The sequence below is a fragment of the Lissotriton helveticus genome, chromosome 2_1 (assembly GCF_964261635.1).
Source record: "Lissotriton helveticus chromosome 2_1, aLisHel1.1, whole genome shotgun sequence".
Lineage (NCBI taxonomy): Eukaryota > Metazoa > Chordata > Amphibia > Caudata > Salamandridae > Lissotriton > Lissotriton helveticus.
In genome coordinates, this window is record NC_136059.1 from 2,035,264,117 (window position 1) to 2,035,336,205 (window position 72,089).

Consider the following 72,089-nt stretch of genomic DNA (forward strand, 5'->3'; position numbering starts at 1 on the left):
TCTTTCACTTCCTTATCTATGTTGTTTTTCTCAATTATACACTCTTACATCTTTTCTTTGGTAAATAGATCTATTAAATAGTATCTCTGTGTTACTCCCTCTAGCTGTCTTTATTTTCACATTACTCTCTGTTTACTTCCCTTATACTCACTCTTATATTCTTTTTTTTGTTTCGCTTCCGGTTCGCGTACCGGGTAGCGCACCGGGAAGAAAATCAAAAGAAATAGAGGTTGCCAGAGTGCTAAACATTCTAGCAATTTTTCATAAATGGGAGGTAGTTCTGAAAATAACTTTTTTTTATTGTTTTTGTTGTTTTATATATTTTTTTTATTTTACTGAACAATTTTTTTACTTTTTTTGTATTTTTTGAACGGTTTTATATATATATATTTTTTTTTTGGGGGGGAAACGAAAACCATTCGTTATAAAGGGCTCAACAGGAGCAACAAAAAAAAAAGATAATTTAGTTTCTGGGGCGTTTTGGACATTTATGATTGTCAATAGCTCTGTTAATTAAAGTGATGCTACTCTCCCTATAGCAAATTAATTTGCCACAAAAAATGCACACTTGCTTCACGACCCCGAACTTCATCTGAATGTTTGGGAACGTCTCCCTCGCCTCTGGTCCCGTCACTGCCTCTTCTGTTGATGTACTGGCCACAGGAGGGGGGTTTTCCTGCAGGTCACGTACCTGTGCAGCACTATAATTTATAGGGTGCCACCTCTCCATGTGCCGATGCATGGTCTAATTACCATAGCTGTACTTCTTATCAGTCCCTCTGGACAGAGATTTGTCACAGATGAGACATGTGACGTACCGGGCATTTACTTTTTTTTGGCCCCGGGGAAATGTAAAGAATTGCCAGATGTAACTATCCTTTACATGGGACCTCCTTGGCTCCTCACGCAAAAACTGTCTCCTCCCTTGCTCCTCTTCCTCTTCTTCCTCCTCTTCCTCCTCTTCATTAAGGATGACCTGAGGAGGTGGTCCTCTCTTCCTAGGAGGTGGTGGTCGTGGTGGGGGTGCACCAGCTGCAGCTACTAATGAAGCCATTTCTTATCAATCAAAATAGGTCTTCCTCTCACAAAGTTGAAAGTCAGAGTGATAAAAAAGGTGGGGGCTTTTATCATTTGGGAAAAAAAATGTTCTAAACCAATGAAAAGTGTTATTTTTAGGTCACATGACCTAGCCTTACATCATTAGGAAACCAAAAGTGAAATGAACCAATGAAAAGTTTTATTAACAAGTCACATGACCTGTTCCGCTTACGTTACGCGCTCCGCGCCGCGCCCCTGATCGCTTCCGGGGCGCTGCGCTTCGCGCCTCGGTTCGCGCACTGAAGCACTTCCGGGTGCGCTAACGCGGCACGTCATAAGACGCATTACGCAACAACGCGATACGTCGCCCTTACGCGACGCGTCACGATGTTGTTTTCTAATGCGTCAGTTGCGCAAACGGAACGTTTACCGGTTCGCGGACCGGGTCGCGGCACCAAATTGAGCTAACGGGAAGCTACCCGGTGCGCGGACCGGTAGCGAAACAAAAAAAAAAAATATATATATATATACATAAAAAAATTGTATTAAAAACATATAAAATATATTTTTCAATTTAAAGAAGAATTCATTTTAAAGCTTTTGATATTTGCTATTAAAAAACATTGAAATTCACTGAAAAAACCATAGGTTATAGACCATATATAGTTAGGAATTAGCATTTACAAAACCTTGAAAATTCACTGAAAAAACTATAGGTTATACACCATATATAGTTAGGAATTAGCATTTACAAAACCTTATTTTACTCACACAAAACCTTTGAAATTCGCATATATAGTTAGTTGCACTAACTATATATCGCGCACCCGCAATCCACTGCTGATCATGTCACATATTACATCATTCATGACATAGTCAGTGACATCACTGATGACATCACTGATGACATCTCAAATGACATCACTGATGACATCACTGATGACATCTCAAATGACATCACTGATGACATCACTGATGACAACATCCAGTGACTGTATGTTTCTGTAAAGTTAAAATATGTCTTACATATTGAAGAATGAGTGGATTTATAAGTGTCTGGATGAAGGATTTAGTAGGTGCATGACTGACTGTATGAGTGAGTGATTAAATGTGTCTCACTGAGTGCATGGGTTAGTGACTAAACTGTCTTAATTTGTGCATCATTGTATCTGTTGTTCTGTAAACTGCTGCATGTGTTGATCAGTAGCTATATGAGTAACTATATGGGTTATTGATTGGTTGCCCAAGTATTTGTATGGGAGACTGAGTGTGTGTGTGGGTGGCTGGGAGGTGTATGACTGTGCATAGATGTGTGAGCAGTTGATTCACTAGATGTATGGGTTCAAAAGTGCATGTGGAAACAGCTGTATGGGCGGTTGACTGTGTGCATGAGTGTATTGGTGAGTGAATGGATATCTCAGTGTTACATGTCAAAGTAAGTACATATGTAAAACACAGTACATTTGAGAGTTGACTTATATAAATAACTGTCCATAAGAGCCAGTGAATGTGTGAGTGGCTGTATGGATCATTGTGAACTTGTATCCGGGATTGTATAGGAGAGTAAATATGTGTTAGTATATGTTTGAATAAGTAAGGTGTGTATAACTGTATAGTTGAGAAAATGGAGGTGTGATTGATTCTTTGCATGACTGACTAGGTGTGTGTGTAACTCCATGGATGAGTGACAGTCTGTGAGTGTCTGTTTACACTGAGTGTATCTAAGGTTATATTAGAGTCTGAAGAGGTTCATCGTATTATCACATGAATGATGTCATCAGTGATGTGATCAGTAATGTCAAATGAGATGTCATCAGTGATGTCATCAGTGATGTCATTTGAGATGTCATCAGTGATGTCATCAGTGATGTCATTTGAGATGTCATCAGTGATGTCATCAGTGATGTCACTGACCATGTCATGAATGATGTAATATGTGACATGATCAGCAGTGGATTGCGGGTGCGCGATATATAGTTAGTGCAACTAACTATATATGCGAATTTCAATGGTTTTGTGTGAGTAAAATAAGGTTTTGTAAATGCTAATTCCTAACTATATATGGTGTATAACCTATGGTTTTTTCAGTGAATATATATATATATATATCTATATATATATAGATATATATATATATATTCACTGAAAACAACATAGGTTTCACACCAGTTATAGTTAGTAATTAGCATTTAAAAAACCTATTAAATTTACTGAAAAAAACATAGGTTTCACACCTGTTATAGTTAGCTGGAAGTTTTACTCGCATAAAACCATTGAAATTCCCACGTTATAGTTAGTTGGACTCACTATAACTTGCGCGTGCAATGCACTGCTGATGACATCACATATTACATCACTCATGACATGGTCAGTGACATCACTCATGACATCACTGATGACACCATCCAGTGAATGTGTGTCTTTCTGAAAAATAAATATGTGTTATATATGTATATGTAAAAATTGATGGAAGAATAAATGTTTAAATAAGGGTTTACATGGATGTTTGTTTTTTTAAAAATTGATTGGTTCACTGGCTTATTAAGTGTATCTTAGTGTATACATATATTAGTGAGTAATGTTTAAATATTTAAATATATGGATTAGTGTTTCACTTTGTGTATAAGTAGCTGCATGGGTTGGTGAGTAGCTACATGTGTATGTATATGGGTTATTAGATGTTTTTTTTAATATCAATATGAGTGCCTATATGTTTGGTGGGGGTATTACTTAGAACATAGATGCATGAGTGACTGACTCTCTGTTTGTATATGTTTTGAAGACAACATATGTGCAGGACTGTATGGGTGGATGACTGTGTATATGTGTGTGTTACTGACTGAATGCCACATCTCTGTACATTGAGCTGTGCTGTTGAGTGGATATATTATTTTGGAAAGGTACGTTGTCCTGTTTTGCGCTGCCTCTGAGGTAGTAGGGGAGAAGGGTCCAGGGGGGTGGTTGTGGTGGCGCGGAGTATTGTGACTTTGTTTGGTGTCGGAAGTGTTTAATTATAACCTCTATCACATATTGCTCTTTAAATATGGGTGTGAGTTGGATGTAATTCACGCAGTACATAGACGACGTTCTTACATTAGTTAAATGTTGATGTTAATTTGTTAGTGGTAAGTGGAACTCTTGCCTGATTTTTTAGGTAACATTGCAGATTTGGTTTCTTGTTCAAAATATGGGGAAGTGGTCAACATTATAAGTAGGAATTGTAATTTAAAAAACCTTTGAAATTCACTGAAAAAACATTGGTTTCAGGCAGGTTTATGGTTAGGAATTATCATTCGAAAAACCTTAGAAATTAATTGAAAAAACCATAGGTTTCAGGCGTGGTATAGTTAGCTGTACATTTCACTCATACAAAACCAATGAAATTCCTCTGTTATAGTTAGCTGTACTAACTGTAACTCTCGCGCCCGCAATCCACTGGTGATGATTCACATATTAAATCATTCATGACACCCTACCATAGCAAACTACAGTGTCCCAGGGGTAGCCACCACAAAGCTCCAGGAGGGTAGGCTCCTCCCAACATTTAAAAGTGGTGGTCCCCGGGGCTGGGGGGTCTGTCATGGACCCCCCTATTTTGAATATTAGAGCCTCGGGGAGGGGACGGTCCCCGGGGCGTGGGGGGGGCTTGAGCCCTCCACACAGGTTTTTTTTATTTATTTAAGAAGCCACATGGGGTGGTGGTCCCCAGGGGTGGGGGGCCATGAGCCCCCCATACATAATTTTAAAGCCCCGGGGGTGGCGGTTCCTGGGGCTGGGGGGCCCCTCTGGGCCCCCCTTTTTTATAATAAAAAAGAAGCCCAGGGGAGGCGGTCCCCTGGGCCGGGGGGCCCCTCTGGGCCCCCCATTATTCTAAAACACATTGCCCCCGGGACTTGGCCCCCCAGGGGGCTAATTAGAATTAAAGTGCGGGAGCCCACGCTTTGTTTTTTTTGGGGTTCGGCAGGATACGCGTATCCTACGTGCATCCCGCGATTGTTTAAAAAAATTACATTTATTTGGGCCTTGGGGGTCCTTGAGGGACCCCCCAAGCAGGCCTAGGAGGTCCGGGTGTTTCTACCCTGACCCCTTTTCTTGTTTTTCACGTTTTTTTTTTATTTTCTTGTGCCTCGGTTCTACATATATATAGATATATTACCTACTGGCGGTAGATATAGTTAGAACCTAGTTTCCATAGGAAATCAGCACCTTTCTATTTGGAATAACTTTGGCGCCGGTTGACGAGTCTTCACAAAATTCTCCAAGAATATGGAGCGATTTGCTCAATATATATATATATATATATATATATATATATATATATATATATATATATATTACCTACTGGCGGTCGCCAGTAGGTATATATAGTTAGGATTTTTTCTCTATGGGTTTTTTGAAAATTCTATGTCTAATAACTTTGGCGTTTGTGGACGGAATTGGCTGAAATTTTCAGGAAAATGGCACATTTTGTTTCTGAGCAGCCCTTGAAAATTTGGGGGGGGGGGTTCGTCAAGGGGGGGCCGAGAAAAAAGGGGGGTCCCAAAACGTGTTTTTAACATTGAGTTTTCCATAGGGCGGTTGGCCTCACTTTTAGCCCGAACGGCTGAATGGATTTGCACGAAACTTGGCAAAATTGTAGGGACTGGTAGCCCGATGTGCCTTTTGTAGGTCTCAATATATGTGCTCCAGTGGATTTTGAGAAATTAACGTTTAAAAAAAGATATATATCTGTAACAGCGGACCGGGCAGCGCACTGGTTCGCGGACCTTTCGCGCAACGGAGCTTTGTGAAGCGAAGCTGATTGGTTCTCCGGCGTCTGTCAACATTCCAAACAGTCCGTAGCGGCCGCCATCTTGTCTCTCGGTAGGATCGAGAGACAAGAGGAGGTCAAAACAAAGGGGGAAATAACTATAAGGGGGCATAGTAGATCCTCGCTGACCCCCTAGTTTTGATGTGGAGGTTTTAAAAGGGCCCCGCGGGGCAAAAAAAAACTAAATAATAATAATCGAACGGGTGAATGAATTTGCACGAAACTTGGCAAAATATTAGGGACTGCTAGCCCGATGTGCCTTTGCTAGGTCTCAATATATGTGCTCCAGTGGATTTTGAGAAATTAACGTTCAAAAAAAGATATATATCTGTAACAGCGCTCCGCTTCGCGTACTTTTCGCGTTACGGAGCTTTGCGAAGCTGATTGGTTCTCCGGCGTCTGTCAACATTCCAAACAGTCCGTAGCGGCCGCCATCTTGTCCCTCGGTAGGATTGAGAGACAAGAGGAGGCCAAAGCGAAGGGGGAAATGACCATAAGGGGGCATAGTAGATCCTTCCTGACCTCTTAGGTTTGATGTACCATTTTGCCAAGTTTGGTGTAATTCCATTCAGCCATTCAGGCTGTAGACGTATGTAAATGTCCTATGGAAAATTGCATGGGGAAAACACATTTGAAAGTGTTGAAATTTAGAACCAATTAAAATGTTACTTTGGTTTTGTATTTGTGTGTGATGAAAGTTAATTGGTTATGTATATATGTCAAATGAGAGGAAACCACAGCCATTTTGTGATACTACTGTCTGAGGTACATTTGTGAGGAATTTTTGGTGGTGAATTTCTGGTGTTTGATTTACACAGTACTAACACTTCTGCTACTTTTAAAAAGGTGAGTTGTTAATTTGTAAGGGGAACTATGTTGTACACTTGAAGATAATTTGAAAAATGTTTTCTGTTATTTATTTGCAGTCCTTCTGTTATACTAAATACTTGATAAAGTTAGTTTTATATTATGTATTACTAAAAACGATAAATGAAAGTGATTATTTTTTTCTGCAATTTACAGCAAGCAATTTCAAAATAAAATGGCTCACAATGAAGAGACCGTGGCAATTTCTTTTGAATTGTCCAACACATTGATTGAAATTGAGAGCACCAATAATGAAATATTGTCACAAGGAGGACATGACTTGTATGATTCCATTAGATTGATTGAAATGGACAGCACCAAGAATGAAATATTGTCACAAGGAGATGACTTGAATGATTCCACTACATTGATTGAAATTGAGAGCACCAATAATGAAATATTGTCACAAGGAGGAGATGGCTTGTATGATTCCATTAGATTGATTGAAATGGACAGCACCAATAATGAAATATTGTCACAAGGAGGAGATGACTTGAATGATTCCACTACATTGATTGAAATTGAGAGCACCAATAATGAAATATTGTCACGAGGAGATGACTTGAATGATTCGACTACATTGATTGAAATTGACAGCACCAATAATGAAATATTGTCAGAAGGAGATGACTTGAATGATTTTTTTGATCAATCTCTTGATGGCGAATTTATCGAGTGTTTGGAGACCATAGAGTTACAAGAATCATTATTGCAGACTTTTCATGAGGACATTGCTGATGAGGACATGTTAGTAGTTCTTTCAAATTTAGAAAATTCTGAAGAATAAATTTATATTTAGAAATCAAAAATTGTTTGAGACATTATTCATTTTTATTTTCAATTTATGAGGTTGTAGCGAAGTGATTGTAGTATAAAATGAGACTTATAGTATAGAGTGCAACATTTTTATGTTACATGGTAAGTTTACTCATATTTACTTCCCTTCTGCCACTATATTATCTCCAATGTGTATTTGACATGTCTTCTTCATCTCCGGCCTCCTTTCTCTCACTGTGTGTCTCCGATGCATCTTATCGCTGGTATTTTGTGTAATTACAGAAGAGAGTAAAATAAAATAGTTCGGAACGTGAAAAGGGGGCAAAGTAGAGTACTCCTCACCCCCTAGGCCTTTTTAGGCGGTCTCAAAAGGATCAGTTTCTGCTTTCCTGAGAGATTATGGTATGAGTTCCATATACCACAATAACTTGCATTACAACATGCAAGATATCTATCTCCTATTACCAACTTTTGGAGATATTCGCGCTAAGCGCGAATATCTCCAAAAAGTAACACCTGCCCTGAGCAGTTCTTAGCCATGTTATCCAATGGGAGGTGGATAACATGGCTAAGAGCATTAGCTCGGTAATGCATGAATATCGCTGAGTTTTTAGCGATATTCATGCATTGCGGCCGTTTATTATCGCATTTGCGATATACCTTGATAATAGTAAGGTTTATCTTCGATAATTTCTGACGATGCTTAGTGGTAAAAAATTGGTTGGTAAGCATCGTTAGCGATAAATATCGCTTAACTTTGGTAATATGCCCCAACGTCTGTTAACGTTCGATTCGAAGGAAATGAGGAAGTGTTGAAAAACATTGTCTGCGCCATCTTGCCTTTTTTGAAATGCCACACTTTTGTCGTGCACGGCAGCCATTTTAGGTGTCTTGACCAGACCCACTCTCTGCACGCTGTCGATTCGTAGCATGGCTCCTCACCCACGCAAGCATCTTCCCTAGGCACTGGTCACCACCGCTCTCTGTCTTATGCATGGGCAATAAACCTCCCCCCATCTGCGCTGCTCTTCCCTGAGAATCACACTCTGTGCCCGCCCGACACCTCCCTTTCGCCCTATTCACTACCGCACCCTCTGACACTCCTCTTTCTCTGTGTCCGATTGTCCAGGCTATCAGCTAGCCCTGCAGATGTAGTTTATGGCCCCAGCTGTAAAGAATCACCCCTCTTCAAAGGAGTTATAGTAGATGAAGGCCCACACTCGATGAGATCCGTCACACCACACGTGTTCCTACTATCTGAAAACCATCCTGTATTGTGATTGGGGAGGGGACCGAGCCTGAAGCGGAAGATTCCAGGAATGACTCTTTGTACATCAAAGTTTTTACAATTATGTGTCACATTAAAAATATATAGCACTCCAACAAAGTAGTAGGTATATAAAACTTTAATAACATATAAATATATACAACAAAACAAAAACAGTAAAAACATTTAAACAACGAAGAGACCGTGGCAATTTCTTTTTAATTATCCAATAGATTTATTGAAATTGACAGCACCAATAATGAAATATTCTTGTCAGTAGCGGTCTGTTGTGCGAATAGTTCCAAGGCAGCAGAACGCGCTGAAATCTAGATGGCACGAAAGTGATGTCTAGTAAGTTGCCGCCCAGCAAAAAACGGCGTGGGGCGCCGCGGGGGTGAGTGAGTCCAGTAGGCACCACAGCTATTCTTACCGGCATTGCAGAATTACTGCTGGGGACAATGCCTGTGCTGTAGCAGGGTCACAGCAGAAACAAAAAGGATTCTGTTGAAGATGTTGTTGGTTTTCAATTTCAAAACAGTTCTGGTGTCAACTGCTATGCTAATGTAGTGGTTAATGTTTTGTTTTCTCTAGAAAATGTAAAAGAGGGGGAGGCAGTCCAAAGTTCCGTTAAAAGGGCAAAGGAAAGGATCGGTGGTTTGAACTATCAGTCAAAAAGGGGAGGGGGTGCAATAATTTTTCCTACCGGGTCACACTGTGCTTTCACCGGAAGTGAGGTCTGCAGGATTCTAGTAATTCAAAGTGAGGCTGGCGCCAGCATGGGAGCGCCGACGTCCCGCGGATACAGTTTCGTCACTCCACGGGCGATCATGGCAGTCATTCCCCATCGGGGGTCGGAGACTCCGGCGGCTCCTCTAGAATCTTCAAGGTCGTGGAGGACTACGGTGGTGGAGTCAACCAGTGACCGGGCCATTTCTTTATGCTGGGCCCGCTCTTGCCAGGTCGACCGCCATTTTGAGAGTTCGGCAGCTACCGGCGATTGCGGGGTCACATGAGCGGACGGGCTCCACCCTGCCGGGCGAGACGTTGCAGCATGGCCACAGTGGAAGAACCGTTTTCCGGGCGCCTGGAGCGCTGAGGGTGCAGCTGGGAAGTCTCCACCTGGGGAGGCGGGAGAGGCCTGTTCGCACCGTCTCTCCCTCCCAGTGCACCCCACGGCGTCTCGCTTGAGATTTGTTATGGCCGGACCAGGCGATGAGGACGAGGGGGGGGTCGGAGGCATGTGCAAGACATCCCCCCCCAGTGTTGTCGCAGCCATTATAAAAGAAAGAAGTGTCCCGTCCGTCTTCGGGCCGGGCTTCCGGTGGATGTCGGCCGGACGCCCCTGGCTCTGGCCCCATGAACGGGTTTCTTGGTTTATCGGCTGCAGCCGGATCCCGTCGGCCTCGGCCCCCCGACCGTTGGTGGTCGGACCGGAAGAGCATGTGGCGGGACTACCTGCAACTCTCAAGGGCCACCGCGGCCGGACTGGGAGAGAGAGGGGAGGGTCGAGGAGACATTCCCCCCCCCTGCAACTGTTCAGCGTTGTAAAGGCAATCCCCTGGCCGGGTCCCGCTGGCCTCGGCCTCTCCTTCGGCTACACCCTACGTTAGGATCTCCTGGCCGAGGCGTGGCAGCAGGACCTGCCTTATATGGGCTGCTCCCGGCTGGGCGTAGCCGGAACCCTGCCCCACCTTGGAAGTTTCCAGAGTGGTGGTGGATGTTCTACTGACTTGCATTTTCCCTAGTCTATCGATTTTTTGGGCGTGGCAGGCGGTGGGACAGCGAGGGGTGATTTGGTTTCTCTTACTGTTTTTCTGGTCTCTCACCACTGGCATATTTTAACGTTTTCTTGTTTCTAGGACATTAATAGGTTTTATCATTACGTTATGTTATCGTTTCTTTGTTCGTTGTTTAATAAAAGTTCATGTTCATCAGTGGCCTACTGATTTTCGTTTTCCTATTTTTTTCTTTCCAGGTTGTTTCATGGTAAAGTTTCTGTTAACAGGATACAGTGATCACTTTGTTATTGTTGCATATGTCCTTTTCACTAGGGGTGCTCTCTGGTCGGGCCAGATGACGTATCACTAGTAAATGGTCCGGGTGAAAAAGGTGCATCAATCAGTGGGGAGTAGATAGGCATGACAGATTACAACGGGGGAGAACGGTCCGCATTACGTACCCTTTCACTACTTGCAAAGATTTTCCTACGTTTATTTGCAAACAGGGAATACCTCCAAAAAGAACTAATTCCCAAACAGTCAATGTTCGGACAATCAATCAATCAATGAGGAATGAAATAGCTACGACGTGTTAAAGGCTTGCGTTACCTACCCTTCACTATCTGCAAAGGGAGATAGAATATTCCTATTCTTCCTCGTTTGCAGGTAGAGAAGATCCTTAAGAGAATTAACTTCGAACAATTCAATGCTCGATTGAAACAATCAACAAGGGGTACTGTGAACACAAATGAACGCCGCTTATATACATACGCATTGCTATTTTCAACAGGTTGTTCCTAATGTTTCTATTTTAGCGAGGTCAAAAGAGATCCCATTAGTGGCCTACTGATTTTGCTCGATTCCTTTTGTTTTTTTACACGATTTTTCGCTATCTGCAAAGACTAAACAGAGTATTGCGACTCTGTGCTTGTTTGTAAATAGAGAATGAACCAAAGAGAACAATCAATCAAATGGAGAGAGAAGCAGGCACGACGGATTACAAAGGGGGCAAAGGGCTGCGTTAACTACCCTTCACTATCTGCAAAGAGAGAGTACTCCTAATAGAAATGAGGGGTGGGGGGCAGCAATCAAAGCAGATCAGTGTGCATAAACACGAAAATGTTTTTACTTACCACGTACTTGACATTCGACAGCTTATGATATTTGCTATTAAAAAACCATTGAAATTCACTGAAAAAACCATAGGTTATAGACCATATATAGTTAGGAATTAGCATTTACAAAACCTTGAAAATTCACTGAAAAAACCATAGGTTATAGACCATATATAGTTAGGAATTATCATTTACAAAACCTTGAAAATTCACTGAAAAAACCATAGGTTATAGACCATATATAGTTAGGAATTAGCATTTAAAAAACCTTATTTTACTCACACAAAACCATTGAAATTCCATATATAGTTAGTTGCACTAACTATATATCGCGCACCCGCAATCCACTGCTGATGATGTCACATATTACATCATTCATGACATGGTCAGTGACATCACTGATGACATCACTGATGACATCTCAAATGACATCACTGATGACATCACTGATGACATCTCATTTGACATCAATGACCACATCACTGATGATATCATTCATGTGACAATACAATGCATCTCCTCACACTTTAATATAACCTCTGTTACACCCAGTGTTAAATACAGAGTATAATTTTTGAAACCATTGACACACCAATACTAGTTACTACATACGCACTCAGTGATTCCTATGTTTACACACACATTCACTCATTTACCCATACAATCATTCATACATACAATCACTCATCTTTACAACACTATCATATGCACTCATACACCTATACAGACTCTCACACTCTGTCACTCATCCATGGAGTTACTCACACACCTAGTCAGTCCTGTAAAGAATCAATCACACTTCCATTTTCTAATCTATACAGTTAAACATAGAGCACCTTACATTTGAAACATATACTAACACATAATTACTCTCTTATACAATCATTGATACAAGTACACATTGATCTGCACAGAGTCACACACCTCCCAGCCAGCCACACACACACTCAGTCTCCCATACAAATACTTGGGCAATCAATCAATAACCCATATAGTTACTCATATAGCTACTGATCAACACATGCAGCAGTTTACAGAACAACAGACATAATGATGCACAAATTAAGACAGTTTAGTCACTAACCCATGCACTCAGTGAGACACATTTAATCACTCACTCATACAGTCAGTCACGCACCTACTAAATCCTTCATCCAGACACTTCTACATCTACTCATTCTTCAATATGTAAAACATATTTAAACTTTACAGAAACACACAGTCACTGGATGATGTCATCAGTGATGTCATCAGTGATGTCATTTGAGATGTCATCAGTGATGTCATCAGTGATGTCACTGACCATGTCATGAATGATGTAATATGTGACATCATCAGCAGTGGATTGCGGGTGCGCGATATATAGTTAGTGCAACTAACTATATATGGAATTTCAATGGTTTTGTGTGAGTAAAATAAGGTTTTTTAAATGCTAATTCCTAACTATATATGGTCTATAACCTATGGTTTTTTCAGTGAATATATATATATATATATATATATCATCAAAGGCAGGAACCCAACTGTGAGGAAAATTGCCACACGAAGATATTGTACAGCACTTTATTGAGCGAGAAGCCTGCCAGCAGAAACCTTAAAGGAGCAGTAAAAGTGAAATGGATCCAAGCCAGACGCGTTTCAGGAATCACCCTTTCTTCAGTGGCTTTACATAAAACTGCAGGCGCTGCGTGGGGAGCACATTTATTTTCAACACCTGTCCATGTGGGAAAGCTGATGACTTTGCAGGGAGAATTCAGTTTACAGCCACAGCGAGCAGCCACAAAGCAGGGCAGGACCCATCATGGTATGCTTGTGAATATATTTGAACATTAAAAGTACTGCGGCGAAGCACCCACTTGGGATGAATTTGGGGTGGACTACATCACCCAGAGGGCCGTGCAGAGGGCCCCGCCCACATGGACAGGTGTTGAAAATAAATGTGCTCCCCACGCAGCGCCTGCAGTGTTATGCAAAGCCACTGAAGAAAGGGTGATTCCTGAAACGCGTCTGGCTTGGATCCATTTCACTTTTACTGCTCCTTGAAGGTTTCTGCTGGCAGGCTTCTCGCTCAATAAAGTGCTGTACAATATCTTCGTGTGGCAATTTTCCTCACAGTTGGGTTCCTGCCTTTGATGGTTTATAGCGGCCGTGCCCCGGTCGCGAGGAATGGCCCACCGCGTCTCGCGGGTCTGCGAAGGCACCACCAGGTGTCGAACGCGAGGGAACGAAGAAAGCTGATGACTTTGCAGGGAGAATTCAGTTTACAGCCACAGCGAGCAGCCACAAAGCAGGGCAGGACCCATCATGGTATGCTTGTGAATATATTTGAACATTAAAAGTACTGCGGCGAAGCACCCACTTGGGATGAATTTGGGGTGGACTACATCACCCAGAGGGCCGTGCAGAGGGCCCCGCCCACATGGACAGGTGTTGAAAATAAATGTGCTCCCCACGCAGCGCCTGCAGTGTTATGCAAAGCCACTGAAGAAAGGGTGATTCCTGAAACGCGTCTGGCTTGGATCCATTTCACTTTTACTGCTCCTTGAAGGTTTCTGCTGGCAGGCTTCTCGCTCAATAAAGTGCTGTACAATATCTTCGTGTGGCAATTTTCCTCACAGTTGGGTTCCTGCCTTTGACGGTTTATAGCGGCCGTGCCCCGGTCGCGAGGAATGGCCCACCGCGTCTAGCGGGTCTGCGAAGGCACCACCGGGTGTTGAACGCGAGGGAACGAAGAAAGCTGATGACTTTGCAGGGAGAATTCAGTTTACAGCCACAGCGAGCAGCCACAAAGCAGGGCATGACCCATCATGGTATGCTTGTGAATATATTTGAACATTAAAAGTACTGCGGCGAAGCACCCACTTGGGATGAATTTGGGGTGGACTACATCACCCAGAGGGCCGTGCAGAGGGCCCCGCCCACATGGACAGGTGTTGAAAATAAATGTGCTCCCCACGCAGCGCCTGCAGTCTTATGCAAAGCCACTGAAGAAAGGGTGATTCCTGAAACGCGTCTGGCTTGGATCCATTTCACTTTTACTGCTCCTTGAAGGTTTCTGCTGGCAGGCTTCTCGCTCAATAAAGTGCTGTACAATATCTTCGTGTGGCAATTTTCCTCACAGTTGGGTTCCTGCCTTTGATGATATATATATATATATCCAAAAACACCTTTCCACCAACTGCCGCTCCTCTTGTCCTCAGGTGCCTCCTTACCGCACGGTGGAGTGCGTATATTATGCCACACACACAGTTCAAATCCTCACGAACTGCTCCTCAATTAAGGACACTCCAGTCACTTATCGTAGTCCCATTGCCATATTTATTCATAGCGTTTCACATATGCCAAGTGAACAAACGCGTTTCGGCGTTGCCGCCTTCATCAGTGCTGTCAACACTGACGAAGGCGGCAACGCCGAAACGCGTTTGTTGACTTGGCATATGTGAAACGCTATGAATAAATATGGCAATGGGACTACGATAAGTGACTATAGTGTCCTTAATTGAGGAGCAGTTCGTGAGGATTTGAACTGTGTGTGTGGCATATATATATATATATCGGCAAACAAAAGAGGCGGCACAATCAGGAAATGTTTTAAGCCTTTTTAATCAAGACTTCACCCCACCAACGCGTTTCAGCCAACACTGGCCTTGCTCACGGTTGGTTAGTCCCTCCTCAGTGTTGTTATTTGTACTATCCCATATCTAGCCATTTATGAAGCATTGTGGGAATTGTAGTTACATTACTTTTTGTGAAAAAATGAAAAAAGAAGAAAGACAATGTGTGCTTTTAGATTACTGCATATATGTGACTAATAGTTCACTGTGGCTTCATAATAAAGTATAAACAATTTCTGGGTATAGTACCCAAGTCTTTCATTAGTGTTCCTCATTATTTCAGTCATGTTCCAAATTAAGGGTGTAGTACCCAATGTCATATTGAGAACATTTTATTCCAGATGAATATGTAGATCCTCTCCAAAATTCATCCCTTTCGGGTGTTTTGTTCTGAGTCTGACTATCATGCGTGACTCCATTTGCCGCAGTCTTCGAACCACATCTCCACCTCTCTCCAATCTGTCCAGCATTTTTGCCCCATAAAATTGCATTTGTCTCCAATCTCCATTTTGGCAAATGCTCATGTGTTTTGCTGTGGCATATTGCATATTAGAGTTTTTCACCGCCCGGATGTGTTCCAAAATCCGTTTTTTTAACTTACAAGTTGTACATCCCACGTACTTCATTCCACATTTGCATTCTATAATATATACAACGTTTTTTGAAGTGCATGAGATTTTTTGCTCAATTCTCATTGATTTCCCATCAAGTTCTTCGATCACTTTCATACTTTTGCCGATCTTACAAGCTTTGCAAGAATTGCATGGTTTAAACCGTTTTCGTTGGTTTTGCAGCCAGTTTGGTTTCTGTTTTGCTTGAAAGTGACTTTTGACCAACAAATCTTTGAGAGATGTGTTCTTTTTGTATGTTATTAATGGTGTTTTACCGAGGGTTGTTCCAATGTCAGAATCCCCTGACAGTAGATGCCAATATTTTTTCATTATGCGTGCGATATTTCCACTTTCTTTGCTGAAAGTCGTTATGAATCTAGGAGGTGTGTGAGTTTCTGTTTTTTTAGGCTGTTCCATTAGTATTTGAGTCCTCGTTTTCAAATCAATTTTTCTTTTGCATTTCGTCAGTGCTCTTTCTTCATAGCCTCTTGCTCTGAATCTGCATTTACTCTCCTGTATTACTCTCTCCGCATCCTCAGGTACCGAACAATTTCTTTTGAGTCGTGTAAATTCTCCATACGGTATACTTCGTAAAAGGGGTGTGGGATGAAAACTCGTTCTGTGGAGCACACTGTTTGTTGCTGTTTTTTTACGAAATAGAGTAGATTCAAGCTTATCATCAGACACATATATTTTAGTGTCCAAAAAGTCTATTTCTTTTGTGCTCGTGTTACATGTAAACTGTAGGCCTAATTCATTGCCATTCAGTTTGTTGAAATAGGTTTGAAATTGATCATTTGTACCATGCCAAATAATAAACAGGTCGTCGATGTAACGTACCCACAATATTATTCGTTCCAGATCTTGTTGATTGTCCTCATTCCACTCTACTGTCTTCTCCCACCACCCCATTGTGATGTTTGCATAGTTGGGAGATAGAGAAATGCCCATGGCGGTGCCACAGATTTGTTTAAATAGTTGTTTGTCAAAAAGAAATACGTTATTCCTCAGGCATAGGTCAATCATTTTGATTAGCATTTTAGAATGTTCCAGATAAATGATGTTACGCTGCTTCAAATAATACTCAACTGCTTGCATCCCGATCTCATGACGGATTGAAGTGTAGAGTGAGACTACATCAATGGTAACTAACAGATATTCTGAGTTCCAATTCACATTCATCAGTATTCTTAAAAAATCACCGGTGTCTTTGATATATGAGGGAAGACTCTGGGCAATGGGGGCTAAAAATTTGTCAACATAGTTGGAGATATTTTCATATAGTGAGCCACATGAGGAGACAATTGGTCTTCCTGGAGGGTGATTTAAAGTCTTGTGAATCTTTGGGAGAAAATATATACAAGGTATTATTGGATGGTCAATGGTTAGATATTTCTTTTCATCTTCATCTATTAAACCTTTTGTATACCAGATTTCTAGGTACTCTTGCAGTTCTCTCTTCATGTTCACATATGGATTATTTTCCATTCTCTGATAATTGTTTTCTTGATTTAATTGTCTCATCGCCTCACATATGTAGTCAGATGTCCTCATTAGCACGATGTTGCCTCCCTTGTCCGCTGGCTTTATAGTAACTTTATCATTGTTCATCATTAAGACACTGATGAACAATGATAAAGTTACTATAAAGCCAGCGGACAAGGGAGGCAACATCGTGCTAATGAGGACATCTGACTACATATGTGAGGCGATGAGACAATTAAATCAAGAAAACAATTATCAGAGAATGGAAAATAATCCATATGTGAACATGAAGAGAGAACTGCAAGAGTACCTAGAAATCTGGTATACAAAAGGTTTAATAGATGAAGATGAAAAGAAATATCTAACCATTGACCATCCAATAATACCTTGTATATATTTTCTCCCAAAGATTCACAAGACTTTAAATCACCCTCCAGGAAGACCAATTGTCTCCTCGTGTGGCTCACTATATGAAAATATCTCCAACTATGTTGACAAATTTTTAGCCCCCATTGCCCAGAGTCTTCCCTCATATATCAAAGACACCGGTGATTTTTTAAGAATACTGATGAATGTGAATTAGAACTCAGAATATCTGTTAGTTACCATTGATGTAGTCTCACTCTACACTTCAATCCGTCATGAGATCGGGAGGCAAGCAGTTGAGTATTATTTGAAGCAGCGTAACATCATTTATCTGGAACATTCTAAAATGCTAATCAAAATGATTGACCTATGCCTGAGGAATAACGTATTTCTTTTTGACAAACAACTATTTAAACAAATCTGTGGCACCGCCATGGGCATTTCTCTATCTCCCAACTATGCAAACATCACAATGGGGTGGTGGGAGAAGACAGTAGCGTGGAATGAGGACAATCAACAAGATCTGGAACGAATAATATTGTGGGTACGTTACATCGACGACCTGTTTATTATTTGGCATGGTACAAATGATCAATTTCAAACCTATTTCAACAAACTGAATGACAATGAATTAGGCCTACAGTTTACATGTAACACGAGCACAAAAGAAATAGACTTTTTGGACACTAAAATATATGTGTCTGATGATAAGCTTGAATCTACTCTATTTCGTAAAAAAACAGCAACAAACAGTGTGCTCCACGGAACGAGTTTTCATCCCACACCCCTTTTACGAAGTATACCGTATGGAGAATTTACACGACTCAAAAGAAATTGTTCGGTACCTGAGGATGCGAAGAGAGTAATACAGGAGAGTAAATGCAGATTCAGAGCAAGAGGCTATGAAGAAAGAGCACTGACGAAATGCAAAAGAAAAATTGATTTGAAAACGAGGACTCAAATACTAATGGAACAGCCTAAAAAAACAGAAACTCACACACCTCCTAGATTCATAACGACTTTCAGCAAAGAAAGTGGAAATATCGCACGCATAATGAAAAAATATTGGCATCTACTGTCAGGGGATCCTGACATTGGAACAACCCTCGGTAAAACACCATTAATAACATACAAAAAGAACACATCTCTCAAAGATTTGTTGGTCAAAAGTCACTTTCAAGCAAAACAGAAACCAAACTGGCTGCAAAACCAACGAAAAGGGTTTCAACCATGCAATTCTTGCAAAGCTTGTAAGATCGGCAAAAGTATGAAAGTGATCAAAGAACTTGATGGGAAATCAATGAGAATTGAGCAACAAATCTCATGCACTTCAAAAAACGTTGTATATATTATAGAATGCAAATGTGGAATGAAGTACGTGGGATGTACAACTTGTATGTTAAAAAAACGGATTTTGGAACACATCCGGGCGGTGAAAAACTCTAATATGCAATATGCCACAGCAAAACACATGAGCATTTGCCAAAATGGAGATTGGAGACAAATGCAATTTTATGGGGCAAAAATGCTGGACATAATGGAGAGAGGTGGAGATGTGGTTCGAAGACTGCGGCAAATGGAGTCACGCATGATAGTCAGACTCAGAACAAAACACCCGAAAGGGATGAATTTTGGAGAGGATCTACATATTCATCTGGAATAAAATGTTCTCAATATGACATTGGGTACTACACCCTTAATTTGGAACATGACTGAAATAATGAGGAACACTAATGAAAGACTTGGGTACTATACCCAGAAATTGTTTATACTTTATTATGAAGCCACAGTGAACTATTAGTCACATATATGCAGTAATCTAAAAGCACACATTGTCTTTCTTCTTTTTTCATTTTTTCACAAAAACTAATGTAACTACAATTCCCACAATGCTTCATAAATGGCTAGATATGGGATAGTACAAATAACAACACTGAGGAGGGACTAACCAACCGTGAGCAAGGCCAGTGTTGGCTGAAACGCGTTGGTGGGGTGAAGTCTTGATTAAAAAGACTTATAACATTTCCTGATTGTGCCGCCTCTTTTGTTTGCCGAAATTTTCCTGGGTCTGGATCCGACCCCTGGGTGGAGCACACACTGCTGACCGCTCTCATGTGGCCTGAGGATCACTTTGTGTAATGATATATATATATATATATATTCACTGAAAAAACCATAGGTTATAGACCATATATAGTTAGGAATTAGCATTTAAAAAACCTTATTTTACTCACACAAAACCATTGAAATTCCATATATAGTTAGTTGCACTAACTATATATCGCGCACCCGCAATCCACTGCTGATCATGTCACATATTACATCATTCATGACATGGTCAGTGACATCACTGATGACATCACTGATGACATCTCAAATGACATCACTGATGACATCACTGATGACAACATCCAGTGACTGTATGTTTCTGTAAAGTTAAAATATGTCTTACATATTGAAGAATGAGTGGATGTATAAGTGTCTGGATGAAGGATTTAGTAGGTGCGTGACTGACTGTATGAGTGAGTGATTAAATGTGTCTCACTGAATGCATGGGTTAGTGACTAAACTGTCTTAATTTGTGCATCATTATGTCTGTTGTGATGTAAACTGCTGCATGTGTTGATCATTAGCTATACGAGAGGCTATATGTGTTATGTGTGGGGGTGGCTGGAAGGTGTGTGACTCTGTGCATAGATGTGTGAGCAGTTTATTCACTAGGTGTCTGAGTTCAAGAGTGCATGTGGAAACAGCTACATGGGCAGTTGACTGTGTGCATGAGTGTATTGATGAGTGAATGGATATCTCAATGCTACATGTCATAGTAAGTACATATGTAAAACACAGTACATGTGAGAGTTGGCATATATAAATAACTGTGCATGAGAGCCACTGAATGAGTGAGTGGTTGTATCGATCATTGTGAACTTGTATCAGGGATTGTATAAGAGAGTAAATATGTGTTAGTATATGTTTCAATAAGTAAGGTGTGTATAACTGTATAGTTGAAGAAATGGAGGTGAGATTGTTTCTTTGCATGACTGACTGGGTGTGTGAGTAACTCCATGGATGAGTGGCAGTGTGTGAGTGTCTGTATACACTGAGTGTATCTAAGGTTATATTAGAGTCTGAAGAGGTTTATCGTATTAGCACAAGAATGATGTCAAATGAGACGTCATCAGTGATGTCATCAGTGATGTCATTTGAGATGTCATCAGTGATGTCATCAGTGATGTCACTGACCATGTCATGAATGATGTAATATGTGACATGATCAGCAGTGGATTGCGGGTGCGCGATATATAGTTAGTGCAACTAACTATATATGGAATTTCAATGGTTTTGTGTGAGTAAAATAAGGTTTTTTAAATGCTAATTCCTAACTACATATGGTCTATAACCTATGGTTTTTTCAGTGAATTTTCAAGGTTTTGTAAATGCTAATTCCTAACTATATATGGTCTATAACCTATGGTTGTTTCAGTGAATTTCAATGGTTTTTTAATAGCAAATATCATAAGCTGTCGAATGTCAAGTACGTGGTAAGTAAAAACATTTTCGTGTTTATGCACACTGATCTGCTTTGAATGCTGCCCCCCACCCCTCATTTCTATTAGGAGTACTCTCTCTTTGCAGATAGTGAAGGGTAGTTAACGCAGGCCTTTGCCCCCGTTGTAATCCGTCGTGCCTGCTTCTCTCTCCATTTGATTGATTGTTCTCTTTGGTTCATTCTCTATTTACAAACAAGCACAGAGTCGCAATACTCTGTTTAGTCTTTGCAGATAGCGAAAAATCGTGTAAAAAAACAAAAGGAATCGAGCAAAATCAGTAGGCCACTAATGGGATCTCTTTTTGACCTCCCTAAAATAGAAACATTAGGAACAACCTGTTGATAATACCAATGTGTATGTACATAAGCGGCGTTCATTTGTGTTCACAGTACCCCTTGTTGATTGTTTGAATCGAGCATTGAATTGTTCGAAGTTGGTTCTCTTAAGAATCTTCTCTGCCTGCAAACGAGGAAGAATAGGAATATTCTCTCTCCCTTTGCAGATAGTGAAGGGTAGGTAACGCAAACCTTTAACACGTCGTGCCTATTTCGTTCCTCATTGATTGATTGTTTCCCCAAACATTGACTGTTTGGGAATTGGTTCTTTTTGGAGGTATTCCCTGTTTGCAAATATACGTAGGAAAATCTTTGCAAATAGTGAAAGGGTACGTAATGCGGACCTTTCTCCACCGTTGTAATCTGTCATGCCTATCTACTCCCCACTGATTGATGCACCTGTTTCACCCGGACCATTTACTAGAGATACGTCATCTGGCCCGACCAGAGAGCACCCCTAGTGAAAAGGACATATGCAATAATAACGAAGTGATCACTGTATCCTGTTAACAGAAACTTTAGCATGAAACAACCTGGAAAGAAAAGAATAGGAAAACGAAAATCAGTAGGCCACTGATGAACATGAACTTTTATTAAACAACGAACAAAGAAACGATAACATAACGTAATGATAAAACCTATTAATGTCCTAGAAACAAGAAAACGTTAGAAATATGCCAGTGGTGAGAGACCAGAAAAACAGTAAGAGAAACCAAATCACCCCTCGCTGTCCCACCGCCTGCCACGCCAAAAAAATCGATAGACTAGGGAAAATGCAAGTCAGTAGAACATCCGCCCCCACTCTGGAAACTTCCAAGGTGGGGCAGGGTTGCGGCTACGCCCAGCCGGGAGCAGCCCATATAAGGCGGGTCCTGCTGCCACGCCTCGGCCAGGAGATCCTAACGTAGGGTGTAGCCGGAGGAGAGGCCGAGGCCAGCGGGACCCGGCCAGGGGATTGCCTTTACAACGCTGAAGAGTTGCAGGGGGGGGGAATGTCTCCTCGACCCTCCCCTCTCTCTCCCAGTCCGGCCGCGGTGGCCCTTGAGAGTTTCAGGTAGTCCCGCCACATGCTCTTCCGGTCTGGCCACCAACGGTCGGGGGGCCGAGGCCGACGGGATCCGGCTGCAGCCGATAAACCAAGGAACCCGTTCATGAGGCCAGAGCCAGGGGCGTCCGGCCGACATCCACCGGAAGCCCGGCCCAAAGACAGACGGGACATTTTTTCTTTTCTCCTTCGTAATAGCAGCGGCAACACGCCAGGCACCACTTCTTTCTTCAAAAATGGCTTTGACAACACTGGGGGGGATGTCTTGCACATGCCTCCGACCCCCCCCCCCCGTCCTCATCGCCACCGGCCATAACAAATGTCAAGCGGGGCGCCGTGGGGTGCACTGGGAGGGAGAGACGGTGTGAACAGGCCTCTCCCGCCTCCTCAGGTGAAGGCTTCCCAGCTGCACCCTCAGCGCTCCAGGCGCCCCGAAAAGGGTTCGTCCACTGTGGCGATGCTGCAACGTCTCGCCCGGCAGGGTGGAGCCCGTCCGCTCATGTGACCCCGCGATCGCCGGTAGCTGCCGAACTCTCAAAATGGTGATCGACCTGGCAAGAGCGGGCCAAGCATGAAGAAATGGCCCGGTCACTGGTTGACTCCACCACCGTAGTCCTCCACGACCTTGAAGATTCTAGAGGAGCCGCGGGAGTCTCCGACCCCCGATGGGGAATGACTGCCATGATCGCCCGTGGAGTGACGAAACTGTATCCGCGGGACGTCGGCGCTCCCATGCTGGCGCCAGCCTCACTTTGAATTGCTAGAATCCTGCAGACCTCAGTTCCGGTGAAAGCACAGTGTGACCCGGTAGGAAAAATTGTTGCACCCCCTCCCCTTTTTGAGTGATAGTTCAAACCACCGATCCTTTCCTTTGCCCTTTTAACGGAACTTTGGACTTCCTCCCCCTCTTTTACATTTTCTAGAGAAAACAAAACATTAACCACTACATTACCATAGCAGTTGACACCAGAACTGTTTTCAAATTGAAAACCAACATCTTCAACAGAATCCTTTTTGTTTCTGCTGTGACCCTGCTACAGCACAGGCATTGTCCCCAGCAGTAATTCTGCAATGCCGGTAAGAATAGCTGTGGTGCCTACTGGACTCACTCACCCCCGCGGCGCCCCACGCCGTTATTTGCTGGGCGGCAACTTACTAGACATCACTTTCGTGCCATCTAGATTTCAGCGCGTTCTGCTGCCTTGGAACTATTCGCACAACAGACTGCTACTGACGACCCACCCCCAGGCAACATCTTCTGAATTTTCATAATTTGAAAGAACTAGTAACATGTCCTCATCAGGAATTCAAAAGAAATTGCCACGGTCTCTTCGTTGTTTAAATGTTTTTACTGTTTTTGTTTTGTTGTATATATTTATATGTTATTAAAGTTTTATATTCCTACTACTTTGTTGGAGTGCTATATATTTTTAATGTGACACATAATTGTAAAAACTTTGATGTACAAAGAGTCATTCCTAGAATCTTCCGCTTCAGGCTCGGTCCCCTCCCCAATCACAATACAGGATGGTTTTCAGATAGTAGGAACACGTGTGGTGTGACGGATCTCATCGGGTGTGGGCCTTGATCTACTATAACTCCTTTAAAGAGGGGTGATTCTTTACAGCTGGAGCCATAAACTACATCTGCAGGGCTAGCTGATAGCCTGGACAATCGGACACAGAGGAAGAGGAGTGTCAGAGGGTGCGGTAGTGAATAGGGCGAAAGGGAGGTGTCGGGCGGGCACAGAGTGTGATTCTCAGGGAAGAGCAGCGCAGATGGGGGGAGGTTTATTGCCCATGCATAAGACAGAGAGCGGGGGTGACCAGTGCCTGGGGAAGATGCTTGCGAGGGTGGGGAGCCATGCTACGAATCGACAGCGTGCAGAGAGTGGGTCTGGTCAAGGCATCTAAAATGGCTGCCGTGCACGACAAAAGTGTGGCATTTCAAAAAAGGCAAGATGGCGCAAACAATGTTTTTCAACACTTCCTCATTTCCTTCGAATCGAACGTTAACAGACGTTGGTGCATATTACCAAAGTTAAGCGATATTTATCGCTAACAATGCTTACCAACGAATTTTTTACCGCTAAGCATCGTCAGAAATTATCGAAGATAAACCTTGCTATTATCAAGGTTTATCGCAAATGCGATAAAAAACGGCCGCAATGCATGAATATCGCTAAAAAGTCAGCGATATTCATGCATTACCGAGCTAATGCTCTTAGCCATGTTATCCACCTCCCATTGGATAACATGGCTAAGAACTGCTCAGGGCAGGTGTTACTTTTTGGAGATATTCGCGCTTAGCGCGAATATCTCCAAAAGTTGGTAATAGGAGATATATATCTTGCATGTTGTAATGCAAATTATTGTGGTATATGGAACTCATACCATAATCTCTCAGGAAAGCAGAAACGGATCCTTTTGGGACCGCCTGAGAAGGCCTAGGGGGTGAGGGGTACTCTACTTTGCCCCCTTTTCACGTTCCAAACTATTTTATTTTACTCTCTTCTGTAATTACACAAAATAGCAGCGATAAGATGCATCAGAGACACACAGTGAGAGAAAGGAGGCCGGAGATGAAGAAGAGATGTCAAATACACATTGGAGATAATATAGTGGGAGAAGGGAAGTAAATATGAGTAAACTTACCATGTAACATAAAAATGTTGCACTCTATACTATAAGTCTCATTTTATACTACAATCACTTCGCTACAACCTCATAAATTAAAAATAAAAATTAATAATGTCTCAAACAATTTTTGATTTCTAAATATAAATTTATTCTTCAGAATTTTCTAAATTTGAAAGAACTAGTAACATGTCCTCATCAGCAATTTCCTCTTCAATCATCTCATCTGGAATCTCCTCATTAAAAGTCTGCAATGATGATTCTTGTAACTCTATGGTCTCCAAACATTCGATAAATTCGCCATCAACAGATTGATCAAAAAAATCATTCAAGTCATCTCCTCCTTGTGACAATATTTCATTATTGGTGCTGTCAATTTCAATCAATGTAGTGGAATCATTCAAGTCATCTCCTCCTTGTGACAATATTTCATTATTGGTGCTGTCAATTTCAATCAATCTAATGAAATCATACAAGTCATCTCCTCCTTGTGACAATATTTCATTATTGGTGCTCTCAATTTCAATCAATGTAGTGGACAATGCAAAAGAAATTGCCACGGTCTCTTCATTGTGAGCCATTTTATTTTGAAATTGCTTGCTGTAAATTGCAGAAAAAAATAATCACTTTCATTTATCGTTTTTAGTAATACATAATATAAAACTAACTTTATCAAGTATTTAGTATAACAGAAGGACTGCAAATAAATAACAGAAAACATTTTTCAAATTATCTTCAAGTGTACAACATAGTTCCCCTTACAAGTTAACAACTCACCTTTTTAAAAGTAGGAGAAGTGTTAGTACTGTGTAAATCAAACACCAGAAATTCACCACCAAAAATTCCTCACAAATGTACCTCAGACAGTAGTATTACAAAATGGCTGTGGTTTCCTCTCATTTGAGATATATACATAACCAATTAACTTTCATCACACACAAATACAAAACCAAAGTAACATTTTAATTGGTTCTAAATTTCAACACTTTCAAATGTGTTTTCCCCATGCAATTTTCCATAGGACATTTACATACGTCTACAGCCTGAATGGTTGAACGGAATTACACCAAACTTGGCAAAATGGTACATCAAACCTAAGAGGTCAGGAAGGATCTACTATGCCCCCTTATGGTTATTTGCCCCTTCGCTTTGGCCTCCTCTTGTCTCTCGATCCTACCGAGAGACAAGATGGCGGCCGCTACGGACTGTTTGTAATGTTGACAGACGCCGGAGAACCAATCAGCTTCGCAAAGCTCCGTAACGCGAAAAGTACGCGAAGCGGAGCGCTGTTACAGATATATATCTTTTTTTGAACGTTAATTTCTCAAAATCCACTGGAGCACATATATTGAGACCTAGCAAAGGCACATCGGGCTACCAGTCCCTAATATTTTGCCAAGTTTCGTGCAAATCTATTCAGCCGTTCGATTATTGACATTTAGATACGTCTACAGCCTGAATGGCTGAACGGAATTACACCAAACTTGGCAAAATGGTACATCAAACCTAAGAGGTCAGGGAGGATCTACTATGCCCCCTTATGGTCATTTGCCCCTTCGCTTTGGCCTCCTCTTGTCTCTCGATCCTACCGAGAGACAAGATGGCGGCCGCTACAGACTGTTTGGAATGTTTACAGATGCCGGAGAACCAATCAGCTTCACTTCACAAAGCTCCGTTGCGCGAAAAGTACGCGAACTGGAGCGCTGCCCGGTCCGCTGTTACAGATATATATCTTTTTTTAAACGTTAATTTCTCAAAATCCACTGGAGCACATATATTGAGACCTACAAAAGGCACATCGGGCTACCAGTCCCTACAATTTTGCCAAGTTTCGTGCAAATCCATTCAGCCGTTCGGGCTAAAAGTGAGGCCAACCGCCCTATGGAAAACTCAATGTTAAAAACACGTTTTGGGACCCCCCTTTTTTCTCGACCCCCCCTGGACGAACCCCCCCCAATTTTCAGGGGCTGCTCAGAAACAAAATGGGCCATTTTCCTGAAAATTTCAGCCAATTCCGTCCACAAACGCCAAAGTTATTAGACATAGAATTTTCAAAAATCCCATAGAGAAAAAATCCTAACTATATATACCTACTGGCGACCGCCAGTAGGTAATATATATATATATATATTACGTGGGGGTCACGGCAGTGAAGTAGCAGCCGTACATGGGATCGAGGACGGGCCCACTCGTGGAGTCCATACAGGACTTGATTGTGTGCTTTCAGCACTACACTTCCCAGAAGTCTCATTGGAGCCTCCCATTGGCGGGTGAGTTATATGAAATTGGAGAAGTGTAACGGGTGCGGACACCGCTTCTGTTAAAGCCCCTGAAGAGAAGCAGATGGAGCTTCGAAACGCGTCGGGCAGATCCATTACGGAGCGGCGTCTACGAGCGGATCCCCGTCCTCACCTACACATAAATAAAGCTGCTGCTCGCGTGCTACTCATAAGGTGGACAACCTTGGAGCGTGAATCTATATGCGGCAGTCCAGCCGCAGAGTATGCACCACCCCGTTAACGTGGGGGTCACGGCAGTGAAGTAGCAGCCGTACATGGGATCGAGGACGGGCCCACTCGTGGAGTCCATACAGGACTTGATTGTGTGCTTTCCGCACTACACTTCCCAGAAGTCTCATTGGAGCCTCCCATTGGTGGGTGAGTTATATGAAATTGGAGAAGTGTAACGGGTGCGCACACCGCTTCCGTTAAAGCCCCTGAAAAGAAGCAGATGGAGCTTCGAAACGCGTCGGGCAGATCCATTACGGAGCGGCGTCTACGAGCGGATCCCCGTCCTCACCTACACATAAATAAAGCTGCTGCTCGCGTGCTACTCATAAGGTGGACAACCTTGGAGCGTGAATCTATATGCGGCAGTCCAGCTGCAGAGTATGCACCACCCCGTTAACGTGGGGGTCACGGCAGTAATGTAGCAGCCGTACATGGGATCGAGGGCGGGCCCACTCGTGGAGTCCATACAGGACTTGATTGTGTGCTTTCCGCACTACACTTCCCAGAAGTCTCATTGGAGCCTCCCATTGGCGGGTGAGTTATATGAAATTGGAGAAGTGTAACGGGTGCGCACACCGCTTCCGTTAAAGCCCCTGAAGAGAAGCAGATGGAGCTTCGAAACGCGTCGGGCAGATCCATTACGGAGCGGCGTCTACGAGCGGATCCCCGTCCTCACCTACACATAAATAAAGCTGCTGCTCGCGTGCTACTCATAAGGTGGACAACCTTGGAGCGTGAATCTATATGCGGCAGTCCAGCCGCAGAGTATGCACCACCCCGTTAACGTGGGGGTCACGGCAGTGAAGTAGCAGCCGTACATGGGATCGAGGACGGGCCCACTCGTGGAGTCCATACAGGACTTGATTGTGTGCTTTCCGCACTACACTTCCCAGAAGTCTCATTGGAGCCTCCCATTGGCGGGTGAGTTATATGAAATTGGAGAAGTGTAACGGGTGCGCACACCGCTTCCGTTAAAGCCCCTGAAGAGAAGCAGATGGAGCTTCGAAACGCGTCGGGCAGATCCATTACGGAGCGGCGTCTACGAGCGGATCCCCGTCCTCACCTACACATAAATAAAGCTGCTGCTCGCGTGCTACTCATAAGGTGGACAACCTTGGAGCGTGAATCTATATGCGGCAGTCCAGCCGCAGAGTATGCACCACCCCGTTAACGTGGGGGTCACGGCAGTGAAGTAGCAGCCGTACATGGGATCGAGGGCGGGCCCACTCGTGGAGTCCATACAGGACTTGATTGTGTGCTTTCCGCACTACACTTCCCAGAAGTCTCATTGGAGCCTCCCATTGGCGGGTGAGTTATATGAAATTGGAGAAGTGTAACGGGTGCGCACACCGCTTCCGTTAAAGCCCCTGAAGAGAAGCAGATGGAGCTTCGAAACGCGTCGGGCAGATCCATTACGGAGCGGCGTCTACGAGCGGATCCCCGTCCTCACCTACACATAAATAAAGCTGCTGCTCGCGTGCTACTCATAAGGTGGACAACCTTGGAGCGTGAATCTATATGCGGCAGTCCAGCCGCAGAGTATGCACCACCCCGTTAACGTGGGGGTCACGGCAGTGAAGTAGCAGCCGTACATGGGATCGAGGACGGGCCCACTCGTGGAGTCCATACAGGACTTGATTGTGTGCTTTCCGCACTACACTTCCCAGAAGTCTCATTGGAGCCTCCCATTGGCGGGTGAGTTATATGAAATTGGAGAAGTGTAACGGGTGCGCACACCGCTTCCGTTAAAGCCCCTGAAGAGAAGCAGATAGAGCTTTGAAACGCGTCGGGCAGATCCATTACGGAGCGGCGTCTACGAGCGGATCCCCGTCCTCACCTACACATAAATAAAGCTGCTGCTCGCGTGCTACTCATAAGGTGGACAACCTTGGAGCGTAAATCTATATGCGGCAGTCCAGCCGCAGAGTATGCACCACCCCGTTAACGTGGGGGTCACGGCAGTGAAGTAGCAGCCGTACATGGGATCAAGGACGGGCCCACTCGTGGAGTCCATACAGGACTTGATTGTGTGCTTTCCGCACTACACTTCCCAGAAGTCTCATTGGAGCCTCCCATTGGGGGGTGAGTTATATGAAATTGGAGAAGTGTAACGGGATGCGCACACCGCTTCCGTTAAAGCCCCTGAAGAGAAGCAGATGGAGCTTCGAAACGCGTCGGGCAGATCCATTACGGAGCGGCGTCTACGAGCGGATCCCCGTCCTCACCTACACATAAATAAAGCTGCTGCTCGCGTGCTACTCATAAGGTGGACAACCTTGGAGCGTGAATCTATATGCGGCAGTCCAGCCGCAGAGTATGCACCACCCCGTTAACGTGGGGGTCACGGCAGTGAAGTAGCAGCCGTACATGGGATCGAGGACGGGCCCACTCGTGGAGTCCTTACAGGACTTGATTGTGTGCTTTCCGCACTACACTTCCCAGAAGTCTCACTGGAGCCTCCCATTGGCGGGTGAGTTATATGAAATTGGAGAAGTGTCACGGGTGCGCACACCGCTTCCGTTAAAGCCCCTGAAGAGAAGCAGATGGAGCTTCGAAACGCGTCGGGCAGATCCATTACGGAGCGGCGTCTACGAGCGGATCCCCGTCCTCACCTACACATAAATAAAGCTGCTGCTCGCGTGCTACTCATAAGGTGGACAACCTTGGAGCGTGAATCTATATGCGGCAGTCCAGCCGCAGAGTATGCACCACCCCGTTAACGTGGGGGTCACGGCAGTGAAGTAGCAGCCGTACATGGGATCGAGGGCGGGCCCACTCGTGGAGTCCATACAGGACTTGATTGTGTGCTTTCCGCACTACACTTCCCAGAAGTCTCATTGGAGCCTCCCATTGGCAGGTGAGTTATATGAAATTGGAGAAGTGTAACGGGTGCGCACACCGCTTCCGTTAAAGCCCCTGAAGAGAAGCAGATGGAGCTTCGAAACGCGTCGGGCAGATCCATTACGGAGCGGCGTCTACGAGCGGATCCCCGTCCTCACCTACACATAAATAAAGCTGCTGCTCGCGTGCTACTCATAAGGTGGACAACCTTGGAGCGTGAATCTATATGCGGCAGTCCAGCCGCAGAGTATGCACCACCCCGTTAACGTGGGGGTCACGGCAGTGAAGTAGCAGCCGTACATGGGATCGAGGACGGGCCCACTCGTGGAGTCCATACAGGACTTGATTGTGTGCTTTCCGCACTACACTTCCCAGAAGTCTCATTGGAGCCTCCCATTGGCGGGTGAGTTATATGAAATTGGAGAAGTGTAACGGGTGCGCACACCGCTTCCGTTAAAGCCCCTGAAGAGAAGCAGATAGAGCTTCGAAACGCGTCGGGCAGATCCATTACGGAGCGGCGTCTACGAGCGGATCCCCGTCCTCACCTACACATAAATAAAGCTGCTGCTCGCGTGCTACTCATAAGGTGGACAACCTTGGAGCGTAAATCTATATGCGGCAGTCCAGCCGCAGAGTATGCACCACCCCGTTAACGTGGGGGTCACGGCAGTGAAGTAGCAGACGTACATGGGATCAAGGACGGGCCCACTCGTGGAGTCCATACAGGACTTGATTGTGTGCTTTCCGCACTACACTTCCCAGAAGTCTCATTGGAGCCTCCCATTGGGGGGTGAGTTATATGAAATTGGAGAAGTGTAACGGGATGCGCACACCGCTTCCGTTAAAGCCCCTGAAGAGAAGCAGATGGAGCTTCGAAACGCGTCGGGCAGATCCATTACGGAGCGGCGTCTACGAGCGGATCCCCGTCCTCACCTACACATAAATAAAGCTGCTGCTCGCGTGCTACTCATAAGGTGGACAACCTTGGAGCGTGAATCTATATGCGGCAGTCCAGCCGCAGAGTATGCACCACCCCGTTAACGTGGGGGTCACGGCAGTGAAGTAGCAGCCGTACATGGGATCGAGGACGGGCCCACTCGTGGAGTCCTTACAGGACTTGATTGTGTGCTTTCCGCACTACACTTCCCAGAAGTCTCATTGGAGCCTCCCATTGGCGGGTGAGTTATATGAAATTGGAGAAGTGTAACGGGTGCGCACACCGCTTCCGTTAAAGCCCCTGAAGAGAAGCAGATGGAGCTTCGAAACGTGTCGGGCAGATCCATTACGGAGCGGCGTCTACGAGCGGATCCCCGTCCTCACCTACACATAAATAAAGCTGCTGCTCGCGTGCTACTCATAAGGTGGACAACCTTGGAGCGTGAATATATATATATATATATATATATATATATATATATATATATATATATATATATATGTATATATATATATATATATATATATATATATATATATATATATGTATGTATGTATATATATATATATATATATATATATATATATATATATATATATATATATATATATTACCTACTGGCGGTCGCCAGTAGGTATATATAGTTAGGATTTTTTCCCTATGGGATTTTTGAAAATTCTATGTCTAATAACTTTGGCGTTTGTGGACGGAATTGGCTGAAATTTTCTGGAAAATGGCACATTTTGTTTCTGAGCAGCCCTTGAAAATTTGGGGGGGGTTCGTCAAGGGGGGGCCGAGAAAAAAGGGGGGTCCCAAAACGTGTTTTTAACATTGAGTTTTCCATAGGGCGGTTGGCCTCACTTTTAGCCCGAACGGCTGAATGGATTTGCACGAAACTTGGCAAAATTGTAGGGACTGGTAGCCCGATGTGCCTTTTGTAGGTCTCAATATATGTGCTCCAGTGGATTTTGAGAAATTAACGTTTAAAAAAAGATATATATCTGTAACAGCGGACCGGGCAGCGCTCCGGTTCGCGTACTTTTCGCGCAACGGAGCTTTGTGAAGCGAAGCTGATTGGTTCTCCGGTGTCTGTAAACATTCCAAACAGTCCGTAGCGGCCGCCATCTTATCTCTCGGTAGGATCGAGAGACAAGAGGAGGCCAAAGCGAAGGGGCAAATGACCATAAGGGGGCATAGTAGATCCTCGCTGACCCCCTAGGTTTAATGTGGAGGTTTTAAAAGGGCCCCGCGGGGCAAAAAAAATAATAATAATAATAATCGAACGGCTGAATGGATTTGCAAGAAACTTGGTAAAATATTAGGGACTGGTAGCCCGATGTGCCTTTGCTAGGTCTCAATATGTGTGCTCCAGTGGATTTTGAGAAATTAACGTTCAAAAAAAGATATATATCTGTAACAGCGTAACGGAGGTTTGCGAAACGGATTGGTCATTCTGTCACTGGGCTATAGTTGGGCTACATCTGGCTGATATTTGGGCTACATTTGTTTTTTTTGTCTCTGGCGGTCATCTTTGGGCTACATTGGGCTACATTGGGCTTCATTGGGCTTCATTGGGCTACATTGGGCTACATTTGGGCTCCAACATATATATAGGCCAATGTAGCCCAATATATATTTTTCAAAGTTAATTTTCGTAAAAACCACTGGAGCATATATCTTGAGACATAGCAAAGGCACATCGGGCTACCAGTCCCTACAATTTTGCCAAGTTTCGTGGAAATCCATTCAGCCGTTCGGGCTAAAAGTGAGTCCAACCGCCCTATGGAAAACTCAATGTTAAAAACACGTTTTGGGACCCCCCTTTTTTCTCGGCCCCCCCTTGACGAACCCCCCCCAAATGTTCAAGGGCTGCTCAGAAACAACATGTGCCATTTTCCTGAAAATTTCAGCCAATTCCGTCCACAAACGCCAAAGTTATTAGACATAGAATTTTCAAAAATCCCATAGGGAAAAAATCCTAACTATATATATGTGGGATGAATGAAGGAAATGAATGGGTAATTTGTAATTAGCAAATAGCTAATCGCAAACTAGGAATGGTAAAGAATCGCTATTTATTCCTTAAAGTTCGCTATTTAGGAAATGCAAAAAACTTTGATGATACATATGGCGGTTCATCTCTAACAAGATAAGAAGCATAGGGATAGATTTATGATGACTGGCGCATCACCAGGGATGTGTTAGTCATTCTGTGCCGCTGTTCCGTCACATATGGTGTGCTGCATTTACAATGCGGCGCATCATGGGGCAAAAACAGCACAGATGCGTGATGTATCTGTGCCGTAAAGGTGGCGCATTGCTGGAGTTGTATCGCAAGTGTGATGAAGCTCCAGCAAGGGTCGGGGGTGCCCCTGTCGCAGGGTTTCTGTTCTCACACAGAACTGTGGACAGAGGATTGGAACCTCGGCGAATTAGGGTGCCCCAAAACTTACCTTAGTAATCAAAAACCCCTTAGCAAGCTAGGTACAGTGTCACATTGGATATAACAAACTCTCAATGTTTAGACAATCCAGAATATGAACTTATAGTACCTCAGGATACGTGGAACTCATGAACAGTCGGTCGTTATATATTTCTTAGAAACCAGAACATGGAGTTAAGAAGAACACATGTGTATTTGAAATGTTTATTTACTAATGCCGTCTTCTCAGGCGTAGTATCTTAGTATCTTAGATAATACAAGTACACATATTATCAGTAGCAAAATTACCAGCATAGTTACTAGTACATAAAAAGCGAATGGTGACAGTATGTTAACATGCTGTAAATGAATAAGAGTTAGCAACACTTATAAGCAGCCACGGGCCGTGGAGGGAGTTACGGTGGGGCAGGGAGGCGGGGAGGGGGAGGGGCAGGGTGGAGAGGGCTCCACCCTGCCCCTCCCCGCCTCCCTGTCCCACCGTAACTCCCTCCACGGCCCGCGGCTGCTTATATCTCACCCTCCCTAATACACATATTATATTATTTGCTAAGAAGGTCTCTTTGTGTTGGTTTAGGGCGTGCCCATACTTTAGTGTCTTAGATTTGAAGGAATCACATCAGCATACACCAGCTCTCTCTTCATGTGAACCGCTCAACTGTTGTGTATGTGTGTTCGGCAAAGCAATATAAAACCCGCCTCATGCCCAGAATTGGCAGAAGCTGCACTTATGTTATGAGTATGAAGTCGTGGAGATCAGACCTCATAACAATTCTGTATTGTGTTGTTCTTGAAACTTCAGCCTCGCTGTACAGATATAGTTTAACAAGCAAAGCAGATAGTAGAGCAATAACATATTATTCTCATGTAAACCACGATGAACTACTAGGTTGAAAGCTAAAGCAACAACTAAGTGTCGTGTGCAGAAGTTGCAAAAAAGGAAAAATGGCGTTTAAACCGGTAATGAGCCCATGCTAACTTAACACGGTGTAAAGATATCCAGGACCTAGATGACACCTCCCCATGATCCGGAAACGAACTGAATAAGATAATAGAAGTGCCATCTCATGAGAGCAGATTGCAACTTTATATGTGGACGGTCCGCAAGGTAAAACATTAAAAACTAGGAATATTTAATGCTAAAGAAAAATAAAACAGCCAAGTACTTTATCGAGTCTTAAGCCAATAGGCAAGCTAAATAATAAAAACTTGACAAATAAGTCAATGAATTGTCAATGAAATGCTAGTACTCAGCATATCAAACATGAAAAAGGTCTATGACATAACTGTGTATGCAAAATAAGCTGCAACAGCCTCCAATAGGAAGTCACCGTCTTCATCCGAAAAGAGTTCAGCCATCCAATTTAAAAGCGGAAAAGAACATACGTGCTCTCCCAGCACCGGATCCTCTATCACCATCAGAGGACAGCTCGGTGGGTTTTCAAGAAAGCTCTGTTCCAAGAAAGACTGTGTTGCCGCCAGTAAATTCCAGGGACCAATTAGTCCATGCATCAATGCCACAGCCATAATCCTTTCGCCAGGACAAACCAACTCGTGAGTAATGATAGGAGTCATCAGCTGATTAAAGTCAACGTCAGGAGAAACCGGTCCGCAGAGACACAAATCAATGGCCCAATCGAAATCACAGGTCAGGCAGTGAAATACAGGCTGGACACAGGTGAAGTAGGAGAATCGAAAAGATAATCCATATGCCGTGCTTAATATCGCCAACGGTATTGTGCCATAATATTCTAGCATGCGATTGCGGAACAGTGTCAGCAGCTGCAGGGCGGGAGCTTGCACAGGAGGGACATCCATATTTAAAAATGTAAAAAAGCACAAGAGCGTCCGCTGGTAATGCAAGTAAAAATGGGAATCCACGAAGCACAGTGGAAAAAAATAGAATGAAAGAAAGCAGGGATGACTCCAAAGATTTTCTCAAATGAAGTCACGAGACCACTGGTAACAACTTTAAAAAAGTGCGCCAGGGCCTTTGTGGAGGACGCGTTAAAGATAGTCCGAACCATCTTGCTGAAATGGAAAGGCGAATCAGTATTGAAAAGGGTCTGCACCTCTGTACGGGTGTTCGCTATGTGAAGCACGAAAGTTTCACGGGCCGAACTCAAGGCCACCTCTCTCTGAGACAAAAGAGCTCTTATTCTTGCCATGCCGTTGAAATCTGCTCCCAAGGTTGGTATTTGTGGCCAGATTGAAAACTCCCTATGTTCATGTGTGGGAGGAAATAGAACATTTCTGCAGCAAATAACCCGTTCACTTACTGTTACGATAAAAGGAATACTTTTAATTAACCCAGAACAATCTTCATTATTGAGCATCAAATAACTACCATTTTCCAACAACTTGAACGTGGGGATGATAGCAGGAACTGGCGTGCCTTGCAACACGCAAGCCATATTTGGTCGGTGTTTGTTGCATGAACCGTGTAACTGTATGTGCCTACACATTAGTGAATGATCTGGCGTCTCAGTGCATTCCTCTCCATTCAGATAAACTTCTTGATCATCTTTGAAACATCTGTATGTGTATGGAAGCGACCAGACCTCATGAAGAAAAGCACTACCTAAAGGTTCATAACGACCTATTGGTATATATTTCATACAATTTGAAAACTTATATAAAGCAAAAGGCAGCGTTATTAAACCGTGGATAAGGCACGTTGCCAAAAAACCCGCAATCCTCTGCTGATGATGTCCCGTTACTTCCGGTACAACAGATCTTCTGGCCATAATAGGGAGATTATCTAGGTCGTTACGAAACTGTGCAGCACTGTAGTTGTTAGGATGCCACCTAGTCATATGGCGATGCATTGTGTAGTTTCCGAAACTGTATTTTTTGTCGGTCCCTCTGGACAGTCTATCTTGACATATAAGGCAAGTTACGTATCTTGCATTTACCCTTTTCTGACCTTTGGGAATTTAAAAAAATTGCCAAATGAAGTTTTCTTTCCGGTGAGACGTCCTGGGCTCCTCAGGCAAAAAGTGCCTCTCTTCGTGCTCGTCGTCCTGTTCCTCTTCTTCCTCTTCTTGCTGAATTATAACTTGAGCAGGTGGTCCACTCTTCCTTGGATGTGGTGGAGGTGGTGGGGAAGCACCAGCTGAAGCTACTAAAGAAGCCATTGCTCACTGGTAACAAAGGGTCTTTCTCTCACAATGATGAAAGTCAGAGTGAGGAAAGAAGGAGGGATTTTCATCATTTGGGAAAAACAATAGTTCTCAACCAATGAAAAGTGTTCATTTTAGATTATATGACCTAGTCTTACATCATTAGGAAACCAAAAGTGAAATGAACCAATGAAAAGTGTTATTACCAAGTCACATGACCTGCTGTGTTTACGTTAAGCGCTTTGCAGGGCCTCCCGGTTTGCTTCCAGAAACCTGTGCTTTGCGACTCGGTAAGCGTACCAGTTCGCTAACGTAGCACGTCATATGACGTATCACGCGAGAACGTGAAACGTCATGCGGACGGGAGGCGTCACGATGTTGTTTTCTAACGCGGCAGTTGCGGTAAAGAAACGTTTACCGGCTCGCGGTCTATTTCGCGGCATCAAGGTCAGCTAACGGGAAGCTTCCCGATTCGCGAAGCGGGAACGAAGAAAAAAAAATATTAAAAAAAAAAATTATTAATAAACATATAAAATATATTTTTGGATTTAAAGAAGAATACATTTTACAGCTACAGATATTAGCTGTTAAAAAACCAATTAAATTCACTGAAAAAACCATAGGTTATAGACCATATATAGTTAGGAATTAGCATTTACAAAACCTTGAAAATTCACTGAAAAAACCATAGGTTATAGACCATATATAGTTAGGAATTAGCATTTAGAAAACCTTATTTTACTCACACAAAACCATTGAAATTCCATATATAGTTAGTTGCACTAACTATATATCGCGCACCCCCAATCCACTGCTGATGATGTCACATATTACATCATTCATGACATGGTCAGTGACATCACTGATGACATCACTGATGACATCTCAAATGACATCACTGATGACATCACTGATGACATCTCAAATTACATCACTGATGACATCATGACACACCAATACCAGTTACTACATACGCACTCACTGATTCCTACGTCTACACACACATTCACTCATTCACCCATACAATCACTCATACATACAGTCACTCATTATTACAACACTATCATATGCACTCATACACCTATGCAGACAGTCACACACTGCCACTCATCCATGGAGTTACTCACACACCAAGTCAGTCCTGTAAAGAATCAATCACACTTCCATTTCTTCATCTATACAGTTAAACACAGAACACCATACTTCAGTGACATCACTGATGACATCACTAATGACATCTGAAATGACATCACTGATGACATCTCAAATGACATCACTGATGACATCATGACACACCAATACCAGTTACTACATACGCACTCACTGATTCGTACGTCTACACACACATTCACTCATTCACCCATACAATTACTCATACATACAGTCAGTTATTATTAGAACACTATCATATGCACTCATACACCTAGTCAGTCCTGTGAAGAATCAATCACACTTCGATTTCCTCATCTATAGTTAAACACAGAACACCATACTTTTCACACATATACTAACACATACTTACTCTCTTATACAATCACTGATACAAGTACACATTGATATGCACAGCGTCACACACCTCCCAGCCAGCCACACACACACTCAAGTCTTCCATCCATCCAGTCATTCTTCAATATGTAAAACGTATTTAAACTTTACAAAAACACACAGACACTAGATGATGTCATCAGTGATGTCATCAGTGATGTCATTTGAGATGTCATCAGTGATGTCATCAGTGATGTCACTGACCATGTCATGAATGATGTAATATGTGACATCATCAGCAGTGGATTGCGGGTGCGCGATATATAGTTAGTGCAACTAACTATATATGGAATTTCAATGGTTTTGTGTGAGTAAAATAAGGTTTTCTAAATGCTAATTCCTAACTATATATGGTCTATAACCTATGGTTTTTTCAGTGAATATATATATATAAAAATATATGTCATGCTAAGGAGGTTGTGGTGAAAATAAACAGCACCTGATTTTCACAGGCCATCTTGTGGTCCGTATCTTTTTTTGTCTTCGAGCTCTGAGGAGACACGGATGAATGTTGCAGGACTTGGTTGCATCTTCAAACGGGAGGAGGTACGGCTGTCTTCTCCCCTACGGACCCTCTCTCCAGTAAGCAGACTGTCTGGTTGCAGTCGGCGTCACGGAAGCGATTACACAAAGTAACCCGGAAGGAGTATCCCCGGACAGCCCCCGCCAGCCATAGAGTCGGGGAGCAGGGCACTGGTGGACGGGTGTGGGATCTGCGAGACCAATCGCAGAGTCGGAGGACGCCGCTGAAGGCTGGATCAGCTCCATTGCGGTAAGCCAAGCGCACTCGTTGAACTGGGCACAGCCGAGCGGGTGGAGAGATAAGGCTCCATAACTAAACAGTACACATACGAGGTAGACAGAGGATTGTCGATCTCAAGTGTACAGTGCCTCATTAACGTTATGATTATATTTTACATTTCACCATGGCCACCCAAGCTGACGTGCTGAAAGATAGGGAAGCAGCGTCGGATGCCATGTTATCAAATTTACCTGATGTCAGCAGCAATTCTACGGGGATTGCAATGAATAGTGGTGCACCTAAAGACAATGATACCAAAAACTTGAAAAACTGCTACGCAGCGAGCTCACCAAATGGTGGGAACGCAAATCCCTGGAGAAATACGTGCCCCGATGATTAAGAGTGCTCATTGCACCGTCATTCGAAAACCCCAACCCGGCAATGCTGAAAGACTGGGCCTCCAACAATCTCGAGGCCTCAATGAATATGGTCAAACTCTTAGTAAAGTATGTCGCCATTGACCGCGGTAAAATATTAAAACAGATTGAAATATTGAATGAAAAACTTGAGGCAAGTGATGACAAGGATCAAATCAGAAAAGGTAGGGAAGAAATAAATGTAAGGCTGAGCAAAAATGAAGAAGCAATCAAAACAAGGAAAATGTATAAGTTTGCAAGGGACAAACAAGACGATAAATGTGGTCGAGTCTTCACTTTTTCCCGAAAATTCGACACAGTGAAAATAAAGGCTATGGTAGTACAATTAGAAAAAACAGTGTCAAATAGTACTACCAATCAAGATGTTTCAAATACAGATCTGAGCTCAATACCCAGCAGCTCGGATTCTGAGGACAACATCCAGGCAAGGCAAAACTCTCTTGTACCTACCAACTACACACCTTTAGAGGAGCTCGGTTTTTTAACCGAGGACCGCCACCAAACTTTGCGGTCGAGACCACTTCAAAAGAAAATCGGAGAAGGCGAAACAAGCGTCGGAAACATAGGCACCAACTCAGGCGCAAACAGAAAGAACAAGACAGGCAAAGCCGACCACAAGAACTAACCAACAACGAGCCCGGCACCAGTATTAGTACTGATAATACTGTCATGAACCTTTCAAATATCAATCTGGATAAAGCTGAACTTCAACTTTTATCTTTGGGTCTGTCTTATTGCCCTAAAAATGACTTCAAATATGCACAAACATGCATTGATGTATACAAATTCATCCGTAAATTAAAACTTAGGACATTTTTCAAACTGAACAGTGCATTAGAATCGGCCTCTACCACAGCTAACCAACCCAGCTCTAGATTCCAGGTATCTGACATCTCCACTCTCAAAACAGCTCACTCGCTCAATTCCAATATGGAGGATTCCATTCTGGACACACAAACTGAGCTCCAAGAGATGGGTATAGCCTGCAATAGTGCTATTGGCAGTCCCTTTCGTCCAGCTTCAACTTTTGTCCCCATGATGCCCAAAGATTGTATAGATACATTTCACAATGTTGTAACAACAGAGCTTAAAGTTTTAAACAAACAAGTCTTGGGCAAAACGAGGAGACAGAGATACAGTGTGTTAGACCTGTCAGCCCTTGGGTGGTCCCTCCTATTTATTCATTTATTTTTTTGTCCCCTTTTTGCTCCTCAATCTTTTTATTTTTATGTCCACTGGGATTTTTCTGGTGTTGACCTAGGGGTTAGGTGCTTCTTGCCCCTATAGCGTTTCCCTTACCCTAGGTGCCTTCGTGACTAAAATTTACAAGACACACAAAATGGTGGCCAGAAACTGCCACAGTTGGTTACCTCAGGGAAGGGGCCCATAGAACATCATTGGGAGATTCTAGAACCTTCCAGCTGGTTCTAGTGGCTTGAGGCAAGCCAATAAAAGGCCAGGTACAGGACGGCCATTTTAGAGTGTCCAGTAAGCTGATTTAGAACCTGGTGAGGAGTGAGGCGGAAGCTGAGGGAGGAAGGCGCGCAAACTGAGGCTAGATTGTCCCATGGGTCAGCTGTCTCCCTTGTAGACGTCACCCCCTTAGCTATTGACCGAGCCCTACCCACAGGTTATTGGCTTTAAACGACGTAAACTAGCAGTGGACTTAATCTCCTGAGAGAGTGGTCCCCCATGGTACAAGGAAATACATCAGAGGGGACCTCTGAGCTGGAGGAGACTGTCCCGCGCACTTTGTTCTTTTCCCCGTGAATCCTTTGGAAAGAAACCCTGGGGTTGGCCTGACAAGTTCCTTCCTCCCTTTAGCCATACTCTTGGGCCTACCTCAGTCAAAGTACAAGGAGGGAGGGGAAGATGGTGTAGCACCGGACCAGGCTCCAGGACTCTGTTCTACGGAATGCGGGAGGATAACTTCACCTTACCGTAGTGTGGCTGCTCCGCTCAGTCCCCCACCACGGACTGGTGGATCTACTGTCAGGTTGGCGCTGTCCGCGGAATTGTTTCCCCCCTGTTTCCCGTTGCTGCTGAGGAGAGGGGACCCGGTTCTGACCAGCGGTGTATGGGCCTCACTGGAGACACATCGTAGGAAGTTGTATGCTCTGCCCAGTGAGCGCTGAGGAGCAAAAGGGGGCGGGGAGCCAAGGAGGCCGGCCTGAGTTCAACTCCCACCCCCTCTGACAAGCGAGGGGCGGGCGGGATTGGAGGCCGGGATCTGCGCTGTGAGGAAGTGGCGCACTGCCGGTTCAAGTGTTTGCAGAGCCCCGTGGAGTGAGAGCGAGAGTCCGTTCGGGGCGGCTGAGCAGGCACCATCCTAACACCGCCATTCCCTGGTAAGACTACAAAAGCGTGATTGGGAAAGCGGGTGTTTTGGGGCCTTCATTGCCACCTCCGGAGGGTGTAGAATCCTGTCAAAGGGCCCGGAGAAATCTATCGAGGAGCGGAAAGAGGGGTAAATAAAGGCATTCTAAACACAAGTGATTTTCCAAATAACTCGGAGAGAGTAAATTTAAACAGCAGGGTGGGGGTCATTGGGGGTGAATTGCCAAAGGCAGCAGGGGTTTAGCTTCTGACTGAATAAAACGACTGCCTGATGCCAAACCCTGGATGGGATAACAGCTGATGAAATTTCCTTGCACACTTGCAGGAAAGCTGGTACTAATCGTCATATGTGAAATAAAGTTTGGAATGCTGTTGGTTAAGATCTAGCTGATGTCAGGATACATTATAGAGATGCTGTGAACCTATTTCTTTTACAGAGGAGGAAGGGGGAGATTAGTAAATAGAACTGATACCCTGTTAAGCTGTGAGAGAATGTATTGATCAAACAGAAAATGCAGAAGTAACACAGTCTAAAAGAAGTAGGAAAGTTTACAGAAACAAGAAATTTAAATGCACTGAATTAATTGTAAATGTGGTACTGACTTTGCATCTGAACAATACAAGAAACTAGCAACAAGAGAGAAGATAAAGCTTTTCTACTTTTATAAAAAACATTATGGTGTAGTGTCATTTTTGGATGGATGGATGCTAGGTTACTGTAAGGGTGTGACACAAGCTTAACACTTTTGCCTCTAGGTTTGACGGTCTTACACTGGGCCAGGCTACCCTCTGTGATCTGGAAACCCCAGGTCCAACACAGTGACATCCCGTATTTTAAACTCTTGGTTAAACTCAAGAAAGCAAAAGATGTTATAATCAATAAAGCGGACAAAGGCGGCAACATAGTCTTATGGCCAAGAGAAATGTATATGGTAGAAGCAGAACGCCAGCTAGCAGACGCAGCGTGCTATGTCAAAGTCACCAGCAAAGCAATCACAGACACCAAGGAATTATTACATGGGACATTGGCACAATGGAAAAGAGAGGGACTATTAAGCACAAATTAACAAATTCTTAAAGAACGATCATCCTATTACTCCAGTGTTTTATTTGATTCCTAAAATTCATAGGAATGAAACACCGGTACCAGGGTGTCCGATTATCTCTGCACAAAGGAGCCTCTTGGAAGCTATGAGTAAATATGTGGACTACTTTTTACAAGAATTTGTAGTATCACTTCCCTCTTACATTAAGGACACTGGACACTTCCTATCAAAGCTTAAAACAGTGGGAAGGCAAAAAGATTATCTTTTAATTGTAATGGATATCTGTTCACTCTACACTAGTATCCAACACAGGGATGGACTTATAGCTGTCAAACATTATCTTGATTCGAAGGATGTCCAATGCTATAAAAACAATGCCATGGTTTTGAAAATGATTGAAATCTGACTGTATCACAACTTATTCCTATTCAACAAGGAGGTGTACCGACAGATGCGCGGGGTGGCTATAGGGGCGTGCTTCTCCCCCAGTTATGCATGTTTACATGTTGGCTGGTGGGAGGAGCATGTTCTCAGACGCACCCATTGGCAAATGTATGATGCACACATTGTTGAATGGTGGCATTTTATTTGATGACATCTGCATTATATGAAGAGGGTCCGCACAATCGGCACAGAACTTTATAGATACCATCAACATGAATGATTCCAATCTTCAGTACACAGCACACATCATTGATCAGAAAGTCCAGTTTTTAGATGTGGAATTGTACATATGTAACAAGACCATACAAACAAAGGTACACAGAAAGATCACGGCAGGTAACTCCACTATACATGCCTCCAGCAGTTATCCTCGTCACCTCATAGGGAGTATTCCTTTTGGAGAATTCCTTAGGATTAAGAGAATCTGTAGTCTTGACTCAGATTGTGACACCTGTCAAACTGAATACTTTAGGAGATTTCTACAAAGGGGTTACAAGGCTAAGGACCTCACAGCAGCACTTGCTAAGGCTAATACTGTTGAATCCAATGTGAGGGATACAGACCCTGTGCCAGTGAACCCAGATACCACAGAGCCCAATACAGTCAGGCTTATCACCACCTACAGTAACCAACAACATTAGGTTAGAAAGATCATTCTTAACAACTGGCATATCATTAAAACTGACTTAACTCTCTCTCAAAAATTGCCAGACAGTCCCTCAATAACTTTCAGAAGGGCCCCGTCTATGTGTGACACCCTGGTAAAAACCTGTCCAGAGGTAATAGAGGCCCCTACCACTTGGTTATCTACCAAAAATGTTTTTTACAAACGTAATGTATGTAGGGCATGCACATTCTGCATAAACATAACGGAATACACTGATGCTTTTCAATCTCAACCTGTCCAAATCAAAGGTCGGTATACATGCCTCACAGAATGTGCAGTTTATGTACTTGAGTGCACATGCCACCTGAGGTATGTGGGAAGCACTAAGCTGCAAGTATATAATCGCATCCTACAACACTAAAGGGCCATTGTTAACACCGATCCCAGTTACCCAGTCGCAAGACACTTTAACCTCGTACACCATAACAACTTAAATGATATATCGTACTATGTTATCGATGCGGTTCCAAAATCAAAAAGAGGTGGCAATAGAGAGAGAAAACTGCGTCAGCTTGAGTCACATTACATCCTGACTCTTGATACTAAGATGCCTAATGGAATAAATCCAGGTGAAGATTTGCACAACTGCCTGTAATACAATTCATGCATATTTTGTTGGTTTACTCATGATAGGATTTTATGTGGATTTTAAATGTATTTTAAGATGTATTTTTAACATGTTGTATTTAAGGCAGTCTTTTAAAAGTGGTGGTTTTAGCAATCCTTGTATTCCAGTATTTTAAGTCACAGTCGTCATCCTATTTTAACAGTATTTTGCCTTTCTGGTTTTTAGCTGTTTTATGTGGGAGAATGATGGCTTGGCTCTTTTTATATGGTTTTATTGAGGTAATATACTTCTTCTCCACTTTTTAAGGGAACCATAATATATTTGTATTCACATGTATACATAATTTTACCTCACTAGTGGGATTTGTCCACATCATCACATGTTTTCTTATGTACATTTCTTTAATCCATGTCCACATTGCAGTAATCTAGCAATTAAAGATAGGCTCATTACTGTCACTAATGTAGTGCTTTGGCTACAGGGCTTCTGTGATACTGCCCTATTTTGCACATTTTGCATATGTTGCACTTCTTGCATATTTTGTACATTCTGACGATTTATGCATATTAGAGCTACGCATGTATGCTGGTACACAATTCTACAATACTGCGGTCCCTCAGCCCCACGTCTTATCTTATCTTATCTTAAGGGGCTCTTATATAGCGCACTGACACCGTGGGTTTCCTGGCGCTGGTTGAGTGCTGTGAGGTGTAATGGCGGGGGTCTAGCCAGTCTGCGTGAAGAGGTAGGTTTTCAGAAGTTTTCTGAATACCAGAAGAGAGTTGGCAGATTTAAGTGGGAGGGACAGCTGATTCCAAAGAGTGGGGGCCCGGTGGGCGAATCTGCGGCCGCCGAACTTTTTAAGTTTAATAGGGGGGACAACTAAGATTTGGCGGTAAGACGACCAGAGGTTGCGTACCGGGCAATAAGGGATGACCAGTGATTTGAGGAAGGCGGGGGAGGTCCCAGACACAGCCTTAAAAGTCAGGCAGCCGATCTTAAATGCAGTCCTCTGTTCCACCGACAACCAGTGGAGTCTGCGAAGCAGTGGTCTCGCAGACTGCCACTTCGGGGTTTTATAGGCCAGTCTCGCCGCCTGGTTCTGTACAATCTGAAGCCTATAGAGGAGGGATTTAGGTAGGCCATGGTACAGAGAGTTTGAATAATCCAGGCGGGAGAGCACCAAGGCAATCAGGACTTGTATCAGAGCCTCCGGTGTAAGGAGGTGAGAGACTTTCCTGATTTTTCTGAGCTGGAACATGCATGATGACACAACCGCACCCACCTGAGGTTTAAGAGAGAGCTCCGTGTCAATTATGACCCCAAGACTCTTTGCTGACTTTGCCGGGCCGGGCGGAGAGCCAAGCTCAGTCGGCCAAAATTGTGGGCCCCAGTGAATGAGACTGTTGCCCGGAAGAATTAACTCGGTCTTCCCCGGGTTCAGCTTAAGCTGGTGGGAGTTCATCCAATGCTGGATGTGTACCAACACCGCTTGGCAGTCGAGAGCTGCATTAGGGGTGTTGAGCGGGAAGATGATTTGCAGATCGTCTGCGTAGTTGAATACGGTGACATTCCACCTCTTCAAAGAGTGAATAAGCAGCTGAAGGTAGAAATTAAAAAGCAGAGGGGACAGGGATGATCCCTGGGGCACTCCGCAGATGGATGGGGCCTTCGCAGCTATGAAGGGGCCTAACCGGACCGCCTGGGTTCTGCCCGACAGAAAGGATTTGAGCCAGGCAGAGGCCAGGCCTCGGATGCCGGCTTGCTCAGCACGGTGGACGAGGATATTATGGTCCACCGTGTCGAATGCTGCCGACAAGTCCAATAAGACCAGCGCCTGTGGTGTCCCTCTATCGGCATTAGCCCTAAGGGTATCCATAACTGCCAGGATCACAGCCTCGGTGGAATGGGCTGGTCTGAAGCCAGCTTGGTTGGGTTCGAGAAAGTTGGAACACTCGATAAATTTAGAGAGGCAGCTGGTGACATGTGCCTCCAGAAGTTTGGATAGGTAGGGCAAGAGAGAGATAGGCCGATAGTTGGTGAGATCGTCCGGGTCAGCTCCAGGCTTCTTCAGCAGGGGCACCAGGACAGCCTCCTTAAAGGAGTTGGGCACCACACCAGCCTCGAGAGAGGTGTTTAACAGAGGCAGGATGCAGTCCGGTAGAGTCAGGCAGATGTCACGGAAGATAGAGGGGGGGCAACAATCATTAGGCGAGCCGGATTTTACCTGAACAGCAAGTTTGGCCAAAGTACTGGGGTCAAGGGTGGGGAAGGATGATAATGAAAGTGAATTTTCAGGAGGGGAAGCTAGCATGCCATCAGGGGAGGCAGGGGAGATAGTATTCTTGATCTTGATGATTTTTTCGATGAAGAAGCTATTTAAGGCATTGCAGGACTCTTGCGTCGGAGTCTGAGAGGGAAGAGTCCTTGAGTCAGACGTGAGCTCCCTCATAACTGAAAAAATCTCCTTGGATTTATTGGGAGCAGTGAGGATGCTTTCCAAAATGTGAAGAGCTTTTGCTGCCGTAATTGCATCTTTATATTTTTTTCGCGCAGCGACGTATAGCTCTCTGTCGATGGGTAAGTAGTTACGTCTCCACCTACGTTCCGTCTGGCGCAGTTCGAGTTGCTGGGTTTTCAAGGAGGCATTAAACCACTTGTGGGACTTGCTGTGCCGGGAACGGGGAAATCTGGAGGGAGGGGCAAAGCGGTCGCTGGCGCTGGTGCTGGTGATCCAGCCAGTGAGATCCTCCTCCAGAGTATAAACAGTCGCGGCACTAGACGGCGGAGGGCGGGTCTCAGCCAGGAACGAAAGGAAAGCCTGAGAGTCAAGGGTGCTCCATTTACGCGCAATCCCACCTGCCAGAAGAGGGACCTTCATACAGCCCCTGACTGTGATCACCGTGTCGATCAAGTAGTGGTCAGACCAAATACAAGGAGTGATCACAGGACAGGAGAGAGTAAGGTTGTGAGTCCAGATGTGATCTAAAATGTGGCCCCCGATATGGGTAGGAGAAGTGACAAGTTGGGTCATGTTAAAGCTGGCGAGAACTTTGAATAGCTCGGCCGCATGAGGACCAGCATCACTGTCATTATACCAATAGTTAAAGTCGCCCAGAATGGCGACTCGAGCAGATGAGGTGAGTAGATTGGCTAACTGTTCACCGAAGGCAACAGAAAACAGAGGCCATGTAACTGTATGATTGGTATCAGCGTTTCATTTATGTAGCAACCACATGATATTACATATCATGAATTATTACTGACATCAGTTTGATTAGATTTATCTAATAATTTTCTCAATTACCAAATTGGGAATTATGTCATTAATTTCCGCCCAAACCTGCACTTCCCATTATTATTTTAACATATAGTCTATGTCACGTTTTGCACATTATTAGTACAAGCACTTTCTTAGCCATTTATCCTACATTGCCGACTTCACAATTTAAATTAACTTGCTTCTGTATACATTGCAAGCGATTTGTAAGACTTTTTCTCTCTTCTAGCACAAATCATTATGAAGCCACTTGGCCTTATTCTTTTGCACTTTTGAGTAGTTACTGGGAGAACTTTTTTCTGGAACCTTAAACTCTGTCTGCTCACCTGAACTATGCCTGGGGATTGTCCGTGGGGGCACCGAAGCCTATTGCAGCTTGGACCCACTGCCTGCCCGTTCTGCTCACGCCAAAATCGCGGACCGCGCACTGCCCCGAACTTCATCTCCCAGGGGGCAGCAGGGTCTCGCGAGAGGCGAGGAGCAGCCTCCATCAACCCAGGGTGCATAAATTACGACGCGGGTCCCCGTGATGCGGGAGAACTTTTTGCTGGAGCCTTAAACTCTGTCTGCTCACTCTGTCTGCTCACCTTATTCTTTTGCACTTTTGAGTAGTTACTGGGAGAACTTTTTTCTGGAACCTTAAACTCTGTCTGCTCACCTGAACTATGCCTGGGGATTGTCCGTGGGGGCACCGAAGCCTATTGCAGCTTGGACCCACTGCCTGCCCGTTCTGCTCACGCCAAAATCGCGGACCGCGCACTGCCCCGAACTTCATCTCCCAGGGGGCAGCAGGGTCTCGCGAGAGGCGAGGAGCAGCCTCCATCAACCCAGGGTGCATAAATTACGACGCGGGTCCCCGTGATGCGGGAGAACTTTTTGCTGGAGCCTTAAACTCTGTCTGCTCACCTGAACTTTGCCTGGGGATTGTCTGTGGGGGCACAGGAGCCTATTGCAGCTTGGGCCCACTGCCTGACCGTTCTGCTCGCGCCGAAACCGCAGACTGCCCGCTGCCCCGAACTCCATCTCACAGGGGGCAGCGCTGTCTCGCGAGAGGTGAGGAGCTGCCTCCATCAACCCAGGGCGTATAAATTACAACGTGGGTCCCCGCGTCGCGGGAGAACTTTTTTCTGGAACCTTAAACTCTGTCTGCTCACCAGAACTTTGCCTGTGGATTGTCTGTGGGGGCACAGGAGCCTATTGCAGCTTGGGCCCAATGCCTGCCCGTTCTGCTCGCACCAAAACCATGGACCACACGCTGCCCCGAACTCCATCTCCCAGGGGGCAGCACGGTCTCGCGAGAGGTGAGGAGCAGCCTCCATCAACCCAGGGCGCATAAATTACGACGTGGGTCCCCGCGGCGTGGGACGCGCGCAGTCTCACCTGGGCAAAGCCCGGGCTAAGGGCGGACCCATCCTTGCCAGTCTGTGCCCATTTGAGTCTGGGCTGGGCCTACCCTCTTAGTGCATTTTTGCTCTCTCTTGTTTAATTATTGTCATCATGTTTGTATAATATTTTTTAACTTATTGTTATGTATCTAGAGGTTTGATCGGTTAAGGATTGGATTGGCCGCAAATTAATTCTTCTTTTTTTTTTATTTCCTTCCTTGCTGAAATTTGCATCAAGACCATATTTGGGTAATTGCAATGGGTAAAATAAAGTTACCTAGTTCTAAACCACCCTCAACTGCCAGGACAGTGGTTAACTCCAAGCAGACTTTGCTGAATTATCTTACGGGGGCGGTAGGGGTTGTTGATAAACAGATCTCGTCTGTTGAAGAAGCAATAGAAGCAGGTTCTTCCAGGCTGAGCTCAGATATAGCACTTCCAGCCGATCCTCACTCATTGAATCAAGGTACCCCTAATAGAGGCGTTCTCAATTGCTGTATTCAGCCTAGCTCAGAGGAGATTTTACTTATCAATAGTGACTCCCCCACGCAACCACCACAAAAAAGACCTAAAAACCCATGTCTCGTGGAGACTCATACCATTAAAAGAGCTACAGCTAACGTTCAAGTAGCTCCCACAGTGACTAAATTAGTGAAACAGGTGACACAAGGGAAAAAACGGGTGGGGTGCAGCAAAAGCCATACCAAGGGTAAGACCTCGCCAAATGGCAATCCCGACATGCATAGTGATATTAAGAATCTATCCACACTGGTTGAGAGACTGGACCTTTATTTGAGACTCAGACTGGACCAATTAACATCCAGACTTACTACCATTGAGGATCTTATCTTATCTCTAGCAATTGCACCCAGGGGGGCCGCAATCATTGGTCTGGGAGCACAAGGCACAATAAACTCTGGTGGAGTTTTCCGCCTGGGCCAGAAAACCATATACGAACAGGTCTCTGAACTGACTCAGAGAGGGAGTATAGTAGTGAAGAGAATACCTTAACAACAAATATTTCCACTGCTTATGGGACTAATAGGGTCGGACATGAGATAATTTGTCCCCCGACCAATAGGCCGGCGATAGGGGGTGACACTATTGTTAAAAGGCGGACAGGAACACTTGACCCTATGCAACCTACACACTCCTCTCAGACTCACCTACTTCCTGCCTCGATCGCACCACTCCATCTGTGTGACCAGCGGGTGTCTGACGACCATTTAGACCTCCCCCGGCAGCAACACCATATATTGTTGTCCTGGCCAATGTCCCTAAAAAGGAGGGTGCTGATGATGAATCATGGGTTTCCTTAAGAAACAAATCACTCTATTGGCTAGGTAGAAGGGTAGGCCTGACCAAAGAACTATTCCACGAATTTAAGATGTCAAGACGTGTTCAGTGGTGGGCCACCGAGAAAAAATGGTAACAGGTGACTGCATAGTTTTAACATTCACATCCCTGCTATTGGTCAATAAAATATTAGGGGGGGGCGAGAACAATTTTGTAGACGCAGTGGGGATCAACATATTACTGTTAGGATTTTTCTACCCTTCCCGAACACGCCACGAAAACACTGCCAAGTTTAGACTCACTGCCTCTGATTACAGTCAGACGTATATTGTCTCCACCCACAATAGATTGAACCCCCTCTCAGGTTTGGAAAACAATGATTGACTGGCTGATTGTCACCCTTCTTTTCTGGGGCAACGATCGGCACTCCTTAGCACTGGTCAACATCAATTAGAACTTGTAACAGCAGCATATCTCTCTAGCCCTGTAGGTGTTACTAGCCTCCTAGAAGAGGTTACTGATTGAGTTGGATCAGGCGTTTGTTTGCAAACAGAGGAGAATAAAATCTCACCAACGGGTTCTATAGTAAATGAGAAATCAAACACCAAAGTTCCTAACGGCTCCCGTATATCGGGAAACTATAAACTTAAAATTATTTTCTGGAACGTGGCAGGACTTCGATCTAAAATGACTATCGATATCTGGTTAGACTTGGTGGGAAAATATAATATCCTATGTTTTCAGGAAACATGGACAAGTACAGAAGTACATCTTGAGGGATACAAAACGTATACCTCATATGCTCTTCCGTCAACCTCGGGTAGGCCAAAAGGTGGTTTGACAACATTTATTTCAAAACCCTAGAAATTGAGGATATAGCCCCATTAAGATTGGAAACTAATTTCCAAATTTTGAACCTTAAAATAAATAAATCGGCCAATCATCTCTTGGTTAATTTCTACAACAATTTACAGCAGGCAGACCTCATGATAGTTCTAAATGATATTTTCTTCTCCCTACAGGAACTAAAAAATAAGCACCATAAAAAAGATTTTAAACTAATTTGGGGTGGTGATTTTAATTTATCGCTTTGTAACAGAAATAATAAAAATTGTGGAATCCTGGACGATCACAATACTGCTTTAACCCACTATCCTCATTCAAATATTGGTAATCGCCTGAATGAAATTATGTTCGCCTTGGAGTTGGGTTTTGCAAATGAGCTGATGGTTCCCCCAGTTCCATTCTCTGCCACATTTAATGGCAGGGGCCTTTCCAGCGTTATTGATTATATTTTTGTTTCTAGTAGTATGGTACCCATTATACAGGGTTTTTCAACAGTCAACAACGCTGTAAGCGACCATTTCCCCAACACTCTCTTAGTATCTATTCCTAATAACCCAGCAAAGCTTAACTCAACATGCAATTTGGGTTTACAAATGTTACATTTGGATAGATCAAATGGCTTCTCTCTAAAATGGATGAAAATGGATCCAGCTGTAATAACATCCAAAGTAGTGAAGAAAGCATGGCCATTAATCGAAAAATGTTTAAACCCTGATACTGTGCATGAAGAGATTATGCCTAGCTATATTAGCATCACCAAAATAGTACAAGATGTTCTTTTCAGGAAAATGAAAGCTAAAGGGTACACTGCTAAAGAGTGGTTTAATAAAGCGTGCACAAGAGTCTATTCCAGTCTGAAAACCGCACTCTGGAATTCACCGAGGGACAAGGAGGAAATTATCAAACTCAGAAAGATCTATAACAAGGCATTAAAGTCTCATTAGGTAGAATTAAAAAATGACCTATGGGACCAATTGCATAAAATCTGCATCACGAAAGATAGTGCCAACTTTTGGAAAGTTGTAAAAACTCCTTTTCTGCTGGGTGAAATGGAGCATTCCAAAAAAAGACGTCGCTGTTGACACTACCACATGGATCAATCATTACTCTCAGATATTCAGTTTAGACTTATATGATTGCACCAATTCACCTGAAACTGAAGGGCTGGCACCACCCTTACCTCAAACATCTTTTCTAATCCCACTTAACTTCATGCTCCAGGAAGTAGAAGATGCTTTATTAGCTAGCAAGGGTGGGAAAGCACCGGGCCTTGATGGGGTACCGGTCGATCTTTTTAAATATAACCTGGAGTTATGGTCGCCTATTCTGACCAAAGTGCTTGAAGCGGCTTGTGCTGTACTGCTAGTTGACTCATGGTCAGCCTCAATTCTTGTCCCCATCTTTAAAAAAGGCGATCGTCATAGTCCTTCATGTTATCGGCCCATTTCCCTACTCGATTCCCTCGGGAAGGTCACGGGTCGTATTCTCCTGGAACGACTCCAAACCTGGGCAGATGATCACAATATTGTTTCTGACCTACAGTATGGGTTCAGAGAGGGATTAGGTACAGTGGAACAAGCATTCAACTTGTCCCTCATAATGGGGAAATATGTTGGAGCAAAAGGTGGACAACTATACATGTATTACGTCGATCTAACAGCCGCTTTCGACTGTGTAAGCCATTTCAAAGCATGGGCGATCCTTCTGGAAATGGGTTTAGATCTACCATTGGTCGACTTCCTCCGTGAACTCTACTCCGAGGCGACGGCAAAAGTGAGGTATGGGCTTAGGGGCGAACTCACGGCATCATTTGGAGTAGAGAGGGGGTTAGGCAGGACTGCATCCTCGCTCCCTTCCTTTTTACCCTTTATACGAACGGGTTGGAAACAGCTATGTTGGAAGGGGGCCTGGACCTGCCCCACATTGGATCTTGGCCAATACCGATCCTCCTTTTTGGCTGGCCTGAATCTTAAAATTGATATTAAAATATTTTTCGTAATGTACTCGGGGACGGGACCCAAGAAAACAAGTGACATTTATTGAGAATACAAAGTTGGAAAGAACAAACACATATCTGTATTTGGGGATTTTAATAGACAATAAGTCTTCATAGAAACAGGCGATTGAGGCAAGGAAATGTTTGTTTCTCATGGCTACGACAGCCCTGATAGCATTCGTGCAAAGGTTAGGCAAAAGGTCAGCACCTGAAATGATTAAGATATTCCAAGCTAAATGCATAAGTGTAGCATGTTACAGGGCAGGGGTTTGGGGACATGGGAAGTTGGACGCTCTCCAAAATTGAGAACAGTTTTTTGAGATATTTACTTGCTCTCCCCCAGAGCTCCTCGACTTATTGTTGCCACTCAGAATTGGGAATGGTATATATATATAGACACTATTAAACTCCAACCAATTCTCTTATGGCACCACGGCTGGACGTCCCCAAAAAGTGAACTATCCCGAAACCTTCTCCGTGACTGCCTTCTGCTTGAAAACAGGCACAAAATCAGCTGGCTTGTTTATGCAAAAAACTTTCTTTATGACCTGGGCTTGGTGCAATATTTTCTGTCTCCATTAACTATATCGAAAGTATCAAGAAGTTCTTCAAAAAAGACCTGTATGTCACATTTGGAAGAGTTAAGACTAAACACAGAGGTCGGAAAAAGCTCAGTGCAGCACATTTTAACTATTCAGACTACTTTTTCTATGCAGCCTTATCTAATTTACAAGCTGAGCAACTATGAGAAACCGTTACTGACCTGTTTTAGGCTCAATATTTTCTACAGATTACTGACATTTTACCAGGTTAACAACTGGTCTAAGAACCTCTCGGCATGTACCTGTGATGATGCTTACTCTCAGTCTATGATACATATTGTTTTGTTTTGTGTTGCAAATTTTACACCGAGCCCAGGAAAATTTGGATAATGCCAATTTAAAAAATGTTGGGCCTACGCAGATGCCGCCCTGCGTTCCTTGCCCTTCAATTGGAAAAACATTGCCTGCTTCCTCAAGTTCTTTGTTAAGCACAGAGCAAATCTTGGCTAAAGCCACTTCTGGCCTACTTCACCCAAAGTATTTCGTGCCACGTCATAAATTGATTTATTGAAAATGTTACTGTATTTTAAAGTGCTTTTTACCATTGTCTTTTTGTGTACTGTGACGTTTTATATACCTTTTGTTATTCCTGTATGTATTCGCCACTTCTGGCCTACTTCACCCAAAGTATTTCGTGCCACGTCATAAATTGATTTATTGAAAATGTTACTGTATTTTAAAGTGCTTTTTACCATTGTCTTTTTGTGTACTGTGACGTTTTATATACCTTTTGTTATTCCTGAATTTTTATATGAACTTTTATGGTTTTCTATGAAATTTGGAAACCGAATAACAGAATCTGGTTTGATTTGATTTGAGTAGTTACTGTATCTTCTGCTAACATTGTTGCTGAGGAGGATATTTATGACTGTATAATATACAACTACTTGTATCCAGTTCAAATCGCGTTACTGCAATTTTTATGTATTTACACAAGCAAGATGTTTTTATGTCTATAGTTTATGTAGGAGGGGCTATCATTGTTCATGCACTATTTAAGACACGCCTCTATGTTGGCACGTCATGTGATCAAGACCGGGGTGACCCGGTCGAAACACGTCATGCTAAGGAGGTCGTGGTAAAAATAAACAGCACCTGATTTTCACGAGCCAACTTGTGGTCTGTACCTGTTTTTCTCCTTGAGCTATGAGGAGACACGGATGAATGTTGCAGGACTTGGTTGCATATAAATATATATATATTCACTGAAAAAACCATAGGTTATAGACCATATATAGTTAGGAATTAGCATTTACAAAACCTTGAAAATTCACTGAAAAAACCATAGGTTATAGACCATATATAGTTAGGAATTAGCATTTACTAAACCTTATTTTACTCACACAAAACCATTGAAATTCCATATATAGTTAGTTGCACTAACTATATATCGCGCACCCGCAATCCACTGCTGATGATGTCACATATTACATCATTCATGACATGGTCAGTGACATCACTGATGACATCACTGATGACATCTCAAATGACATCACTGATGACATCACTGATGACATCTCAAATGACATCACTGATGACATCATGACACACCAATACCAGTTACTACATACGCACTCACTGATTCCTACGTCTACACACACATTCACTCATTCACCCATACAATCACTCATACATACAGTCACTCATTATTACAACACTATCATATGCACTCATACACCTATGCAGACAGTCACACACTGCCACTCATCCATGGAGTTACTCACACACCAAGTCAGTCCTGTAAAGAATCAATCACACTTCCATTTCTTCATCTATACAGTTAAACACAGAACACCATACTTCAGTGACATCACTGATGACATCACTAATGACATCTGAAATGACATCACTGATGACATCTCAAATGACATCACTGATGACATCATGACACACTAATACCAGTTACTACATACGCATTCACTGATTCGTACGTCTACACACACATTCACTCATTCACCCATACAATTACTCATACATACAGTCAGTTATTATTAGAACACTATCATATGCACTCATACACCTAGTCAGTCCTGTGAAGAATCAATCACACTTCGATTTCCTCATCTATAGTTAAACACAGAACACCATACTTTTCACACATATACTAACACATACTTACTCTCTTATACAATCACTGATACAAGTACACATTGATATGCACAGAGTCACACACCTCCCAGCCAGCCACACACACACTCAGTCTTCCATACATCCAGTCATTCTTCAATATGTAAAACGTATTTAAACTTTACAAAAACACACAGACACTAGATGATGTCATCAGTGATGTCATTTGAGATGTCATCAGTGATGTCATCAGTGATGTCACTGACCATGTCATGAATGATGTAATATGTGACATCATCAGCAGTGGATTGCGGGTGCGCGATATATAGTTAGTGCAACTAACTATATATGGAATTTCAATGGTTTTGTGTGAGTAAAATAAGGTTTAGTAAATGCTAATTCCTAACTATATATGGTCTATAACCTATGGTTTTTTCAGTGAATTTTCAAGGTTTTGTAAATGCTAATTCCTAACTATATATGGTCTATAACCTATGGTTTTTTCAGTGAATTTCATTGGTTTTTTAACAGCTAATATCTGTAGCTGTAAAATTTATTCTTCTTTAAATCCAAAAATATATTTTATATGTTTATGAATAATTATTTTTTTAAATATTTTTTTTTCTTCGTTCCCGCTTCGCGAATCGGGAACCTTACAGTAAAAAAATGTTCAGAAAAATAAAAAAAAAAGTTCTTTTCAGAACTACCTCCCCGTTATTAAAAAATTGGTACAATATTTGGAACTGTGCCAACCTCTATTTCTCTTAGTTCGCTTCCTAGTTCGCTCGCTGGTACGCGAACTGGAAGCGAACCAAAAACAGTAAGTATAAGGGAAGGAAACACACACTTATGTTAAAAGAAAGACAGCTATAGGGGAGTAAACTAGAGATACTATTACCCATAATCCACTACTGATGATGTCACATATTACATCATTCATGACATGCTCAGTGACATCATCAGCAGAGGATTGCGGGTTTTTTGGCAACATGCCTTATCGACGGTTTAATAACGCTGCCTTTTGCTTTATATAAGTTTTCAAATTGTATGAAATATATACCAATAGGTCTTTATGAACCTTTAGGTAGTGCTTTTGTTCATGAGGTCTGGTCGCTTCCATACACATACAGATGTTTCAAAGATGATCAAGAAGTTTATCTGAATGGAGAGGAATGCACTGAGACGCCAGATCATTCACTAATGTGTAGGCACATACAGTTACACGATTCATGCAACAAACAGCGACCAAATATGGCTTGCGTGATGCAAGGCACGCCAGTTCCTGCTATCATCCCCACGTTCAAGTTGTTGGAAAATGGTAGTTATTTGATGCTCAATAATGAAGATTGTTCTGAGTTAATTAAAAGTATTCCTTTTATCGTAACAGTAAGTGAACGGGTTATTTGCTGCAGAAATGTTCTATTTCCTCCCACACATGAACATAGGGAGTTTTCAATCTGGCCACAAATACCAACCTTGGGACACGTTTCAACAGCATGACAAGAATAAGAGCTCTTTTGTCTCAGAGAGAGGTGGCCTTGAGTTCGGCCCGTGAAACTTTCGTACTTCACATAGCGAACACCCGTACACAGGTTTGCCTTTCAATTTCAGCAACATGTTTCCGACTATCTTTAACGCATCCTCCACAAAATCCCTGGCACACTTTTTTAAAGTTGTTACCAGTGGTCTCGTGACTTCATTTGAGAAAATCTTTGGAGTCATCCCTGCTCCCTTTCATTCCATTTTCTCCACTCTGCTTCGTGGATTGCATTTTTACTTGCATTACCAGCGGACGCTCTTGTACTTTTTTACATTTTTAAATATGGATGTCCCTCCTATGCAACCTCCGACCCTGCAGCTGCTGACACTGTTCCGCAATCGCATGCTAGAATATTATGGCACAATGCCGTTGGCGATATTAAGCACGGCATATGGATTATCTTTTCGGTTCTCCTACTTCACCTGTGTCCAGCCTGTATTTCACTGCCTGACCTGTGATTTCGATTGGGCCATTGATTTGTGTCTCTGCGGACCGGTTTCTCCTGACGTCGACTTTAATCAGCTGATGACTCCTATCATTACTCACGAGTTGATTTGTCCTGGCGAAAGGATTATGGCTGTGGCATTGATGCATGGACTACTTGGTCCCTGGAATTTACTGGCGGCAGCACAGTCTTTCTTGGAACACAGCTTTCTTGAAAACCCACCGAGCTGTCCTCTGATGGTGATAGAGGATCCGGTGCTGGGAGAGCACGTATGTTCTTTTCCGCTTTTAAATTGGATGGCTGAACTGTTTTCGGATGAAGACGGTGACTTCCTGTTGGAGGCTGTTGCAGCTTATTTTGCATACACAGTTATGTCATAGACCTTTTTCATGTTTCATATGCTGAGTACTAGCATTTCATTGACAATTCATTGACTTAATTGTCAAGTTTTTATTATTTACCTTGCCTATTGGCTTAAGACTCGATAAAGTACTTGGCTGTTTTATTTTTCTTTAGCATTGAATTTTCCTAGTTTTTAATGCTTTACCTTGCGGACCGTCCACATATAAACTTGCAATCTGCTCTCATGAGATGGCACTTCTATTATCTTATTCAGTTCGTTTCCGGATCATGAGGAGGTGTCATCTAGGTCCTGGATATCTTTACACCGTGTTAAGTTAGCATGGGCTCATTACCGGTTTAAACGCCATTTTTCCTTTTTTGCAACTTCTGCACACGACATTTAGTTGTTGCTTTAGCTTTCCACCTAGTAGTTCATCGTGGTTTACATGAGAATAATATGTTATTGGTCTACTATCTGCTTTACTTGTTAAACTATATCTGTACAGCGAGTGCTAAAGTTTCAAGAACAACACGATACAGAATTGTTATGAGGTCTGATCTCCACGACTTCATACTCATAACATAAGTGCAACTTCTGCCAATTCTGGGCATGAGGCGGGTTTTATATTGCTTTGCCGAACACACATACACAACAGTTGATGCGGTTCACATGAAGAGAGAGCTGGTGTATGCTGATGTGATTCCTTCAAATCTAAGACACTAAAGTATGGGCACGCCCTAAACCAACACAAAGAGACCTTCTTAGCAAATAATATAATATGTGTATTAGGGAGGGTGAGATATAAGCAGCCGCGGGCCGTGGAGGGAGTTACGGTGAGGCAGGGAGGCGGGGAGGGGGAGAAGCAGGGTGGAGCCCTCTCTACCTTGCCCCTCCCCCTCCCCGCCTCCCTGCCCCACCGTAACTCCCTCCACGGCCCGCGGCTGCTTATAAGTGTTGCTAACTCTTATTCATTTACAGCATGTTAACATACTGTCACCATTCGCTTTTTATGTACTAGTAACTATGCTGGTAATTTTGCTACTGATAATATGTGTACTTGTATTCTCCACCCTGCTTCTCCCCCTCCCCGCCTCCATGCCTCACCGTAACTCCCTCCACGGCCCGCGGCTGCTTATAAGTGTTGCTAACTCTTATTCATTTACAGCATGTTAACATACTATCACCATTCACTTTTTATGTACTAGTAACTATGCTGGTAATTTTGCTACTGATAATATGTGTACTTTTATTATCTAAGGTACTACGCCTGAGAAGACGGCATTAGTAAATAAACATTTCAAATACACATGTGTTCTTCTTAACTCCATGTTCTGGTTTCTAAGAAATATATAACGACCGACTGTTCATGAGTTCCACGTATCCTGAGGTACTATAAGTTCATATTCTGGATTGTCTAAACATTGAGAGTTTGTTATATCCAATGTGACACTGTACCTAGCTTGCTAAATAGTTTTTGATTACTAACGTGAGTTTTGGGACACCCTAATTCGCCGAGGTTCCAATCCTCTGTCCACAGTTCTGTGTGAGAACAGAAACCCTGCGACAGGGGCACCCCCGACCCTTGCTGGAGCTTCATCACACTTGCGATACAACTCCAGCAATGCGCCACCTTTACGGCACAGATACATCACGCATCTGTGCTGTTTTTGCCCCGTGATGCGCCGCATTGTAAATGCAGCACACCATAGGTGACGGAACAGCGGCACAGAATGACTAACACATCCCTGGTGATGCGCCAGTCATCATAAATCTATCCCTATGCTTCTTATCTTGTTAGAGATGAACCGCCATATGTATCATCAAAGTTATTTGCATTTCCTAAATAGCGAACTTTAAGGAATAAATAGCGATTCTTTACCATTCCTAGTTTGCGATGAGCTATTTGCTAATTAGCCGAATGTAGCCCAATGAAGCCCAATGTAGCCCAATGTAGCCCAAAGATGGCCGCCAGACACACAAAAAAACAAATGTAGCCCAAATATCAGCCAGATGTAGCCCAACTATAGCCCAGTGACAGAATGACCAATCAGCTTCGCAAACCTCCGTTACGCGAAGCGGAGCGCTGTTACAGATATATATCTTTTTTTGAACGTTAATTTCTCAAAATCCACTGGAGCACATATATTGAGACCTAGCAAAGGCACATCGGGCTACCAGTCCCTAATATTTTGCCAAGTTTCGTGCAAATCCATTCAGCCGTTCAATTATTATTTTTATTATTTTTTTTTGCCCCGCGGGGCCCTTTTAAAACCTCCACATCAAACCTAGGGGGTCAGCGAGGATCTACTATGCCCCCTTATAGTTATTTCCCCCTTTGTTTTGACCTCCTCTTGTCTCTCGATCCTACCGAGAGACAAGATGGCGGCCGCTACGGACTGTTTGGAATGTTGACAGACGCCGGAGAACCAATCAGCTTCGCTTCACAAAGCTCCGTTGCGCGAAAAGTCCGCGAACCAGAGTGCTAACCGGTCCGCTGTTACAGATATATATCTTTTTTTAAACGTTAATTTCTCAAAATCCACTGGAGCACATATATTGAGACCTACAAAAGGCACATCGGGCTACCAGTCCCTACAATTTTGCCAAGTTTCGTGCAAATCCATTCAGCCGTTCGGGCTAAAAGTGAGGCCAACCGCCCTATGGAAAACTCAATGTTAAAAACACGTTTTGGGACCCCCCTTTTTTCTCGGCCCCCCCTTGACGAACCCCCCCCAAATTTTCAAGGGCTGCTCAGAAACAAAATGTGCCATTTTCCTGAAAATTTCAGCCAATTCCGTCCACAAACGCCAAAGTTATTAGACATAGAATTTTCAAAAAACCCATAGAGAAAAAATCCTAACTATATATACCTACTGGCGACCGCCAGTAGGTAATATATATAGATATATATATATATATATATATATATATATATATATATATATATATATATATATATATATATATATATATATATATATCTATATATATATATATTATATATATCTATATATATATATTATCTACTGGCGGTCGCCAGAAGATTGTTACAGTTAGGACCTATTTTCCATAGGAAATCCGCAACATTCTATTTGGAATAACTTTGGCGCTGGTTGAAAAATCTTTGCTAAATTTTCAAACCCAATGGCCAGCTCCGGTCCGCTCCTATCCTGAAAGTCTTGGGGTGATTCTTCGAGCGGGGGCCGAGATAAAAGGGGGTCCCAAAACATGATTTCCCCACACAATTTACCATAGGAACCGTTTATCGCTGCTACAGCCCGAACTGCTCAACGCAATTACTCCAAATTTGGCAAAGAGGTAGTCCTTAGTTCAGACTTGTGCCTTTTGCTTAAATAGTGCAAATCCGTTCAGTAGTTCCTCCAAAAATCGCAATTAAATGTACATATATATCTATGGCAGCACAGGATCTGCGCACCCTGCCGAGCACGAGCTGTATGCTAATTGGCTGTCAACACTCCAAACCAGGAAGTGTTGGCAGCCATCTTGTGCCTCGGTAGAACCGAGGCACAAGAAACCTAAATAAAACACATGCAAAACGCGAAAAGGGGGCAGGGTAGAAACACCTTGACCCCCTAGGCCTGCTCAGGGGGTCCCACAAGGACCCCCAGGGCCCAAATCTTGCAGATAAAAATAAAACGTAGCACAGGCCCACGCTTGGATGATAATCCCGGGGGCATGTTCATAAAAAAAAGTGTGGGGGGCCGAGTCCCCCCCACACTGCCTCAGGGACCGACACCCCCAGGGGCAAAAGCATGTATAATTGTGGGAGGACATGGAAACCTGCTCTCTCTTCCAAATAGCAAAGTAGATGGCTTTTCCACATGGGGAGCAGCATGTTAGCTGCTCCCCATGTGTATAAGCAATGCCGTCTCCCGCAGGAGGTGGGGAGCCAGCGGGACCGTGGGGGGATTGGGGACCTCCCACAGTCGCCAATGGAGAGGACCAGCCCCGGGGGATGGGGTCCCGGGGCTACAAGTGGCTGGGGAGGGGGGCCATGAGGCACCCCTCCCCAATAGTTTAAAAAAAAAAAAAAAAAAAGGCCATGCCCCAGGGGATGGTGTCCCTGGGGCGATTAAGGCCTCGGGAGGGGGCTTCGCGACCCCCTTCCGCATTTTTTTAAATTAAAAAAAATAATTAGGGGGAAGGCCTTGAGGGATGGGGTCTCCAGGACTACAACAATAGAAAGAGAAGGGGGGCTACACAGCCCCCTTCTTAAAAAAAATAAAAATAAAAAAAGACTGGCATCGCGCCGGAAGCCACGCCCCCTCCTTTCATTACTCTGAAAACGCGCCGCCTAGTGTGTTTGCAGAGGGGGAACTGTAGTGTAGTTCCTATTATCCCAATAGGCTCTGCGCATTGGAATAATACCTTCAATAGTATAGGCCTAGACCAGACGTTAACTAGGTCTTCTATTGTCGATATTAGACTTAAAGTTTTGGGTTTGCCAGCTAGCTCAGAGTTCACTAGAAACTTTCTCGAAAAGGCAAGGAGGAGTTGAACCTCCCTGGATAGACAAGAAGGGATTTAGTTTCTGACAACCATAGAACATGACAACTTTGCTCTCCCCTAATCAAGAGTGTATCTCTAGAGTCGTGTGAAAACAAAAGACAACTTATTTTACTCAGTCAGTACGTGCATTCTTAGTCTCACCAGATTGTAGAGAAAAGGAAGAGACGGGCGTGTTCAATAAAAGATGTTATTTATTGATCAGTCTCTTTTCTCATACAAGAGAAATGGATCGATATTATCGCAATACTTATGGTTAAGTAAAGTGCATACAATAAAAGCAGAAGTATAAAATAATACTGTAAAAACATTTATATGGTTTCTAAGCCATAAGGTGGTTTAAAATGGATAAAATAGCTACATACACATATACATTTGACTAATCGTACTCAACTGGTGTTTCTAACTACGCCTACCCCGGTGTACCTGACCTAAGCCTAATACGTGGGCGGGAATAGAAAGTAGCAGTTTAAGTTAAGTTTGTTTTGCCAAGTGACTGACTCAAGAATTCTCTGCAAGGGGTTATTCAGTTCTGTACCTTGAATCTAGGATGAATGAGGGATGGTATCTCTCGTCTCTGGTCTCGATATTCCAGGCTGCCTGCGAGGGCTACCCGGAAGCGCCGGAGCTGGATTTCTCGGCAGGAGAAAGCAGCGTCTCGTTCTCAGCGCGTCAGGAAGGCAGGGCTGCGCCAGCGGGGTCTGCTCTGCTCTGGGCTTCGGCAAGTCTGGCTGCTCCGATCTCGTCACCACCGCGTGTGTTTGCTTAAGGCAATACCGGTAATATTTATACCTGTAAGGTGCCGAGATTGACGTAAGGATGGACATAGATACGTCAATAAGGATGTCATACGACTTGGTCGTTAGCACATTCTTTTGCTGAAGTTCTCGATGAAATCAAAACAATGGCCGCAGGGTTTTTCCCAGGTTGTCATAGGTTTGATTTGTTTTGAGAACTCCGTATGCCTTATCGGGGGCTGGAGGAATATCGCTTGTCTAATTAGATGGCAAGCGTTATGACCTGATCAGATAACACGTTCCTGTGCCGTAGTGTGGCTTAATCAGATAACGGTTTCTGCATCATGGGATGGCTGCTAGTTAACTTGTTAACCAGAACAGGGTCAGGAATAGGGGGATCGATACAGAACCTATAAGAATACATCACACCCACTCCACGCTAACTATGGCCATGTTTACGAATCTAGGCATAGTAAAACATACTGTAGAGTATCGTGTATACCTTACCACCCCAAAATACATATAATGCATTTCGAATAATGTAATATATGGAAAAAAATATTCACATGTACTATATGCACTCAAGCTGTAGAATAATGCTAAAGTGATCACGCATATGTATACATTATTGCTAATTGGTATATGAGAACTTACACATGAAATGGCTCTTAATACAGAAAAAAAAGGTTTGAGACCATTTCATCACAGAATAAAAATAATTATGAACATACCAGCGGGCAGCTAATGTCTATAAAGTTTCTAAAATAGAAATTTTATTTCTCTAAGAATAGTTCTTACTTTAAGCAGAAGATAAGTGTCCCAAAAAATCGTAAAAATATTTTGGGGCTGCTGAAAAAATTGCTGTCCGTGAACTGGAGGGAAAATTGTTCATGTTATTTTGCTATTAAAGTTGAAGGCCAAATTCAGGGTGTTGGGAACGCCGTGTGCTAGCTTCCTTAAAAGTCTCTATTTCTGCTCTGGTGAGAACATCATATCATTTAGACTGTCGAAAAAGCTGTCAACAGCTTCCTGGGAGAGTTCCACTAACTCGGAAAAGGTGTAACCATGCATTCGTGCGCACGATTGTCTCCATTGACGTTTTGATTAGTATTGCTGACAGAAGGTCGTACCTGATCGATGCTGCTTTCATCTTGAACTCCACTACCCCTTAATCGTAGTGGTGAAGTTTCCATGAATTCCGTCATCAGGATTGGCAGCCGTTGAGGGCAGCACAAAGCATGAGCCTTTATCGGACCCAACAATGTTTCTGCATCCATAGGCGCATCCGATTGTAGCGTCAGACAGGTGTCCAACACGCATTCTTCTCCGCACAGCAAGCACCTTAATACAGGTAAAACACATCGATGCCACATTGGTCGAAATGAAAGAAACCAAGTCATGTTCAGGTCTCTAAGCCGGTATAGTCCCAGGATTTTTGATATCCGGTCCCGGTATCCAATGGCTCGGATTGTTTCTTCCCTTGCCGCAGGTGTTTTGTCTGTGACATGGTTTGCCATAACGAAATATTAGGACCAAGAATAGGATTCCTGCAATTAGTCCCAAAATGAGGGGAAGTCCGCCAAAAATCGAATGGACGAAATCTGGAAAAATACCCAGTATGGCTTTGAATGGTGTTAATGCCATCGAAAATGCTGTCTTAAATACCTTTGAGACTCCACTGGTATCAGAAATATTTAAGATTTCATTCAGGATTTCTGCGAAATGTATGGGGGAATTAGTTGATAACAATGAGTGAATCTCTGCAGTCGTCCTTGCGACTAGGAGATCATACGTTTCTTTTGATGACGTGAGTCTGGTCAGCGTCTGAAGAAGCACTGTTTTCATTCTGCTTAAAGTATCTATTCGAATAGAAGTAATTTTCAAGTTAGGCCATGCCCTTGCCTCCCTGTCTGGAAAGGAGCTGGGGAACAATGAGTGTCCACAGCACATGACCTTCGCAGTCGTAGTTACGAGATAAGGAGTCCCAGGCATAAGACTACAACATCTGCGATCCACAATTAGAATGTAACTCCCGTTATAGAGTCTTTTAAGGAATGGTTCTACCTCTGTTGCAGGTGCGCCTAGCTGGTGACATGAAAGGTTATTTGAGTTCCCTTCACAGGCTCCATGCAAACTAATTACATTACACAGAAGTGTACCGCTTAGTGACATCGCACAATTATTGCCACTAAGAAACACTTTCTGTCCTTTATTACTGACACATGCATGTGAATAGGGCAAGTTCCATGTTGTCTTAATGTACCCTTTTCCCAATTTTTCGTACATGCCAGCCTGTATATATTTTTGGCAGTATTGAAACCTGAAGGTTGATATTGGAATATTAATTATCCCATGTATTATCCATTCACTGACAGGTCGTTCTGACATTGTCACTGGTAATCTCTCGAGTTTCTCAATGCTCAGGATTGTATAATCAGCACCCTTTTGTGCCATACTGATTTGTTTATCAGTAAGGTTAAAGATATTGAAAAGTGACGTTGTGTTGATTAAACGCCAAGGCACATAGCCTGAACGAAGATTTTGTAACGTCCAGCCAAGCTGTACAATAGAACGCAATTGAGACTGACCGTGTTGTAACAGCAGTAAGTCTTGCGATATTATGTCGATTGCTGAAGACACAATGCTGTCCAAAGAAAAAATTCTGGAGGACAGAGTCATTAACCCATTGTCCACTACAGAAAGTGATTTTTCCAAATTAATACGGTCAATTTCCCGTATACTTTCTGCTGTCTCAATTTGAGTAACCTTCCAGGCCTCATTGTAAGCTGCATATACAGAGGCTGCTATGAAGCCTGGTAGCTGCACCGAAACTGTGGAACACACTCCCTCACTCAATTAAAACCAGCACCTCCCTCTGGTCTTTCCGGAAAAACCTTAAAACCTGGCTTTTTAATCTTTGATTTCCTCCTACCTCTGTACTTCAGCGCCTCCATGGGTTAAACACAGCAGTTATCTAGCGCCGAGATGCCCTAGGGCCGTCGTTCGCGCTTTACAAATGTTGTTATAAATAAATAAATAAATGATGCGTTTTTGACGCTGTTTGCGCAGTCCCATAATGAAATCACGCAAGTCAGCACCATCAGTAAGTAAAGTTAGGTGTTGTTTAATTTCTGTCAGTGTGGAAGTTTGTAGCCATTGAAGGCATAATTTGCCCACACTGTAGGTGGTTATTATCCCTGGGTGTTGTCTTTGGGAATATCTAGGGTCTGGCCTTGTCAATTTGAACCCCTGTTTTTTGTTCAGGAATCTGTCTTGACAGTTATTAGTATCTGTGGGCCAGATCAACCACTGTTTCCAATCAGGATGTGTTCTGTTTTGGTTTAATATATAGTTTACGTCTATCTCTTCATCTGTAGAGCTATTGCTGTTCATTGTTGGCTTTGGAATAGACGGTTTATTTAAGTCTTTGATTTTGGCTAGGCCAAGACAGGTAGTTTGTTGAACAGTGTCATTTAAAAATATAATTTGTTCTGGGATCATGCAGGCTCTAAACAATGATTCTATACCTTGTACTTGCCATTCTTTTGTACCCCAAACACTTTTAACTTCAACATTTTTGTCCCAATAATCAAAACCAAAAGTATTCATTTGTTCAAAAAATGAGTCTGAATATATCAATTTCGTGTTTGTTAGCATGGTCTTTGTCCCTGTCTTATTTGACAATTTAAAATAAAATGTTTCAGCATTACTTGTGTTGAACCCTGAAAAGTATGAATATTTGTCGTAAAAGGTTCTTGAGCTTCCTTTTGGAGGGGTTGCACAATGTTCCCATTGATTATAATTTAAAACATTTCTAGGTTGTGCAGATTTATGTAGAAAATGGTTACCATAGTGGTTGTAACAGTACATACTATCATAATTAGTTGAACCCTGCAAATAATCATGTTTGGTAAATTTAGCAGACATCACTAAGTCAGACATCATATTATTTATACTTTCAAAGTCCCAATCATCAGCAAATGAGCTTGTTTTTACAAAGTCACTCAATGAGATCTTAATTTGGTGTGGATATTTCAGGATCTCAACCGGACCATAAATTTCGTAGTCAGTATTGTCCCATGCTACCCCACCCGGTATAGGATTGGCTGTGAAGTTGACTGAAGAAAGTTCTCTTTTCTCGACGTGTGAAGATGTGTGTGGTTTGAGGATCAAGTTGATTTTCTGACTTGCTGTGTCCATTTTAGCATATTTTCCCTCAATGAAGCGTCCCAAAGTTAGTACCATGATGAGCCAAAGTATGAGGATAAATACACCAAAGCCCACCCAAAATTCAATCCATGGAGAAATCAGATAGGTTTCTTTCAGTTGTTTCAAAAGTTCTTTAGCTTTATCTTTAAAGGTTTTTGTTGATGGCTGTGTTTTTGATTCACTGAGGTCTTCAGAGGAATCATCGAAGTTTATGAAGTAGCCGGATGCAGTTCTGTCAATTGTTCCAATTGCTTCAGGATTACTGTTTCTTGCATATTCGTTTGTTACTTCATTGTAGGTTGGTGTGTCTCTACTAAATGTTTTTATTTGGGTTTTCAGAGGTTTAAGTTCCAATGCATTGTTGCATAGTCCTTGTTGTTCTTCTGTAGGCATTTCGAATGTGATTAGCCTCTTAGTTTGGACCTCTGTATTGGTAGCAAATCTTGGTGTTCTACTACTTATTGGGAGTCCACTTGGCCTACTGTTTGTTATCGGCCACATGATTGTGGTTTTACCAGGTCGATGGATACAACTCGGTTCTCCTTTTTACCAGCAAGCGGCGGTAGTACAACTGATCTTGTCCCGTTGATAGACAAGACAGGAACTGCTTTTCTGTAAGAAGGCCCAAATTCCTTCTTTACCGCGATCTTTTCTCTGACTAGATCCCCGACTTTTGGAATCCAGACAGGTCTTGCTGGGACAGGTGGTGGTTCTTCAGTGGTTGTTGGCTGTTGTTTCAACTTTATGTTGCTGAGGTCTTTTCTTGTTTTGTTTAAGTCCTGCAAAATAGCCAAACGATCTTTGATATCAAAGCTTTTTTCCTTTACCACTGAAGTCTGACTGTCAAGATCTAAGACTAACATCCTAGTTCCAAACAATAATTCGTACGGACTGAATCCCTTCAGAGAATTTCTTGGCAGGTTATTTAGACTACGTTGGACACTTATTAGATGTTTGACCCACCCAGCTCCCGAACCTAATATCCTTTCTGTTATAGATAGCTTTATGCCTTGGTTTTTTCTTTACACCATCCCGTATCCCTCAGGAAGGAAGTGAGAAGAATCCCGCATCGCTATGCTCATTTGGCCGTGCTTCCCCACAAGCTTGAGGGCTAAAGTGAAAACATTGGTCAAACGTAGCATGCTCCTAGCGTATATGCCATTTAGACTCGCAAATCTTTGTATAACAGTCCAGACGTCAGCCGAGTGCTGGGGATCTACAATATAAGTGGAAACTAGCCTGTATATGTTAATCGGACGCTTTGCTTTTTACTGCTGATCCTTTCTGGAGTGAAACGCCACGGGAGTATACCGTTTCTCTCGCCACTGCGATCTCTGTTGCAGTCCGGGCATTTTTTTTACAAAAATGTGATGCTGCAGGCTCATGCCTGGCCACCAGTACACTGATTGTAGTTCTTCCAGAGAATCTTTTAGTTTGAGGTGTCTGAGACCCTCGCCCATATGTGCGTCTGCAATTAACAAAGTTCTCCTGTCCATGTTTGGAATTACTCTATCCCCCACTCCAGGGATTCGAGCTAAAGGGACGGAGTTTGCATCGATTATGTATGTATAATTGAGTGGATAGTTGATCGGTAGCGCTGAGCAGTCGCCTTTTGATGACGTTTTTACCGCCAGCACTGTTTCACCGTCAATGTATTTCATTGTACGCTTTTTTCTAGCTACGGAAGCCGATTCAGTTGCTACCGCTGTGGCTGTCCCAGCCAATGAATTCCCTGCAACGTGAACGCCATCACGTTGATGACTCAGTGTATGTATCACGTGAGTCTTTGGTAGTGCTTTTTGTAACAGAACTATTTGTTCCCAAAGCAATTTTTGCTTTATTGTTGCACCTGTGTCATCTTTGTAACCGTTTTGAATCCATGTCTGCAAATCGTTGTTATATGATTTGACGCAGTAATATGAATCGGACACTATGAGTGTCGGGAATTCGCGATCTGCATTATCTAGCGCCATTTTCAATGCTAATATTTCAGTCTGTTGTTCTGAATTAGTTTCTACTGAGTGTGTTCTTGTTAATAGAGGTCTTAGTTTACCTCCGCGCCACACTTTCTTTGTAATCTCACATGTGGGGTTGTATGCTTGTTCTCCCCAAACGGAGGGTTGAGCATGTCCGTCTGTATAGATTACACATGCGTACTGTCGTAAGGGCAGAATGTCGATTGGCAGAGGGAATGTTCTTTCATATTCTAGATTTTTCAATTCTTTTAATTCTGGATCAAAGTAGTATTTTACTTTGTCCGTTGTAATTGAGTTCACCCATTGTATCCATTCCGGATTCAATGCTGTTGTTGGTAAATTACACGGTGTTGTTAATGCCTCAAAGGCTGATTCTGCTGTTCTGACTGCGATGTGTCTACCGTCAGCTTTATCTTTTTCTCTAGCTATTGCGGTTTGAACTGCATGAATAATGTTTTCTTTAATGCTGAATTTCTTTTCAGCTTCTGTGTACAAGTGTGATTTGAATGCAATTGGTACCTTTTCTCCCTCATTAGAGGTCAGGTATGTGAATCCGCATCTTCCTGGGATGACTCGAATCACAAGATTGCGTGTGTTATCACGTGTTTCTAATTTTGTTTTTATTAACATGTCTGTTTGTAAGGATCTCAAAATTTCTGTGTGTGTTTGAGTCCAATTGGTTCTTTTAAAATCTGGTTTTATTAGATCATAAAGGGGCTTGACCCTTTCTGCGTAATTTGCAATGTATGTTCTTCCGAAATTTAGGAAGCCTAGAATTGACTGTAGGTTTTTTAGTGTTCTAGGTGCTTGGAGTACGGCACATTTCTCTAGGAAATTGTCAGCCAGGCTTTTGCCTTCACTTGATAATTCATATCCTAAGAACAGGACTGTTAGATGGGCAATTCGAGATTTTTTAAAGTTGAATTTGTAACCCTCTGCTGCGAACCCAAGTATTATGGTGTTCACTCTCTTCAAGTGAGTATCCAAGTCATCATCTGTTAGGTATATGTCGTCGACATAAGATAATGCTTCGTCATCATATGTTTGTAGTAACTCTGTTACTCTCGCTGAGAATAAACCTGGGCTGTTCTTGAACCCTTGGGGTAACCGACAGAATTGTTTTTGAGCGCCATTTATTGAGAACGCGGACAAATATCTGCTCTCTGGTGCTATATTTTGACAAAAGAATCCATTAGAGATGTCTAATGTTGTTTTGTATTTTTTGCGCACTATGTTATTCATTAGCGCTGCACTATGCGAGTTTTGCACTGCAAAAGTTTTGCAACATGAGTTAAGGTGTCTGTAATCCAAAACTAGACGATATGAATTGTCTGGTTTGGAGACAGGAAACAAAGGGTTGTTCATTTGTGAGGTGCAAGTTTCAATCGCCCCCTGGTATTCTAGTTGATCTAGTATTTCTTTTACCTGTTTTTTAGCTTCTTGCTTAATTGGGTACTGTCTTTGTGCAGTAGGTTGTGATTTTAACTGGATTTTGTGAGGAGGAGAGTCCTCATCCCATCCTGCGTGATTTTTATATAAAGCAGGAGCTTGAGCTACTGCCCACTTTCTAGCAAGTGTGTATTTTTTATGAATTGGGATATGATTTGAGAAGGCAGGCATAATTATTTCTTCGCCATGAGGGCAGTCCCTGACAAACTCTGGTGGCCAGTCTTTTTCAGCTAGAAGGATGTCATAGCCCTTGGAGAGATTATCCCAAAATAGTCCCCTTATTTTTCTAGTCTTATCCCCTTCTATACGTAAAGTTATTTCATATATTTTGTGAGGTTTGCTAACTCTGGTGTCTGCAGTTTCCACTTGAAGGTATTCATTCGTGTCCACTGTCTCCAGATGATTCATAAGGACTTTGCGAGCTATGCTCACTTCTGCTGCGCTGTCTAGCATTGTCTGAGCCCATTCTCCGTTTTTCAGTTGTGTCCTCAGTATTCTCGGCATTGTTAACTACTTTAAT